Here is a 72,089-nt window from a genome sequence, read left to right as displayed (position 1 = left end):
CCCCTAATCCTAACCTGAATGCACGCAGTGCTTGGCTGAACTTGGTCATCACGATGCCGAGGAAGTGGTGGCACCTGGGCACGGGGGAAAAGGATGGGCCAAGTTCTCCCCTCTTGTCTGTAACCTCTGCCAAGGCTTTTCATCGCTAATCCTTCTGGACTGTTTTTTGAGAAAGCTTTGCCAGTTGCACAAAATTTCAGACAGCAAATGGGAGGCAGAGACCTGCAGAGCCACCCTGCTTGCGGTCAGCTTGGTGTGAACCCCCAGCCCTAGGAAGGTGGGTAGAGACCGAGGGAAGTGACCCATCCTCTACCTGACATCAGCAGGTATCTCTGCCCTTACAAAACAAATTACTTGGCTTTGGCTTTCTGAGGAGCAGAGGGTTATGGTTTCCAAACTTAAATCAAAACGGAGTCATGGTATGATAAAATCTGATTATTTAATTTTTTGTAAATAAGGTCCTTGTTCTCGATAGATGGCTTGATGCACTTTGCATATCTCTGAATTTAAGAAAGTAAAAGTAGATGAGGTGGCCTTGCTTAGGTGGAAACATTGAACAAGATCTTTCTCATGTGTAAATCCGACAGGCGCAGATGGACAAGCTCTCATCCCAGTTCTGATGTGAACTTTGCAGTCTTGAATGAGTTGCTCCTTTTTACTTGTCCCTTTTTCATTCACCTCTTAATATTTTTAAAGGCTCTGAAGACGTTTAGATTAAATATTTGTTTTGTGAATTGGATGAAACATTGTTTTCGACCAAATTGAATTGCTTTTGTTTCTACGAAATTATTTGAAAAGATAATGGAAATAAGAAATTTGAAAAATAATACAAAAATGGCTGCTCTGTCTCAGACCTGTGGTCCATTGTGGCCAGAAGCAGAACAATATAACTGTATATGCATTTAATATTTCTTTCAGTATATCCTTCCAGCAATCTATTATGTAGGAACTTATGAGCCAAAGGGAACACATTTGTTAATGGCCCTTGATGGATTTTTTTCCTCTGTGAATTTATTGAGTTGAACATATGTACGCTCATGACTTCCACAGTACAACATGGGAATGACTTCCACTCTGTAACATGTTGTGTGATGGGAAAAAAAAAAAACCCTCCATTTTTCTACTTTTAGACTCCCTGCTTGGCAATCTTTTCATCTGATGCCCTACTTTTTGCTTTGCAAGAAGCTGTGAACTATCACCTGCCCGGTGATGCCCATGAGCTTAAAGATTCCTACCCTCATCTTATCTGGCCAACAGCCTTCCTAGTCTCAGAAGCCCAGGTCGACTTTTAATTTTTGGACAAAAAAACCTTCCTGAGGGCATGTGGGTGCCGCTCCCAGAGCGGGGTTGGGTTTACACGCTGTGGATTCGGGAGGCTGTAACAGCAACCGTTGTGCGTTGGCTAAAAATCAAGAGTGTGTTGAGGCCTGCTTCAACCCTTTCCTCTTAAAAGTCCTAAAGAAATGAAAGTGGTAAAGAAACTTCTCTGAGTAAATGGTATTTTGGTTGCAAAATGAAACTTTCTGAAAAGAAAGTATGAGCTAAAAATCTCCGTTTGTTAAGTTAATGTTCCCAGACTATGACCTTCAGACTGTATATTCTGAATAAATCAGTAAAAAATAAACATGGGGCTAGTTTTCAAGCTCTATTTTTATATTACCTGAAAAAAAAGACCTATAGGTTTGGAAGCAAACTGACTTTGACTATTTGCAGTCCTGGTTTTAGGAGCTGACATGTATTTTGTCTGTTCGGAACAGGGCAGCGTTGCTTCGTGTCTCCGTCACGTTGCCGTTTGGGTGTTTCAGGGGAAGATAACTTGAACAGCCTGAGGATCACCCCCCGCCCACATGGATGGTGATTTTTCTCCTGACTCCAACATGAGAGCATCTTCCACCCTGAGGATTTATAACTGATTTCTATTCTAATAGCAGCCAAATGGGTGGCAGAGGTGGAGCACTTCTTAATTTGAATGGCTGTGAAGAAAAGCAAGGAGGAGAACAAGGTACAAACAAGTGAGGAGTGAGTGAGTAGATGTGCTCAGCACATCTTGATCCCTTCAGGAGTGTTTGTTTAAAAATAGGGCATGGCTGGACAATAGTCATGACATTTGGGATGTAGCTGTATTGGGCCAAAGATTTTACATCAGTATGACTTGTCCTCTGGCGGGAAGAAAGTTAACTCCAGCCATCTAAAGCAACTTCATGTCACTGGGGCTGTAGCCGTGCTAGCAGCATTGAATGCTTTGCTGAAAAAAATACTCCTTAGGGTTTGGTTCGCAGCCTTCCCGCTGTCTGGGTCAGACCTTGGGAGAAGGGGTGTGCACTGACGGACCAGCTGCAAGTGAATTGTGAGGAAGGATTTTGCAGGAAGAAAGTAGCCGTGAAAGAGGGGCTTGCAGCTCTGTTGACAGTGCTTGGGAAAGAAAAGGAAGGAACAGGAAAAAAGCCCAAACCCGTTGTGGTAGCTGGCGTAAGCGGCGGTGCCGTGACCCAGCCTGTGCTGTCTGATCGCTGCCAGGGATCCGGAGCTGCCCCCGCCGAGAGGTGCCACACTCCTTCAGGAGATCACTGGAGGTGTTCAAGGAACGCGTGGACGTGGCACTGCGGGACATGGTTTAGTGGGCATGGTAGTGTTGGGTTGATGGTCGGACTTGATGATCTTACAGGTCTTTTCCAACCTTAGTGATTCTGTGATTCTGAGATCTGCTGGCTTCTGGCAACACGGGGCCAAGCGCCATGCACCCCGTTTGCTTCAGGAACGTTCAGCTGAGCCAGGTAATAAACACACATGGCAGCCTCTCTCTGTTGTACCAGGTCTCCCACACCTCATCTTTGAAAACAAACCCTACGCCACTACCCCCTCACCTCACTCTTTGCTGCTTTCTGCTTTCTCCTCCCTCCCCTCTTCTCTTTCCGCAAAGTGCAGTTCTTAATTTTTTATTTTTACTCTCTGTAACTAAATCTACTTTTTTTTTTTCCTTTTATTTTTTTCTTCTGTGCTGTTTAATCTCAACTCGGAGCCCCCGAGCTGGTGCAGCGTTACAACAGTTTTGTCATGTTGGCTGTCACCGTGCTGACAGCCCCGTGGCAGCTGGCAGATGTACAGATGATGGATGTTTTCTCCCTTGTGCAAGGACGATGGGATAAAAGTGCAAACAAACCGGGTAATAGATGGGAAAAGCAGAGCAACGTTGATAAGGCCTGGTCCTCACTCTGTGATGTATGGGAAAGCAAGCTGTGGGCAATTTGTTTCAGAGAAATGAGGGACTCTTTGTAGAGAGGAACACAAGGAAAAGAAGAAAAAAAGGAGAGAAAATAAAGAAATAATAATAACAGGAGGGGGGAAATACCCAAAGCTTGTCTTTATTGTGGCAACCCTAGCCCGTTGTTATGGCAATAGGCAAATCTCGTTTCAAGGACAGGCTTTGGGGTCCTTGGCTCATGCCTGTGCCTGGCATGCAATGAGGGACCCCGGGAGGAGGGGTCTGGGCTGGGAACACTGGGTTTGTCTTTGCTGGTTTCTGCTGCTTTACTCATCTCTCCGCTGGCTTGCCAATAACACCTCCTGTTATTTATGGTATCTAGGCGTCTTCTGAAGGAGCTAACAAATGGCTAGGTTGAGTACAGGCAGGCAGGTAAACATTTCCAGCCACTCACTTGACCTGGATAGTTGAGAAGTTCATACACATGTCTGGATTCACGTGACGAGGGTGCTGATCTCTAAAAGCCTGCAGTGGCTGCGTGCCGGGCTCAGCGCTGGAGGCTGCAACTTCAAGGCAAGCCCTTCCCGTTGGCACTTTGCCCCCCGGCTCCTGCCTCCGCAGCTGCCTCCCCGGTTGGAAGGAGGAAGGTGCTGCGAACGGGGCACTGGTGCAGCTGGTCTTGCAGAGAGGGTGGTGTTCACCTTGTCCCTGAGAGCAGGGAGCTCTAGGCTGGGCCAAAGGGAATGCAGGTGATGGGAGGTGGCAAGACGCTGCCGCCGCAGCCGGGGCGTGGATCCAGCCGCTGGAGAAAGTCAGACATCCTCCAGCAAGTGTGCGAGGCAGGGAGGAGGACGCTCGTGTTACAGCTCGTGTCTCTCTCCAGAAGAGACTGAGCACCGAGAGGCCCTTTAAAGCGCAAGGAATGTCTTCCAAGGCTCCCATATGGATCCTGAATATTAATACCTCGGTGCTGTTATTGCTAACACGGATGTACGTGCCCTCACACACCCACTTACCAGCATGTACATTTTCAGGACACCCTCGTCTCCCCTCGCTTCCCTTCCACCTTTGGTTCTGTCACTGTCAGGGACTTATTTAGGCCCATAATAGTGATAATTTATTACAGCACACTTCCTACGGTGAGTAAATAAGTCTGTCTCCCTTAAATTCCCTGGGCAATTAGAAGAATGAAAGACTGTGCCACGTATTAGCATTTATTTTCTCCCAGCATTTATACAAGGCCATTTTCTTGCTGACAAATTGTGGGGCAAATTGTTCTCAAGAAAGTCTGTCAGATGAAAAGGCGTTATGATTAAACTGTTGGTGTAAATTTGCGTGACAATAAATCCTTTTATTGCATTAACTGGATTTATTTGCTTGCAACTACCATTAAGGATTCAAAGAAACAATAATAAACAGGTTGATTTTGCACCTGCTTAAGGGTAATTAATATGCACTCTAAAAATAGAGGGTCTGCTTTAAAAAAAATAAATCCATTTAGTGATCTAGAAGCTGCTGATCAGGAAATGGATGTAGAATTAACTGTATGTGTATGTTAGCATTGCATTGGCAAAAATCCTAAAATGTGATGATGATGCAGTGAATCTGGGAAGGGGTCTGTTCAAATCCAAGCGGGAAGGGCCTGATTCTGCAAACCCTTTCATGGGCAAAGACTACCTTGCAAGAGCAGCCCAGTCTTGTGCAAGAGGCCAGTGACCCACTGGGTTTTAGGTTGTATGAGTGTACACCAGTTATACATCCCTGGAGAGGATGTATAGAGGCAGTAGCATCAGGTCTGCTTCGTGGACGTGCTCTGCACCCGGCTGGGATGGGCGCGGGGGACCAGGCTCTGCCTTAGGGCTGCTTTGGAATGGCTGTGCTCAGCTGCCGTGAGCCCTCTTTGCTTGGAGGCGGCTGAGAGTAAATTTGGCCGGGCTCATGGGCACTTTATTGTTGACCTGTCTCTGCTTTTGCTCCAGCCCTGCAGCAATTCCAGCTTAGAGGGGATTTACAGGGAAGGTTTTGCTGCTAGTGGGCTGCTTGTGGAAAGGGTTTGTGTGCTCCAAGCAAAGAAAAGTAGCTTTTTGTTTCAGTAAGAGTCTAGCCCCTATTATCCTTATTGCCAGCTTGGATAAAAGGAAATGGTAATATTAGTTTACCCATGTTCAAAAAAAAAGACAGAAGTTGAATGGGAGCAAATACACTGGAAAATGTCTAGGAAGGTTACAAGAATGGAGAGTCGTGTATGTCAAAAAGATCAAAAAATTTTGTGTTGCTTTGGGAGAGGAAAAACAATGGGTGTTATGAACATATAAGGATACAATAAAGCTAAAATAGAACTATCAAGATCAAAAATGTGTAAGTTGGTCATATATTCAGGTGGGAAGTTAGATAAACATAAAACTTTGGGATGCCTTTTCCAGAAAAGGTTTTGGAGAAGAGACTGTATTAATTCACAGAAGGCCCTTGATAGCCTACGGAAGGGACTGTAGGACAGGATGAGTGATGTCAACTTCTGGATGTCCACCTTGGGGTATTTTTGCCTGTCAGAGTCCCTGCAATTTATGATGCCGCTGTTTTCTCCTTCTTCCCTTTGCAGCACCCAATAGTTTGTGGCTTTTTGGCTTTGTATGGGAATCCTTAAGCTTGTTAAGGGTGTGGGCGAGTGTTTTGTGGCCTGCGGAGTTGGGAACAGCTGCTCTGTGGACCCTTCTGGAGGGGGCTCAGACTGGGCAGTTGTGTGCCTTTGCAGTGTACCCAAATTAAATCACCACCACCACCCCCTTTTTTTTTTATTTACCTTTTTGTTTTCCAACTATTGCAGTTTTGAGGAAAATCTTTAGAATACGAACAGATTCCTTAGCTGAAGAAAAGAAAATTCAGCTTGTGCTTCTGCTATTGCATCTTGGGGTCTACGTGGAGTTGTTTCTTTCCAGGTAGGTCAACTTGAATGTGCAGATAGCGTACATTTTTGCCAGTGCTTTTACTACCCAAGTTCTTTCTGCTATTCCCTGTTTTGCTGCCTGTAAGCTGGTAAAACAACATAAATAATTTTGTGTGTATTAAACCAGCCATTTTGGAGGAGAATTGTGGGTGTTTTTTTTATTCTGCAATAGAAGTATTTCTAGCAGAGGGATGCGAGGGGTGTTACTGAGTCCCAGACACCGTGGCTTGCGAGTTTGTTGCTGTGCTACAACCAGTCCCATCTTATTACAGTGTTTTTCTGGGTCATAGGGCCATAGTGCGTTACAAGTGGAATTGGTTTTCTTTAATGTTTTTAATATTTTTCCACATCTTTAATATACCTCCACACTCGCTAAATAAGAGGGGCAGCATGTATGCTGCCACACTAATGACTTACGAACATGTGCCATTGATTTTAAGTTACGCATTTTGGGGAGTGATTCGCTGGAGCAGCTAGTATGCAGTGAAGAGTTGAGATGATTTCACAGCCACTTTCCAATGCAGAGAAGCTGCTTTTCATCTGCATTTGGCTTAGACATTGTGTTTGAGGTGCCCCCCTCTATAAAGAGCAGAGTAATGGGGTTTGCACTAGCATTAGTGTACCTCGGTCTCAGCCCTGCTGCTGTGACCTACGGGGGTGTCAGGGCGGGAGAAGGAGACGACCTTGGCCACTGATTTCCAGGTTGCCTACGGATCTCCCTGATTTATTCATCCCAACTGTTGGATCACCCACTGCCTCCTTTGAGAGCCCGTCAGCCTCCCTCATGCCCAGAGCTAGTCAGAAATACTTTAGTCAAAACTAGTTTGGGGAAAACGCTGATAATTTGTAATGGGGTTTTTTTCCAGGAATGTATCAATTTGAGTAATGCCTTCAATCAGAAGGTTTCTTAGATACAGGATTGCATTGAATTAAGTTTCTGCCTTAACCCGGAGAGGCACTTCACAACCCTCCTGGGGCAGGATGTTCGGCTATTTCGGATGCTCAGGTGGGATGAGGGCAGGCTGTGTTCAGAGTCCTGCTGTCAGAGGCTGCTGACCATTCTGGGGCAATGGCACCGGTTTCTACTTCTCTCTGAATTTTATGGTAAGTACTTCATGATTTAAAGCCCTGAGCTTATTTATTACAGCAGTGAGTAGAGCTGAGAGCCAGGGGAAGCCTCTCTGGGCTGTGCTCATAGAACAACAGCAGATCCTTCCCCCCTCGCGCTCTGCCATGCCTGCTGGGACTGGGAAGTTGCGACACGTTGCTTTTTTTTTCTTTTTAAAGATTTCTCACCCAGGTGCAGAGAAGACTTCTTTCTTTTAACCTTGAATGTTTTTACAGGGCAAGTGCACGCATTTCTACACTGTTCTACTCCTATCATTGACTTGTTGCATAAAATTGTTGCATGTTAATTAATTTGGCACAGAAGTTTTCAAACAGGGACGTGTGGAGCAAAGTGGCTCCTGTCACAGTTTGACAAGGTTATCTGAGGGTAATGTGGTAAATATTTTTCATCCATTAGCGGATTATAAAAGCAGTGCATCACGCTGCTGCTTGGCATCGAGGGGGGATGGAGAGCAGGAGCATGGTTGTTAACTTAAGAGGGTAAGGTACCATCACTCATCTGGCTGATCCGGGAGGCAGGCTCGCAGTAACATCTGACTCGTGCATAAATGTGTGTTTGTATTAAAACCAATTATTCCGATCAAAAAAACCAGCAGATCTCTTTGGTTTTTCCCCATGTGCCCTTTTCTTATTTTTTATTCTGTTTCTGATGCTCATTCTCTCTTCCTGAGGGTTTTCCTTAAATTTTTATTTATCCCAGCTCCATAAAAGCAGTACAAAATATTAGAAGCACCATGAACTGCATCAGTGCTTGGTCCGCGTGCTCCCTTCCCTCCTCTCATGCAGCCTGACCTGCCTGTTGAGACCAAAAAAGAATTTTTTGCTGTACAGGGCCTCATTCTGCATTGACCCCTCATCATTACTGTAATGAAAAAGATTAATAATATAAATCGTCAACTATTTACTATAGTGTTAAATATAGAGCGCTGTAATTCTGTGCAGTTATTCTGTGCTTTTCCTACGCAAAGCAGGATTCAACCTCTTTATGTGTAAAATGATACTGAACCGTAACTACCTTATACTATTGCTACATTATTCTATAGTTGTAGTCCTAAATACCACAGCTTTTGTCAATTTTACTGGGTAGGTTTCATTCTTACCATAAAAAAACCACAGTCATTTTTAATAGGGGTAGGTGGTGGCAGAAGAAAATGACTCATAAAACACTTCTGATGGACTTGGCTGTATAAGCCTGGGGCCCAAGTCTTCCCTGTCTGTCTTCTGAAGGACATTAAATTCTCCGTCTCTCCGTACTCTCAGTAATCTCTGCTTTGTGTTCAGTGGCTCAGAGACGTTGGCAGCCAGGGGCTTTCTGGGTGCACCTATAGTTGGGGTCTACTTTGGCTCAGGAAGGCACTTCTGAAGCACATCTCTTGGCTGTCTCCACTTACTGCATCTTGGTTCGCTTTCACGTCTTGGAGTGTCGGACCTAAATTCCTTTAAAACCAAGTGAAATGGAAAATGCTCTTCAAGCATGCGACTGCAGCCACTCAGGAGCATTTAGACCATGGGACCGGGCTGGGACTTATCTGGAGCAAAAAACCTCTGAGCTGTGGCTAGTGTGGATGTCAGGTCCTTGGGGGTCTGGCTATGCAGCTCCTCTTCTCTTGGTCTGCGTTCCCTGGCAATGCAGACGTGGCCCTTTGGGATGGGGGACGTCACCTGCTGAGTTTGCCCCCAGACAGGACCCTGCTGGGGCCATCCAGTTGAGTTTGGGAGTTGCTCATGCCCTGATTTGGTGCGTTTTGGGGTACACGCTTCCATTCCGAAAGGCATTTTTAAGCAGATGTTTATAGCTTTCTGCTGTGGGCTGGTTTGGAAAGCACAAGCAGTCGCTGGCAAGCAGCTTTCTCAGCAGACAGATGTGTGTGTGGCATTCTTGCAGACTAGAGCCATCGAACACGCAGGCACGTCCTTAGCCTTTGCCAGGCTTTTGCGAGTTTTTGAGAGGTTTGGCTTACCCGTTCATGGCACATGTAAAAGTTTTGAGATTGTTGTTTCTCTTCTGCTTCCATCCCCTTGCTCACCCACTGCCCAACGGACGGATGCGCTCCCTTTAATTCTCGCTTCCTCTTCCAACCGTTAGTGATCTATGGATGCTCAGAGCCGCAGCTACATTAATGGCGAAGACCCTGCAGCAATGAGGCTCGAGTTCGGTGGAACTTCTGTCCATTTAATTAAGAAATGCTACTCAAACAGAACTGAATGCACTAACCTAATTTACTGCCATGTCTGTCTGTCTCTCTGTCTAGCCTTTTGTCTCTCTCTGCATCCTATACAATGCCACTGTATCTTATTACTCGAGCTAGGTAGATTCTTGCTTGGCTGAGCCGAGATCAAAAAGTAATTTTTCTTTTTGCAACAGCCGATTAGAAATTCATTTATTTTCACATTAGACATTTGACCAATATCTCCCTCCTCCCAACGAACCGATACCCCCCAACTTCAGCAATTTAGCTCCATTTATATAGTCTGCATAATGGAAGACAGTGAGCCTGTTAGAAAAATGTGGCCCAGGGCAAAAATTAAATGCAGAATCATGTATCAGAAATGAGATGTATTTACTATTGTTTTTGAAAATTAATGGTGCATTTTTAGTTTTTATAATGTAATCTAATGATGCAATTCATCTAATAAAAAAACACATTTTAACTCAGTCATACAGACCTACTGGGGCAGGACAAAATGTACCTTTCAGATGTAAGATTTTTAAAAAACGCTTCGGGCTCTTTTTTTGAATGCAAAAAAGAGAAACTCTTTGCGTGCTTTGGCTAACAGCTGGGGTATCAGCAGGAGTCCAATAAAAAGGACATTTTTCTTTCTAAATATTGGTGTTTGTGCAGCATACAATAATATTATAAATGCAGCAGTGGGTTTGAAGTACAATGCTGCAGCTGATTATAGAATGCCATATGGTGCTGGCATGTTAAACTGATACAGATTGAACACGGACTGTAGCTTTAAATGCTGTAGACCAGCGATTGCACTAAACTAGAATAAATATACTATACAGTGTCAATATACGGAGCTGTCATCTTCGGCAGCAAAGAGCAAACTGTGTTGAAATAATATGAACTGATTGAAGAAAAACCCACAGAAGTCAGCACTGAGCACATGCTCCTTCCCAAGAGCGGCTCTTGGTGGGTCGTGGGTTGGGGTAAGTCCTCACCCACTTTCTCAGAGGGCTATTTGAAATCAGTAAGCCAGGAGGAAGGGCTGGGAGGAGCCCCGGCTGCCCCGGCAGTGTGTTTTACCGGGTGCTGACAGATTACAAAGCACAGGTTCTGCTCCGGCTCTGTCGTAGGGAAATGCCCGTGCCTCCGTTTCTTGTGTGGAGAACGCTAAAACCCTCTTTATCCATTTTGCATCATGATTTTCATCTGCTTTGCAAAGTTCTTGTATTACACGTGTTCTCGTAAAGTGAACACAGGCAGATTTGCCACAGATTTTGAAACCTCCTAAAATTGCAGTTCTGTAATAGGGACAAGACCAGCCAAAGGGGTCCTCCCTGCTCCCCTGCCGCTGGCCGCACGCTCCCGCTAGTGCTGCCAGCTCCGCTGGGATTTGGGTGATGCTGAAAGTAGACCTGACCGGGATGCAAAAAGGTGAGGCTTTGCCTTAAGCACTGAGTTGGAGGTGAGGGGAACGCAGAGGCGAGAGGATGGGGCTGCCTTTTTCAGTAGGAGCAGAGGCTTACGGTTGACTTCAGCTGATCGTGATAATTCCCACTTACTTTTTTTAAAGGTGCTCCTAGAAAATACATTCAGGTTTGATTTCCAGCTTTAAAATATGCACTTATCTGCTTTTGCAAAACCTTCTTTTACAGACAAAACTTGAAGTTGTAGCTAAACATATAGTATCTAATACTGTTTTAAGAGAACCTCCTTCCTATGGATATTAAAAATGTACATTTATCAGGAACAGTTGAACTTAACTACATCAAAACTACCAATTTGACACTGAAGTAGATTTTGCTACAAAGCTGGGAAGGAGGAGAAGTCTGTTCTTTTGTGGATGAATTAAACATCCGTTTTTCTTTGTTCCCTAAGTCTGGTGCATGATTTCCCAGGGGGCACAGGGAGATGGCTCCCGTGACAAGTAAAAAGGGAGCTCTCTCATGAACTCTGGCATGGTGCTCCTCGAGGGATGCCCTTTGCCGTTTACGTGAGGATTAGTGAAAGGAAATGTGAACCAGTTATAGCATCTAGCAAGGACCCCCTCTGTTCAAGTTCCTGGTCGTTTTGTAGGCACACAGATAAAATACTTAGGTTGGATCCTTGGGCAGGTTTCCCCGGATCCCAGGATTAGCCTTCTTTTCCCTTCCCCTTCTGATCCCCCTCTGTTCCCACACGTTATTCAGCCTGAGCTTTGGACCCAGTGGATGGATTTTGAACCATCCCAGCCAACAAACACATCCTCACTCCTGCTCTTCCCAACAGGCCTAGAGCAGATGTTCTGCATTGTTCTTATCCTTTCCAGTTTACAGACATAAGATACAGCCTTGGAGAGAGGAGCCCAGCAGGAACAAACCATCAAGCCAAGGATCAAAGCTTCCACAAGGTTTCTGGTGGCTTATTGCATGCTGAAACTCAACATACGGTCCAGGCAAGTGAGGAAAAATGAGGATTATGGTGCCTTTTCAATATTAAGGCTGTGTTTGAGCAGTGGCAGAGGCAAAAAGATTTTGTGCACTGTTTTCCTGTGTCCCGTAATCTAAACAGCATAGAGAAATGTGCCGGGGTTACAAAAGTAACAGACTGTTTTTAGTTTATTTTTTAAATGGATCTAGCTAGATAACTTTATGACCATCATCGTGTTTATAGCTTGATGCACCGGAACTGGGTTGATCCCAGCACTGGATTTACAGCTGGAGAAGGAGGTCCCTGGCTCCTGCAGCACCAGTGTCCTGTGCTGCCTTTATAGCACTTGGGCTTCACTCTGCCTCCTTGACGTAGGTACCAGATGCAACTGGGACTAATCCAGTCTCAGCTAGCTGGTAGCAGAGCATAGGCTTTGAAGGCCTTATGTGTATTGTGGATTTTTTTGGTCACCTGTATTGGATTTACAATCTAGTGAGATGAAAGTCTGATTTGATGTGGCAAATCCTATATAGGGCTTGGTATTGGGAAATCTGTGATGCTTATGAACATAAGCTGGGAATAACGCTTGTGTTTTACAACTGAATGGTCCCTGACTCAGAGAGGCTGCAGACTAGGTAAAGTAAAATATTTGATGCAAGGAATATCTTGGGTTGATCTATTCAGTAAAGAGGTAGATCGCTGCTAGGCTCTGACCTCTAGATGTATTTTATATTGTGAAAGAAACTAAAAAGAGTTTATTGAGTGTTAGAATTTTTCTTTGCCATGGCTTGTTGTAGGGCTTAGCAAATAAAACTGCTCAGGACAGAAATCTGAATGTGCAGGCTGGAGTCAGAGGAATGTTACACAGAGAGTGAGTGACTGACATGGGGAGGCAGAGGTAGATGATAATAGACATGCATTTCTTACAGCTGAAGAATTCATTCACTTTTAACACGGTGAGTAAAAGAGTTGAGACCATACATGATATAAAACAAATTTTAAAATCAAGTTAATTTGCTGGAGGCCTCATTACTTGGTGCAGGCTGTGTATCAATAAATTGGCACTGGATTTCCAAAAAAGCATCACGTAATTTTTCAATGAGAAATCCAAGTGCCTGGGAGATGATGTTATGGTGTGAATTACATTGCAGAGCGGTTGTCAGCTGTCCCTGTCAGCACTTTCACAGATGCCGTAATGCGCAGTAAATGCTGTGGCTGCAGCTATTTAGGATTACTGTGGTGGTGGTTTTAGGGGAAGCACCACAAATTAACAGTGAAAGAAACACGTCCCTTTATCTTGAGCTGCCCTGTCCCTAAACCGCACTTCATGTGCTGCAAGCTACCACTACTGTCCCTGTGGCTATTTCTTTTCACCTTTTAAAATGAAGCATGTGTGTCCTTTTCCACTTTTGCAGGCTTACCAGAAGAAGAGTACTGTTTGGGCTGACTCTCCCATTGGCGTGCCAATACTAGCACAAAGGATGGTAAAAATATAACCCTTCTTGAGGTTACGATTACAGGCTCTGATTGTCATCTAACTACAAGCAGCCTGCTCCACAGACCCCACCTGAGATCAGGACTCAGTGCTATCAAGAACTGCAAGTGATAGTGTCCCTGCTAGACAAACTGTATGGTTTAAATCAGCAGGGCAAAGAAAAGCAAGTGTTTATTTTGTTTTTTCAGATCAGGAACTGAGATGCAGGAAGACTGAAGGACTTGACATAGGGATTTCTTGCGGGGCTGTTTTCTAGTGACTTATAGAGATGTTTCTTGGTGTTCCAAATAGCACTAATAGCAAAAGTCCCAGGTGGGATCCAGCATAAATAACCTGGGCTCTCTGGACATCTGACAACCTTTAATTCAATAGATGACCCTGCTATTAAAATGTTAATTAGAGGTAGTCTGTTTTGCTAAAATACAGAAAAGCTGATAAAGCACAGCTTTCCTCCTCCCAGAATTAACCTTTCCAGATCCTTGTAGATGTTGTTACAGACCGGGCAGAGTGTCTGTGGCCTTAAAAAGGGGATTGCCCCCAAACCTGCCCATGACTATGTGTGCGCCATCAGTGCGATGTCAGTGCCGCGTGTGGTCTTCTGAGGTTATGGGCAACCACTGATGAGTCCCATCCTGCCCTGTCAGGACCCTTCATAGGTGGGTGAGCTGATCTCACTGCCGACAGCTTTGGCTGTGTTTACTTTCTGCTTCCTCTTATGTATTATTCCGTAAGAGAAATTAAACCAGATGAGCAACTGATTCATCTTCTGGGGGACCTGTAGTCCCCCAGAAGTGACAAGTGTGTGATGTCTTAAACTGTGCAGTTTACAAATGCCTTTTTCACAGTTCTGGAATGGTTTGTTAATGGAATAAATCTCATAGTTTGTGATGACTAGCTTGCTATGGCTGTTTCAATACTACAGAGAAATCTCTCTATTCAGGAGACATCTTTTACCTAGAATTATGTAAATGAGTAGCAAACAAATCTAGGAGTCCTTTGCTACCAGTTTGCAGCCCAGATGAGCTGCTCACAGTGGACATCTGAGTGTTACCCCTGCATTGATTTCTGAAAACTCTCCTTTCTAGCAGTCAGCTGGGGAGCTAGATTCTCGATCCCGTGCTCGTGCCCAGTTAGTCCTCCTGGCTCTGAGCTCCTTCCGCTGAATCCCTGCCCGGCTTTACTCTTCCCCGTGCCTCCCGAGAGCGCGCTGGGTGTCTGCATGACTCTGGGGTGAGGTTTGCAGTGCGAGCAATAACCTGGCAATAACCTGCTCGCTGCTCTGCTGTGCGCATCTGGGCTTCCTATCCTCAGGATGTTTTTGCAAGTTTTAAAGATTGCTTGTCTTGTATTCTAAAATAATAATAATAATGATAATAATGATGATAATAATAATAATAACAACAATAATAATAATAATGATGATGATGATGATGATGATGTTGATGATGTTCTTCTCATTAACCTGTTTTCAAGTGAGCAAAGGCAGCTGGTAACTCAGCTGTGTGAGCCGAAGCCCACCAGAGCCCACCCTGGCTGGAGCAACAGTGTTCCTGGCCCCCGGGCACCTATTGCAACTTCTCCTCTTCCCTGCAGATGGTACTGTTTGACCATTTTGCAGCCATCCACCTCCGGTACCGCGCAGGGAGTGGGGTGAGCGCTGCCCGCGGGTACGGGCCCGGGTGGAGGCCCCACGGCAGCCCCACGGCTGGGCAGCGCTCTGCCTTCTGCTCTAGGATGGGTGCAAGGGCAAAAGTCTTGCCTTACGCGAGGGATACCCAATTTCTGGGTGGGTTTGGGAAGGTCAGGCACATGCGTGAGGAGCAGGAGGCCAGCACCCTCCTGAGACAGTGCCGGCGTGCTGTGTGAGAGGGAGTTTGTAGGGACCCTGCCCGTGGTGAATGCCTAGTGTTCACGCAGGCAGCCTGGGGCGATGGGTAATAACTTTGTCCCGAGGGAGTTTAACAGCTTTATCTGGGTTTTTGTGTGATTTAATCAACGCCTCCTCGGCTGGAGCTGCATTGCTGCTGTGCTGGAGGAGAACAGCTCTGGGGACTTTGGGTGGTGATGCTGGTTTCTTCCGAGAAGTTGGTGCATGGAGCACGAGGCTGAGAAGGAGTAGTGGGCTTTTATATATATATAAATGTCATGCTTCTGGTTAGGTTTTTGTGATATGTAACTTGATGTTTTCCTTTTTCACAAGCCTGCATTAGAGGCACTGTACTAGCCCTGGAGTCACTCTTGCCTTACAAAGGTGTGGGAAGAACGTCTTGTCTTTCCCGGGCTTAAATACTTGTATATCCGTACCAGCGGTCTGCTGTGTCCTCTGCAGTTTTCCTCTACTTTGGGAATGTCGCTGTACAGAGCCAGCGGTGCTCAGCTCATTGCTGGGAGACACTCAGTTGTGTCTTTCCTTTTCTCTGCATATATCCGCATTTCAGTCCCGAAATCACAGTGCCTCTTTAAAGTCAATGACGTGGGAAATCACCTCTCCTTCACCTTTTCCCTTCGGACTTGGCCTGTGGTGTTATTTCAGCCCCAAGGAGAGGGCAGTTACTCAAGGCTGAATTCAGCTGTAACCCAGACAAGGGATTCATCTCATCTTTTCCTACCGTGCTGCAGATGCCCCCGGCAGCAATGAGCTGCCCTCTCAGCTGACACGGGCTCCTGCATCTCCCGGCTCACCAGGGAGCCCTACACCACCCTGTTGGCATTCACTGCTCAGGGTAAAACGAAACCAGCTGCAGACAGCAGCGCGGCATCAAGTACAGCCGTTTTGCCCTGTGTTTAAGCAATGCGGCAGCGAGCGTTGGCAGCACAATGTGTAGTACATGTGTACCGCATGTGCAGGTTCACACGAAGATGTCTTTGTAAAAAGCGCCGGAAATAGTCACCCCTGTATCTGACCGAAATTCATTCGGCTTTTGATTTCCTTGCAGGCTCGCCTTGTGGATGAGGTGTCAAGAGCTTTGAACTTCTCCAGGCCTGGAGGCTTTGGGTCTTCGTTTGTGGCTCGATTTGTTTGGTGCAGAGGCTGTGCCACGTGCCCTGGCTTGACTGCGCTGGTGTGAATAGCTCCCATATGGCTGCACAGAGCAAAGCGGCGACTTCTGGCTGGATTCAGCTATGCAAAGTCAAACTGATCTCCTGGTAGACCTATTGCTATTTCTGTCTTGTTGCCAGGCACTTCATGCTTAAGCTTTCATCAGATCAATTTTCTTCCTTTGAAAGAAAACTAGCAGGTTAACCTGTGTGCGAGGGAAATGGAAAACACTCCTTTGCCTCTCCCCAATGTGCTATGCAGGTGTAGAGGGGCTTAGAAAAAGTGATAAAAGCAATTAGTCATCTGTGGAATTGAAGGAGAAATAGCATCCAGCTCAGAGGTTTGTCTGGGTTCACTGTAAGCCTATTAAGATCGGCTCAGTCGTTGGAGGGAAGCTTGTAAAGGGTGGACGGGCAAGCGAACGTTTGTACTGGGGGGATTTTACAGGCTTCTGCTGTTTTCTAGAGCCTTGTGTCTCCTATATGGCCTTCTTATCCCCAGACTCCCTGCTTCAAGGAGATGAAGATAGGGAAGGAGGGGTAGAGAAATGAGGACTGACCTTTTTGCCTGTGCGAATTAGCTGGGTCTCTTGACTCTGGAGAGGGACGAAGTTTGGTGTGGGCTCTGGAAGCAGGACCAAACCCAGAGGTGGGTTCCCCCACCAGACGCGCTCCTGCAGGGCTTTGCCAGTTTGTGTCCATGACTCCAAAGCCCAAAGTCCTCCCTGCCTGCAGGTCTCAATTTCTCTCCACTGACCGCTCACTGGCCTGAAAATCTCCGTGGAATAGAGCAGCTCAAAGGCAACAGAGGCACCAGATAAATCATTCCTCCCCCGCTTCTCCCCCTTTACCCCCAACCCAAATGGTTAAAGTGTCTTTATTATTTAAAAAAAACAAACAAACAAACAAAAAAAAAGCCCTAGTGAGAGTGACAGACACAAAGCAAAGGAAAAGGAGAGGTTTAGGCAGCAAGCCACAAATAAGCACCATCAATCATAGTGCAGTCAAAAATATACATGTGTTGGTACCTGCTAGTTATTGGCAGTACTCAAGAAGTCTCCCGAGTACAATCTTCAGGGCTCCTTAGATAAATAAATAAATAAAAAAAATTCCATGTTCCTCTGAAAAACTGCTTGTCAGCACTGGAATGGCAGGTGCATTAACTCCCTAAGAACCAGATTATGCCCTGCATGGCAAAAAAATGCAAACACAGAGAAATAAGATGTCAGTCAACTCCTGTATCCTCTCAAGTTTTTTTTGACATGAAGTATTTTGAAATATAAATACAGCCCGTTGTATAAATGAGTCTAGGAAAAAAGAGAGCTATGACTATATACATGGTCTAGTTATCCTATTTGCATGTTTACCCCAGATTTACATCTGTCCAACATATGATTTTTTTTTTCCTTCTTTTCATACTCCAGAAAGTTAGCTGAAAAGTTCAGGTTTATTTAGTAACACACCCCTAGCTGCAGTCCTTCCCTAGCTGCAATCAGGGAGTTTGGCTTGAGCAGTCAGCCCAGCACTACCAAACCTCCCAGCAGCTGCCCGCTGTCGCGCTGGGGCACCCATGACACGTCTACCTGTAACGTCTGCTCCAACCTTGAGCCCCTCCATGGGCTGCCTCTCCCACCCGTGACCCTCCCAGGCCTTGGCAAATGCCATCCCGGTGCCACCGGGCTGCCTGCTCACCCCTCAGCTCCTCTGCCTTGTAGCTCTGAAATGTTTCCTTTAAAAAAAAAAATATAAAAAAACCCCCTCTCTGAGAGCTACTGTCTTTTTCCCTTAGATCTATGGTGCACTCTCTCTTCTCTTGGCTTTGCTTTTATTCTCCTTAATTGTGGACTTTGAATGCCTGGTGATGTGGCCTTGGCTATTCTGCAGAGGTCCTCTAACACCTCCGGAGCTGCACCTCATCCTTCTGCTCCTCCCTGCTCCTTTTCATACATTATTTTCTTTTCAATCCGGGAGAGTGACATTATTCCCAGTGGAAGTCCTAAAGGAGCAAAGTCCTGTCCCAGGATGAGTAAAGGTTGCATGACCTAGTGCCTGAAGACAAATGGATTTGGGGAAATGGCCATTAGCCGTTCCCTGAACTTGACAATGTGTTTCCTAAGATTCCTATCACATGTAGGAAGACGCTGATTATTTTTAGCTGTGGGTGAGCCAGCTGTTCCTAGGCCAACCTCCAGCCCTCCCAAGGACAGCGGAGACGTTCCCGCCTCTGCTCAGCGCTCCGCGGGACTGCAGCGGGCAGTGGCCGGGTTCTGCACGATGGAGGTGAGGAGGGAAAGAATTCCCACTCTACCTGCCAGCAGGGAAACGTCTTCTCGTCTACGTGTGCTGCTCAGCACCAGACCTTGCAGAAGGGCGTCTTTCTCTCCAGCACCTTGATCTTATTCCGTAGACCTGTATATAAGATCTGGCTAAATCTCAGGGTCTCCTTCTTGGTTTTGGTATAACCAGTGCAGGTAATAAAGTGTTGGGGAGAGGTTTCACTGCGGAGTGACTCCTTGGGGTTCATTACTACCTTTCCTTCCTTCTTTTAGCTGCAGTCAGGCCCCGGTTTACCTCGATTCAAATTTCCTGAGCTACATCCATGCCTGCCGCAGCCATGTCCCGGAGCATGACTCAGCCATGGCTGGAGCAGGGCTGGCTTTCCATGGCTTGCCCGATGACAGCGAGCCTGGGTGGCAACCAGGCCCGTTTCAAACAGGTCACCTGCAGGAAACAGCCACTGTGCTTCATTGCGAATTCATAGAGCCGTTTGCTTCTCCATGGGGGATATTTTGATAAGATGCAGAGTGCATTATAGGTCCGGTGCTGCCCATTTTGTCACGTAATGGAGATGTTTCTACAAGAACTCACTTTTTTTTTTTTCTCCTGGCTTGTTTTTAAATTAATGAGGCCTCCCAAAAATCCATCTTCAGGAATGCCCCTTGATTGGGCTGAACACAGAGTGGCGATCTGAATTTCTGAGCATGGTTTCCTGTGGGAAACAGATCAGCAGCCTCCTAAAGAGGATCCTGTTTCAGAGTGGGGAAACAACAGTTAAGTTGGGATTTATCGGTTACTGATTCAGGATTAAATAACCAAATAAATAAATAAAAATCACGTTACAAAAGTCTACGGGAGCAGACTTGTCTGCTCTATCTGTGTCTGAGCAAAGTCTAAGCAGAACCTTGCATCTCCAAATGCAGCAAAACTGCATGTCGCAATAGTGAAACAGCCCCACTTTACGACAGAGCTAGAAGCTTTTCTCTGTCTAGTGAGTTGTGCCTTTCTAATTTTTATGTATCTTTTATCACTTCTCTCTTTTCCCCATAGCACCTACAAACTCACCCTTGAGCTTCTCAGGGGCAGCAGAGCGTGACTGTCCGCGCAGCAGAAGTTGCAGCTGGAGGCAGGGGAGCGAGCGGAGCTGGGCTCAGCCCCGCAGCGGCGCAGCTCCCGTACAAGGGGAGAACATTCGGCTCAGAAACTCCCCGGCGTCCTGCTGCAGAGCTCGTAAAATGGTAAATAACAGAAGTAGCAATAACCGCAGGGCCCGGGATGCAGGCGGGCTGGCCCAAATATCCCTTTTCTTTCGGGATTGAGGAGGGCGCTTGTGGGGAGAGAGGTAATCACACCGAACAACTGCAAACTGGTTTTGACTGGGAGCTGCGTGGCCTCTCTGCTCTATGCTGTGCCCTTCTCCAGCCCAGCAACTTTCTCTTCCAGACCACAGATTTATTTAATGTAGGTCCTACTGTTGGCAATGGTTTTGCAATGGGCTGTGGGTTAGGAAAAAGCAGAGAATTTTTCCTTAAGCAAAAAAGGAGATGACATTGCACAGCAAAATAGAGCAAAAAACAGTTTGTTGGCTGTTTTTCTTCTTTGCCTTGCTTCTATGTGTGATGCCAGCAAAAGAAATTGCATTTTAGAGTGACTTAATAACAAAATTACTTTTATTTCTAATTCTTTTCCCTTCCTCGGAACAGAAAAGCCACAAGATGGAGCTCTGGGGCTTTCCACTGGGGCCGGGCTTGAGTCACGGGTAAAAAGCCGTTCCGAGACCCTGAAATTATGGTTTTTATTAATTTTTCACTCAGTTTAATTTTTACATTCGTTTTAAAACGGTAAGTGTTATAGTTGTTATAATTGTAAAATGTAATTTATCGTTGCTATTCGAAGGTATTTACTTTTCCTTTTCAAGCTCAGAACTTTTATTTTTATTTTTACGATTGTAACAGGGTAACGATTTTCAACCTTCCGGGAGGCTGGCATCCCAAAGACAGTGTTAGACCATGTCATTCTTCTAAATGGCCCCCTGACTGTGTTGAGGAAGCCCTCAAACCTACCCAGGTCTGTATGCAAATGTTAAGCACTGGCCTTCCTGCGTGTGTAAGGCAATAAAGGATGTTTCGATGTGCTTCTCTTTCCTTGTAATCAATGAACACTCAGCTGCTAAAATTTAAACCGGTGCAGTGAATTAGAAGAAGTGGATTCTTCAATTAAAATGAAAACATTTTAGATCCTAAATTATATAAAAATTATAAAGAAATGAAAGAATGCAATATTTTGCTGAGCAAATAGCTTTTCTTCCTTCTTTCATTTTCTCCTTCTTTTTCTCTCGGTCCTTCTTTTTCTTTTTCTCTTCAAAGGGGGTAAGCTCTCTTCTGCAACGTGCTTCTTTTCCAAGTGAACTGGTGCTAAGGATGTCAGATCTTTTCAGCTCTGACTGCTGTTATGACAGGGCTTGAGTGTTTAATTATGGTTGTATTGCATAGACGGGGTGATTCTTTTGACTCATTGGAATTTGGTTGTGGTAGCTGTGCACCCACACAGCTTCAAGTGACGAGAAATTTCTTTTTTTTATATGTTTATACACTCCAGCTCACATGCAGAGAGGACAATGAGATTCTGGTAGCTGATGGTCTCCCAGAATATTGTTAATTACTTAACTGACACAAGCAAACATTTTATAAAAGGTTTATGAAACACTTTTGAGCTGGAGCATGCAGTATCAGTTACCGAGAATGTACTTTCCTCCTCTATGGAAGTTAACATTTTTATTAGAAATTTGAACCACTTGACAGAGGCTTCCAGAGAAATTAGTCTCCAGTGTAACACTTTGAGAGCGTGCCGATGAGCACCGCAGTAAACCTCCTGTAAAAAAATGCCGTGAACTTTATGGGGAGTTGCATTTGCTCGCGTGGAAGATAGATTTGGCCCAAGGTAGAGCTGACCGTGTCCTGAACAATTCATTCAGAGAATTTATTCCCTTTCTATTTGCAAATTGTCCGAGCAGTCTGGTTTTTGTATGCGTTCCTCTATTCATTACGTGCTGGATACTTTGTGACGAATCCTTTTTCTGCGAGTTTTTGACCCGTTCCTCCAGCCCGACTGAGGGCTGGATCACCCCATGGTGCTTTTCCACCTTGACAAGACAGATGCAAAGTGGATTTTTGTGTTCTAAATCCAGATTCTCCAAACTAGTGATTCCTGTAAATATTTGTGCCAGGAGACTCCTGCGCTAAAAGTCGTCACAAATAGCAAAAAGAAAGAGCAAGAGCACTGCTGCTTCAGTTCGATTTGCTAACTCAAGGAAACAGTGGATTTATTTTTTTACTGGGCACTTAGTTGTGGGCGTTATTTCTTTTTATAACTCCAATAGCTGTCTGAGAGGACTTGGAAACACACCAAATTCCTTTTTTTTTTTTTTTCTTTTTTAAAATGTTAGGAAAAGAACAATTTGAAGGTCTGACTGTGCTTTGGAGAGTTAATAGAGATAATTGTCAGAAGGGACAAGGCTATAGCTTCCTGAGTGGTGACCAGAAGAAAAACGAGGTGTCACTTTGTTCAAACCTTTTCAGTTCCTTTGTAAAACCTCACTACTCCTTAAATAGAACTGAACTGCTCTTACACCCTCCTCGCTACAACCTGTTTATAAAAAACACTGCTGTGCTCAGATGCACCGAGTGAAGCAGGGGCAACTCCTGCATTGCCCAGAGCATCTTCAGTGGTACCCAGGTTCCTCTCTTAAACTATGTCAGTTTAAGACCATCAGTGTACTTCTCTCTCAGAAGCATCCATTATTTGACTGTTACCAGTGGATTAGAGCCTCTTTCTCTCTCTCCTTGATCCCTGTGGTGCCTCAGGAACCCGTTCCCCGGCGTGACGTTCCCCAGCTGCTGCTGCTGCTGGTCACCGGCAGCTGAAGCTGCGCAGTCCCGTGGTTCTCCTGCCTCTGCTGTTGGTGTTTCCCGGTGGGTGCAAGGCTGACACCACCGAAACAAATAATTCTTCAGTCCTTGAAAAGCAGCAGAAACCCCGGCGCGCCTCAGCCCAGCCCTTAGGATGGGAATAACAGACGCTTTGCAACTTCTTTAAAAAAATGACAGGGGGGACATGAAACTGATGGATGTCTTAAATATATTTATTTCTGGCATTTTGATCAAGTGCTGTGCTGATGGGAAGGGATATGTTTGCAATTAAAGCCAATGAGTGAACTGTAATCATTTTTTTTTTCCATCTTTTGAAAGAAAACATGCATTTAAAAGGAATCAAAGAGAAAAAGAACTTTGGAATTTTCAATAGTACAGAATTGCTTTTAGAAAGGAAAATCTGTCGAACCGAGAGCAGCTATTTTGCAAGTAGCTGTAAAGAAATAAGGAAAGGAAGATATCGCTCCTCTCTTTTTCTTCTCCCAGTCATCAAAGAATTTGATTTAAAAAAAAGACTTCAGAATTAGTAAAACCCAGTAAAAGAAATCCTACTAAATGTAATAATTATAATGTAGAATTTTTAATCTGCTCTTAGGAACAGTTATCTCTTCTTTGTACTTAACAATTCAAAGTTCTCATTATGGGGTTTCACAACATACATTACAATATTTTGACAATTAATTTGTTACTCCTTTTCAAGAAGTAAGAGAATTATTAATTATACCCTTATTCAGAAGTCTTAGTAAAGCTTTAAGTTAACATTTCCTAATAGGCATTTAATTCTGATTTAATAAGACAATTATTGCATTATAAACAAATATCAATTGATTATTAAACACATTTATTTTGGATTAACAGCAATTCCATAGATATGATAGCCATTAAATATCAATGAAAAGGCTTTCATTAATAAACTGATTTATTTACCATGGCGTAAGTGTCCTGTTCAATCTAAATTAAATATCTATTTGGGATCCTCAGCCTGTAGTGTTACCAAAGGCATCTTTGTGTTTGAACGCTGCACAAAAAGCATTTCTAGTTCAGATTTGCAAGATGCAATCTCAAAAATAATCAATCCGTATAAAAAAGACTTTGGTTACTGCTAGATAGCTAATTATACAGACACAGCCTTTGTGCATGTCTGTATGAGATATTCTTTGTTATTCTCTTTCTTCTGGACTTTGATGCTATTTAAAAATAAATTTAATTACCCAGTGGTTATTTACACTGCATTTATTTCTTCCATCTAGAATTCTTCTCAAATTTAAAACCTGAAGGTCACTATCATTATAAAGCAGTTTATTATTCATGTATATTGCAAAATTTCCAGGGAGAAAAATGGCTTTATTTTAAAACTGGAATGCAAGAAAAGAATTGTACAATTGACTGCACTGGGCCTGATCCTGTGGTACATTATAGTAGCTGTTTTGTTAAATAAAAACTGCAGGTTTAGGCCTAATATTTTTCTTCATTAATAACAGTAATTTAAAAACTACCATTTAAAAAAATGTGCACGCGTGTGTGTGACATACATATTTATGAAAAGATTACAAGATATTTATCTTTTTTCTAGGGTTTTCCACATGATTTTATGGGCCTTAGCTGGTAAATTTGCACGAGTAAAATTACTCACGTGTACAAGACTTAGCAAAGATGTGCTTTGTGCCCATTTTTCTTTGTTTCCTTTTTTAAAGGCCAGATGTTACACACAGCTGCAGACCTCCTTAACCTAATTAAACAATTTAAGAGTGGCTTATATTTGTTCCACTACTGTTTTTTGTTTTGGGTTTTTTTTTTTTGAGAAGGTATTTTTTAAAGAAGGTTTAAAAGGTCTTTTCCTATTGCAATAACCCAGTTAGATGCGTGGATGGATGACCTTAGAAAGAGCAACCAGGTTTTGCCACGCAGGCATCCCACGCCTTCCCAGACAAGGTTGTTGAGGCCAGGACCTTGCCGGCACGTTTAGTTTCAGGTGTTTCGAAGAACGATGGGAGAAACTGGGTATTTGCCTGCTGTAGGAGACACTTAATTTGGCTTCTGAACGTTAGACGTCTCCTCTGCACTCAACTGCAGCAGCGGAGGGACAGGGGCAATGTAAGGTTTTGCAGGGCAGCAGAGGACTGAGTTCATCCTGCTGCTTTCTTTTTTCCCTTGCTCAGGGCAGAGGATCAAGCAGCATCGCTGAAAGTTAAAAAGAGAGCAGTAGAAGGAAACGCTTCTGTGAACGAGTGCTGCTGCCTCGTAAAACCTGCTGCTGCTGCCTGGGGTTGGGAGAGGCTGCTGCCGAGGCTCAGCAAAGAGCAGGTAAGGTGATGGTGGTCAGCGATCCGGACTCAACTAAAGGGTAATCTTAGCCCTGGTTTGCAAGGGATGGATTTATCACTCTCTGGGTGAGGAAGAAATGCTGTGCGAATGCAGAATGCCTGGTTTGTGGTCCTGTCCTCGGACCCCAACAGAGCAAACGGGCATTTGGGGACAAGCGGACGTCAGAAATGGCGTGTTTCAGCTCTCCCTACTGTCACCTCGTCTTTGGGTCCACACAGGTCCATGTTCAGCTGCTGCCACTTCCAGGGATGTTAGCAGAGGGCAGCCTTAACCGGGTGATCTGGAGATCTCTGTCCCAGCTGGATGCAAACGTAGGAGATATTCTTCCTCTAAAGCAGTGAAGGTGGCCAGGACTTGAAAAGTAGCAGAGGTTAAATGAGCTGTGTTAGGCTTTTCACAGTAGGGCTTTATATTTCTTAAGGTCACATAGAAACGTGGTGATTCCTATCTCTGGTCTCCTTCCCCTACAGCTCTGAAAAAATTACTCTGGAAAAAACTATGGTCAAGAGATGCTCATTCCCCCGGCCTGCACAGGGGCTGGGGGGCAGCAGGCGATGAAAGATACGGGACGTTTTCCCTCAGACGGATTGTCTGACATTTAACAAAAACACAATAGAGCATATGAGTGAGTGAGTGAGTGGGGGATTACTCCTCTGTTTGTGCTTGTGCAAAGGACTCAGTGAAGCTGGTGACACCTTTGCCCAAGACCAGAAAGTGGAGCTGAGTTCCTGGTTTAATTATTTCTCCCCTCCTTTCCCCTGTTTTTGTGCATCAATTTTTGCTGGATGCCTTTGGATCAAACTGTAGTATTTGCAACAGTGTGATTTGTAACATGATTTCCTGGGGGTAATGACTTGAGAGCCCAAGACTTGTTGCCGTTATGACCTCCATCAGATCTGACCTACAGCCACAGGCTAGGCAGACTGCTGTTCGCTGGGTGAAATGTCGTCTTCTATAGCTGTCCACTGAGGGGTCTCCTCTGCCCTCAAAAAAAGATCTTGTGAAGATCTTTAGACTGAGAGAGGTGAGGGATTATATTGAGAATGAGTGAGGTGCAAAGCTCCCCTCCTGCAAAGCTGCTGAAGATGCATGGTACGTAGAGCTTGCTCTGTTTGTCTCTGCTTTCACTTTAGACTTAATCAAGTCAAATGATCAACTTACAAACGAGGAATTGGCCAAAAAGTAGTCGAACCCAAATCGTGATGGGAAACACCTATTTGGGTAAGTTGCTGTGGATGGTGTCATCAGGTCTGGAGCCAAAGGCAGAGATTTTCACTTGCATGGAAATGCTGGAATAAGCCAGAAATCCCTTCCTCGTTTTAGCGTTATGGCTCTGCAGTGTAATTTCTCCATGGCCGTGTGAGAGATGTTACTGCCAGGGGTCTCGTGCTGATACCACCATCTGACAGCTCTGCTTTTTGAGGGGCATCTAAATTTCTTTCCCACACGTTTCCTGGATCTCTGCATTATTGCTTTTAAATCACTCTTCCTTTAATTCGCTCAGGAGAAAGGGCTCATTCCTTTGCCTCTAACTTTTCTTTTTTCCCAGAAAGTATTTAGGAAAAAAATTGCCGAGTACGTAAATTAGAGATCATTAGAGGTTATGGGGTTTTTTTGTTGCTGGTTTTGGTTTTTTTTATATTAAAGACTAGATTCAGCAGAATATTGTTTTCTCCCAGGCTCTGGGTCCCTATTCAGGTGATTTTCAGCTCTGCTCTTTATTTATATATTTATTCATTAGCTCGGCCCACAGTCAAGGAGAAGGGGAACGCGGGGTTATTAATCTTTCCTGTCATCCATTCACAGATGTGAAGTTCACACCACAGCAAATGTGAAGTCAGCAGTACGCACCCACAAGGTGGAAACTTCAAGTAAAACGAGGAACAGGGCTGGGAGAAGGAGAACAGGAGGGAAGAGGGGGAAAAGAAAGGGGGAAGGGGGGAAAAAAGGACAAGGGAGTGATGAATGACGAAAGGCAGGGGAGAAAGATGGATGAACAAGGGAAATGGAAAGAGAAATGAGACGGATGGAAAAGGGTAAAGAGGAAAGGCAGATAAGAGAGAGGAAAGTCTGAAGAAAGAGTAGGAGAGAAATGAGAGATACCGAGACAGAATATTTCAGATAGGCTGTTAATGTAGCTGGGCCTGTCTGGGTGCTTGGATATCCTGAAGATGTAAAGGGTAATCACTCTCTCAGCATGTATATCCTATTGATATGTTAATATCATTCTCTTTTTCATCTGAAAGCAATGAAGTTTTCAAACTGGCTGATTAACTGGGTCTGCCTGGTCCTGTGTACGTACATGTATTCACAAACACACGTCATATATAAATATTTATACTCCATACACAACAGTGTCTGAAAATTCCCATAAAACAGCAGCCAGCATTAAAAGTCCTGTTAGTATTGATGTGACATTGGACAGACTTGTTTGTGCTGATATAACCTACCACAATATCAATCCTAATATAGATTTTTGGGAACACAAAATGTAAACAAGCAACGTTAGAAGAAACATTGAGTATGTTAGATTAAAAACAAACCCATGATAATGCAATACGAGGGGTCTTGGATCACATCTGGCTATAGGTCATGTAATATGGATGGGCTTCTTTACAATTATATAGTTTATCTTATAGGGTTTTTAAAAATGAATAATTTCTCTGTTGTGTTGTGAGACTTAGCTCCTAGTATATGCTTATATATTCACATATCCTGCAAATTACTTGCTAAATCATTGTTTTAGTTAATTTACAGAGACGGCCATATAGAGAAATAACTGATTAAATAAGTTAAATGATCACTTTGGTCAGCTCACAAGAGGGAGTGACATGATCACCCCAGCCGCGGTCCCACGTCACAAAGCCAGGCTGTTCATTCCTCCTCTGCTTGTTCCAGAAATTCTGCAAGTTCATCAGTAGTATCAAACTGCAAGTAGCACAATTTAGGGGGGGGGCTCCGGAGCCAACCGTGGAGTCAGGATCTCTGTGGGGCTGGGGAAAAGATGAAGAGGGGCAGGTTGAAAAGCCTCAGCTTCTCTATAAAGGTCAGCAAAAGTAGCCTGGCAGTTTCACCTTGTTTTTTTCCCTTTGAAAAGGTTTAACAACTCCTCTTGCTTATGCTGGCCAAAGAGCTTGAATCTGTCTGAGGTCTAAAGCTACAATCTAACACTAAAAGTCCTTTCAGAGTATTTACCCCTTGTTTGCAGGGTAGGGAAAAACATTTAGAATCGTTTACAGAAATCTTACTGTCTTCACCTGGAATACTTTTGTGAAACAGCTCTGAAAAGGTCATTTTTTTTTTTTCAGTTAAATGGGCCCCATCCTGCATTCAGATACTTACAGAATAACTTGTGTACAAGCCTTGCATTTTGGTTGGTTTACCTGATAACCTGCTAGATACACTTGTTTACTGGACTTTTGGTGTTCAGAAGATTTCTGCTGGCTCCTGTGAGTTACTGTTTACCTGTTAAAGCCTTTTTGTATAACGCATCTGGGATCAGTAGCATCAGGACTTAAATGCATCTGCTTTGTTCTTGTATCAGTTCATAATGTTAGCATGCTTGGGTAAATCAAGGAAACAGCTATGTAATTTATACCATATGTTAATATTTACTGTACTACTGGATCTGTGCTACAAGGTGACTGAGTCTTTCTGTTGCTGAGCTCACACTAAAAATCAGAGCCGTGCAATCGGACTTTTCCTTTGCTTTATGCACAATGAGCAAGTATGGAAGCTGTACCTGTGGGACTGTATAGGAGAGACCTTGTTTTAATGTCTAATAAAAATCTCCTACATAGTATTAACACTGCTCATTAGGAACTGAGGAATATCAGCTCTATGCTACCGGGATTCTTACAAAATGGGAATTTGTTATTCATACGTAAAGGTATGCGCTCAGAGTGGACGTACTCAGTAATGCTGGCTGTGAACGGGCCAGAAATAAACCAGGGGATTTTGGGGAATTAATTTGACTTCAGTTATTTTGGTTTCATTTACAGAAGCTGGGAAGTTGGCCCTTTTCGCTTGAATACTGAGTTTCAGCAAATTACTTCAGAAGCTTCCACAACCCAGAACACTTCATCTCCAACTCTTCCTAGCCTAATTCTCAAATTCCTGATTGAGTGCCACTTTCTTGTGAATTTCTGGCTTTGGTCTCTTGTATGTGTTTGCGATGAAATTGGTTTTCTGTTTTCTAAGCAGGGAAAAAGTAGAAACGAGACAAACTTCCCCTCCCTTCTGCAAAGGTTCGAGATAGAAAGGGATAAAAAAAAGAGAATAAAATAAAAATATAGCTGTATTTTTTCGCCCCTTTGGAAGGACCTCCCACTGACTATATCATTATCCGTCTCATGTAGGATATTGGATTCAGGATCTACAGCAGTGAGCTATGTTAGTATTGAATCTCATTTGATTTAATAAACCTCCCTTCTCCCTTGACTGCTCAGGCTTTCCAGTCTTTTTCAGACACTGGTAGCTCCTCCATACTTTTGGCCGTAGCGGGATATGTAATGCATTGCCCTCTTTATATGGCAATGTGGGGACCTTCATCCTCCACTGGAAATGCAGATTCTTGTTTTGCAAATATAGCCCCTTCCTCTTTCCCTCCCTTCATGGATATAGGGCATCTGGCCCACTCTATACGTATGCTGTTTGCTTGCTTTTATTCTGTATAGTTGGAACCATTTATAGTGAGCTTGGTCATAATGAAATATTTATATTGAGCAGACTGAAGATCTGGAATTATTTTATGTTTCTCCAGTGTATGAAGTATAGTTTTGGAGATAGTCTGAAGATTTTGGGGGAGGGAAGAGAACAGGGAATAAGATTCAATTTAAAGTGAAAAGGAGCATCAAAAATGTTGTCAATGGACATTTTCAACATATTAGAAAAAGGAGGATATATAGAGTAAAATTTCAAATCTTGAAAAATTAACTATGTAGCAAAATCTATGTTTCAGGAATCTATGCTTTTGGAACCTGTCTTTAATTTTCAAATGGGAGTTCTTTTGCTGGATGTGATGAGGCTTGGCATGTCTCTTGGCATGCATATGGATATGCAAGCTCTGTGTCTATGGGCTCTAATTTCCCTAGAAGAATTTAAGTAAACCTTTCTCAAGCCAATAGGGGTTAACTGTATAGTAAGAAACTGTGCTCTATGTCTATATTAAACTTGGAAAAAATGAAATGCTGTTCTCTGCTCTAATGTGTCAGGCAAAGCTGGCTTCAGAGAATGTGCAGAGGCAAGATTTCATTTTGAGAACTGGAAAAGGCTGGAGCTTGATTACAGGCAGGCAAACTGGCAGTCCTTTTTAGCTTGTTTTAAGCATATACTGTGTGTATGTCTGAAAGAGATTAAGTTTCTACAAGTTTCATTAAAATAAGGTGGCCAGTGTTAAAGGATTCTAGCTACAGAAAAAAACTGTGTTAATGAGTGCAATACCTTATTAGACTCCAGAGAATCCACAAGAGAAAGCCAATAGGAATAGTCTTACCAAAACCTAATTAGAGCCTGTTATAATGGGGGGAATCCAAAGACGTGATGTTAATCTGTAAGGTATAATAACTGCTGGAACAAGTTGCTTTGAAGATAGGATGCTGTGGCCTCGGAAGTCAAAGTCCTGTACATCCTCGCTGGATATTTGTACCAAGCGGATTTCTAAAATTTACCTGTTTTTCTTGTAGGTTACTCGCTTAGAATTAGCAGTGAAAACATGGATCCCGGTGATTTCCAACATACTTTTTTAGACCACTGTAATACTAGAAGTGACTCTTGGACAAAAGGGCCAAGCCCCTGCCCTAAATACAGCGACAGCACTTGGGGAGCCTCTACCAGACTCTCATCTGTCCTTTTGCCTTCATAAAGGGCATGTGTTTGTCAATCTCAAAAGCTGCTGCATCTCCTACAGCATCATTCAACGATGCCAGGCAATGGGAAAGGTGAGAACTGTTGCTTTGAATTGTAAAATCACCATATCCATAATGCATGAAAGGCCCTATGCCATAGCACAGGGTTTCAGTCCTCCTGCAGCTCTGGAAAATTGGACAACTTCATAGTCTTTTATGAAAATATAATGTATCTTTGCTGCCTTTTGAGTAGTAAATTATGAATTTGAAAGTGACAAATATTAGCAACCTGCCTTTATTGCTAACAAAACCGGGCAGGAGAAAAGGAGTCTGCAGAGCCTTTGACAGAATGTTTAATAACTTTTGTGATTACTGTTTCCCAGAGGTGATGTGTATAATATGTATTTTCCCTCTTTCATTTTATCATAACACTTATGCTGGGGACTGTTGTTGTGTCTCTGCTTTCTGAACTTCTTCCTTAGTCAAAGGTTAGAGTGATTTGAGCAGCCAGAGTCAAAGCAAAGTTGTGATGCCTTCTGCTTCCTTTAATGGCAAAATTGCACCACTGTAGCTTGGCCCAACGGTTCGAAAATGGGCCGTAGCCGTATAATAAACAAAGAGTGAGGTATTAAAAGTCTGCAGTACCAAGGCAGCTGAGACTGAAACTGTGGCAGTCGTTTTGCAGATGGATGGAGACTAATCACGGAAGGTGTCAAAATAGACGCCATCTCAGGTGTATTCTGCTAGAAGAAAATTCATTTTTATTTTGGGTCCTTTCCTGTTCAGGAAACTTAACATTTTGGATGGCTTTGATACCTTGGCATAGAAACGTTCACAAATTTGTATATAAAAATTGATCACTAGATAACATTTCAAGAGGTAACAATCTTAACTTCAATTAAAAATGAGTATTTTGGACTTGGCAGCTAGAGCACACTTTTTGTTCATGTGAAGGAAGAACTGAGGATGGGGAAGTTTTGGGCCCCTCACTACAAGAAGGACATAGAGGTGCTGGAGCGTGTCCAGAGAAGGGCGACGAAGCTGGTGAGGGGTCTGGAACACAAGTATTATGAGGAGCGGCTGAGGGAGCTGGGGTTGTTTAGCCTGGAGAAGAGGAGGCTGAGGGGAGACCTTATCGCTCTCTACAACTCCCTGAAAGGGGGTTGTGGTGAGGTGGGTGTTGGTCTCTTCTCCCAAGTGACAAGTGATAGGACAAGAGGAAATGGCCTGAAGTTGCGCCAGGGGAGGTTCAGGCTGGATATTAGGAAAAAGTTCTTTACTGAGAGAGTAGTGAAACATTGGAAGAGGCTGCCCAGGGAGGTGGTGGAGTCACCCTCCCTGGAGGTATTCAAGGAGCGTGTGGATGTGGCATTGTGGGATGTAGCTTGATGGACATGGTGCTGTGTGGTGTTGGGTGGGTTGTGGCTTGTTGTTGTTGTTGTGTGGCGTGGGTTTTGTGGTTTTTCTTTTTGTGGTTTTTTTTTTTTGGTGTTTTTTTTTTTTTTTTTTTTTTTTCAGGTTGGACTCGATGATCTTACAGGTCTTTTCCAACCGTACTGATTCTGTGATTCTGTGATTCTGTGGAAGGCATGTGTGTCCCTTGAGAGAGACACAGCCTGGGAGAGGCACAGTCAGGGAGCTTTTCAAGGATGCAGTTCAAGAATTAGGTGCTAACAGGCTGAGGTAGCAAGATAAGTTTAGAAAGATTTTATAAGTAATGAGGAGCACTTCTCCTTCTGAAGGAAAACAGTAGAGATGGGGTGAAGGCTGAGTTCCCACTGAACTATGAGAAACGGTCCCACAGCTTCTAAACTGGGCGGGAGGATCACATCTGTTCCTTTGCATCTTTTTTTGTAAGTGAGGAAAGGACTGCTCAGACTGATTTAATTTTAAGTGAGCAATGCTTGGATGAAAGCTGGGTACCAGCAACAGGGCAAGGATGTGGTTCAGGCCATCAGGAACCATCTCTTGTGTAAGGCCAAAGCATTGGCGAGCCAACCATAAAGGCTAGTCACATTATGGAGAAATGATGGAGAAAGTTTCATCCTTTCACCAATCTATCAGCTATAGAACACAAAGGCAATTTAATCAGGTATTAAAAGAGTGAGCCTAGCTCTGCATTGGTGAACACCTCGGTTAAAGTAGTGCACATGTGCTGCTGTTCCCTGGGTCTTTTTCCGGGTGGCTTTCAGGCAGAAGTTGGATCCAAAGCTGAACTCTCCCTCTGAAATCATGGTTGGTCTCCTGTAACATAGCTCAAGCTACAGCCAGATAAACACGCTGAAACTTAGTATGTGCTTTTGCTGCCTGGAGTTTAGGATGGGCTGTCTCTAGCTTTACTCCACTTCTCTTCAATACAGAAAACTATTCAAACCCTGACTGTTGCCTTGAGTGTAATCTTTAACATTTGTAAAGCCATCTCAAGCATGCTGATGTGTGCACTCTTCCCAGTTTTCAACTTGCTCTCTTTATGTCTCATCTTAGTTTCTTTCCAGGCATGGATTTGCAGTGCACTTCATGGCACCTTCAGGTGAGAAAACATATTCTAGTTTCCATCACTAAGTTTCTTTACTCTTCCTTCAAAGCAGACTTCAGCACCTCAAAAATGAGGACAGGTCACAGAAATGGTGATAGAAAGTAACTTGAACCGTATTTGTTGCTGGCTGTAGAAAGCCCAAGAAGTGTCCAAGTTTGGAGATGCCCTAAGTATGAGAAGTGAGACCACGTGTTGATATTTTTATTTGGCTGCTGTCCTGAGAAAGGAACAACTAATGGAATGATGCCCAAAAGCCTTTTTTTGTACAAATGCACTTACATCATTAGAAGTCACTGGAACCCAGGATACTCAGTTCTTAAATCAGCTTGAAAATAGGCTTAGGGACTCTTCTGAGAAGTTTACTTCAAGGGAACTTCTTCCTGGGATTTTCTCCCAGGGAGCACCCCCAAAAACTTCTCCTAAGTTAAGGGTGAGGAATCTCCAATCATCACAGAAGTTCATTGGCAGCACAGTTTGGAGCTAGTTATAAAATATAAATAGCTTTTTCACTGTGAAATATTTGATATTTTAAAAATTAAGACAGTGTTATTTACTTCCTTCCCCTGCCCACCCCACCATGGCTGGTGTTGCTTATGTGCTGTTGGCAGATGGGATGTGGATCATTTTAATTAGATTTTATTGGACTGTTATACAGCCCATAATTGTGATCATTACTCATTTTCACTGTGGTTCAGACAGATCCTCTATTTAGACATGATGATATTTTGATGAGACAAGTCCCATGTAACTTGTTATGTTAGGGGCCAGTAGCCAAAGCAGTGGAATTAGGTGTTCTCACGGCATAAAAATTGGAGTAGATTAATAAAGGACGTAATGGTCAATTTGTGTTCCTAATTGTGCCCAGATTGTGGATGCTATGAGCAGAATGTCTCTTTGGGCTGCTGGGTCCTGCTGAAAGCTGCAGGAAACAAAGAGCCGTTGCAGTTGAAGCCCAGGTAGCAAGACACAGCACGGAGAGGGAGCAATCCCCTGCTTCACCTATGGGGAGAAGGGCAAACCCGTTGTTGGTGTCAACAAGTGACCTTTGGCCGAATCAAAGCTGTTGTGCTTATATTCGCACGAGCTCTATGTTTAGTCCTGTATGCTGCTTCTCCTTTTCCGTTGTGGTTTTTTGAATGGTTATTCTTGTAAATCACTGCAAGGAGAGTAGGACTGGAGGCTAAGTCTGAACTGGGAATGGATCTGTTGTAACTTCTCTACAACTGGGGACATCTTCTGCTGATGGCCCTCGGCTGCTTTTTGGGCAGCTGTGCTCAGGCACTGAGATGTTCCCTTTACTTCTTACACAACGTCTCTTCGGGAGAGTGTGGGGTCCTGCCATGTAACAGTAACGACGGTGTTCTGGCAAAGCCTTTTGTAGGAGCTGTGTCCTATTGTCAGACAGAACCATCTTCTCACCTGTACCCCATGGTCTCCTTCTTGTTTAGTGATCAGTCTTGGCTTTTTCCTCTTGACTTTCCAGAACCACCACTGGTACTTGGACATAATACTTGCCGAGTACAGATCTAGCTCTCCCTTTGTGTCCTGAGGAACATCAGTCAGTAGGGAAGTCATGCGCTATTGCCAGGAGTCATGGTTCAAGGAAACTGTCAAAAATATTTGGAAGAAAGATTTAGACTTTGAGCTTTTCCCCTCTATTTGTGAATAATGTTGCCTTTGGCTAGCTCTTTAAAAAATATGTTTCTCTTTTAAAAAATAACTTCTGACCCCAACCACAATGCATTTGCAAATGCCAGGGTTGTTGGAGAATTGAAAATGTTGGGGCTCATGGACTTTGGGGTGCAAATACTAGCAGTCGCTTGTGCACAAACGTTATGTAAAATGCACCTGTCTCTATCCCAGTAACAAATCAGTAAATTTAGTTTAATATAAAAATCAACTACAGCTAAGGAGACGGAATGCTACAAATAGTTCCAGCTTCCTGTAACAGAGTGGGGGATGCTCCAGTGCCATCCCCACACCGGTGTGGGGGACACAGAATTTGACTCAGTCTGCTCATGTTCATCTGGACACACCCCTTTAAAAGGATTCTGTTAAGGTACTGCCTAAAATTATAATCAAATTTAATGTACATCTCAAGTCAGATTTTCATGGAAATCAACTCTGATTCCACTTTGCATATGCAAATGAAGTCAGTTATCCCTCCAGCTGCCCGGTTTCTGTGCATCAGCCGTCTTTGGGCCTGCCTACAAATCAGTTTGCTCTGTGCAAACTGGAAAGGAGCTGAGCTGCAAGGTAGAGGAGAATATCACCTAAATCTACCCCTCCGGTCCATGGGTTTTTTTGCCATCTTCATCCTTTATTTAAAACAAACAAACAAACAAAATCCAAATATTTTAGCATTTCTATGCAGAGACACAAGCTGTATTTCTCCTCTGCTCATCCAAAAGATCCATTGAGATCTAGATGCTACTCCTGTTAGGGCTGTTGTAGATTCCTCCCGTGTTACTGCTTTTGCAGTCTGTTAGAAACTAGGGCCTAATTTAGTGTGGGGTAACTAGCACTTCAGTCTTCAGTCTGGAGAACAGGAGGCTGAGGGGATCATTCTGGAGAAGAGGAGGCTGAGGGGAGACCTTATCCCTCTCTACAACTACCTGAAAGGGGGTTGCAGAGAGGTGGGTGTTGGTCTCTTCTCCCATGTAACTAGCAATAGAACGAGAGGAAATGACCTCAAGTTATGCCAGGGCGGGTTTAGGCTGGATATTAGGAAAAATTTCTTTCCTGAGAGAGTGGTGAAACACTGGAATAAGCTGCCCAGGGAGATGGTGGAGTCACCATCACTGGAGGTGTTCAAGGAACATGTGGATGTGGCACTTTGGGACATGGTTTAATGGGCATGGTGGGGTTGGGTTGATGGTGGGACTTGATGATCTTACAGGTCTTTTCCAACCTTAATGATTCTGTGATTCTGTAACCTACCTTAACTTCTTGCTTCATTATCTCCTTCCACTCCCTTATACCTGGAATTCTTGTCTAGATGCAATATACAATAAAGTCTCACTTCTCGCCTCTGAGGAAAAATAAATGTGATAATCTCAACAGATCCCTTCTCTACTTTTACCTTAACTGTCTTTTCCTTCTTTTAAATTATGGATGTAACACAGCAGGATATTATAACAAATGGACAGACAAAACTAACTCACTCACAGGTCACTTCATTGGCCATTATGCTCTTGCTTATGTTCAACGATACTCTCACAGCTGAAAAATATAAATTAGTCCAAGTCAAATGCTCCTTGTAAAGAATCAGTTACATACTCATCCTCATTTTTCTGTTTAGTAAAAAGCATTCTAATTTATTAAAATGCATTCATTTTTGGTAAGTGTTTTTTGTAAGTTGTTTTTTCTGGGATTTGGACCAGCTCACCTTAGAAAATTACTTTTCTCTTTTGGTTAGTGTTAATGGACTCCAAATCTGTGTTACTGCATGGGATGAGAGAACCTTTCTTAACAAGAGAATCACTAAATTCTGGTATGAATTTTCACACAAAGAATGTGTACTAAAATGGATGAAACCTCATGCTTCATTTTCTCATGCTGATTTTTCAAGTGAATAATTGCAAGCCATGATTAATGTCACCCCAGAAATCTGGCATGCTTTTTTGTGAACATATTAATGAGTCTAGTTTTATTATTATTCAACCAACTCTAATGCCTTAGCGTAAGACTTATCTTTCCCAGCTTCTCTATCCTATAGGATATGACTTTTTTTTTTTCCATTGGCTTTACAATCCAAATTTTCAGGACAGTAGGCTTTGACTTTTCAAGGTTTTAGGAGTCCCCTGTGTTCTGATGGCATTATAGAAATCATAGTTACTGCTTTCCTTGTGTCATTTAAACTTGTCGTCTTCTTGCTAAGCCCCACTGCAATGGATGCTGTGGACACAAAGGATAAGCAAGACTATTATACCATGAGTATTGGATGCATCTTTTTTATTTGGCTCCTGATTGTGTTCTTGACTAAATGGTTCAGATAAAGAACGTTACCTATCAAAACTGTAACCACCGGATGGATAATTCATGCAAATTTTCACTGCAAGTAAATTAGGAAGCCTTTCCAAGTTGTGTGTTTTAAGGGGAGAAAAGTGAATTGGTTTTACCTGGCTCAAGGTAAGCCGTGGCCTAGAATTCAAGTGATTTAAGGTTAAAATTCACACATTGCCCCTATTCAGTATGCTCTACAACACAACGAATGCAAGGCCAACACCTCTTAATTTAAGATCACTGAAGGAGGGTTTTAAGTTAAAATGTGACCTTCTGTTTCTGGCCAGGTGAGAGTTTTGTTTTGTGAAAGCGGTTTTGTCAGCGGTTAGTCCTGCCACCTCCCAGTGAAATGGTTAAGATGGAAAGAACTGAGATTAACTATTGCATTACATTGGACAAAGGTTTAGGAAATCTCTTGATAATGAGTGGGTGATGAAGTGGATAAAATTTCATGTTATTAAATGCAAAGGAAAGGAAACGGGGAAAATCAATCCTAACTTGGTATAGTCAGTAATGGGCTTTGAGCAAGATATTACTGCTTGGGAAAGAGATCTGGGAGTCATTTCCATAGAACTGTCTCACTTATCAACTCACTGTGGGTATCTTTGGTGTGCCCACAGTCTGAATAGTCTGTGAAGTGTTTGTCCTCCTATCTCAAGTGCATGTTTAGAGTAGCAAAGGTGCAACAAAGGGCAATAAAGGTGATTAAATACATGATACAATTAGTCACTCTGTATAGAGCTATTAACTTTGGAGTCTTCTGTTTGGAAAAGGAAACTGCTGTGTTAGAGGTGCATAAAAGCCTGAGCTGCAAGGAGAAAGTAAGCAGGGAACGGCTGATCCCTGTGTTTCTCACAAGATAAAATAAGGAACGTCAAAATAATTTATCAGGTTGCAGACTTAATATAAACAAAAGTAGTTACTTTTTCATATGATACATAGTTATACTATGGAGCTACTTGCTATGGGGTAACGGGATGTGTGAAGTTTACCTGGGTTCCAATAGCCTAATTCATGGGAAAAATATAATCACTAGATACTGAATATATTGTTATATTTTTTGCATTGCTAAGTCTACTTGTTGTAGAACTTGACTTGTTCCTACATTTTGTTTTTCCCAAGCAGGCTGCTGTTGGAGGAGGGTTACAGGAGCAGGTAGGCTTTTAACCTGTCCCTGTTCTGTCATTATGCTGTAATGATTTCAGGAGGGATGTGAAAAGGATCCCAAAGGCCTGACATCTAAATTAATTCCCCGTCAGGGCACCAAAAAGGGGTCAAAGAAGCAGTTAACTTGGAGGCTAACAATTCAGGCCTGTACTGGCTGTCACCTGGATGAATTTGTTTCAGCAAAGCCCCGCTGAAGTCCCTAAGAAATACTTGCATGCAAGTTGCTGCAAAATCTCAGTTTATTTCTGTGTTGCCCTGGCCAGGAATGAGAGGAGGAGTGTAACATTAGGATGGCAGAAAGGCGGGGAAGGACGAGGGGAAAATCAGCAAAAAGAAAAATCCAGCTTTACCTACTGAGGGCAAATCAGATAAGGAAATGTCTGGTGATGTTCACAATAATTCAGACATTGTCCCAGACCTTAATTACTGGCACAGGCAACTGTGGACCTGGTAGGAGGGAGGTGGATCGTGTCTGTGCACTCCATCTGCTGCCTGCAGAGACGGGAATGTCCCAGGCCAGGTGTTGCTGAGCATTGCTCTTGTCTAGCAGCAAGATAAGTTTAATTAAAGGGCTAATTATTCCCACTTTGGAAAGGACCTAGTGTTGTACTTGCAGTCGCATTCTAACTCTTTTCCTCTGGTGTTCATGCATTATACATTTATCTTCCATTGTCACGTTACTGAGTTGTTTTGCTTAAGCAAGGATAAGTCTTTGGTGTGCGTGAAAATTGGAAACAAAGGGAATTGGCTAGACTTGAGTCTAGGTGATACTTCATTGTAATGGCATTTGTCAGCACAAAAAGGCATTTCATGCTGGCTTTCTAACTTTCTTGTGAAATAGGTATTTTACAGTTGTGGTAACTAAGGGCTCAGATCAGTGGGGAATTGGACCCAGATGTTTGTGTTCTGCTGCAACTATTAAGAGCATCAGGCAAAACTTCTTTTTCAGTTAAACCAGGAGTTACCCACTCCTGATTTCCAAAGACTTGCTGGATTTCCTTCAGAATAACAGACCATGGGATTATGTGTATTGAAGTTTTAGTCTTTTTTACGTTCAGTTTGAAAGCTGTGATGTAACCCGTGCTTGCTTTCTCTGGCTTTGTGGACTATGTTGTTGTCTGAATGTTCTCACCACTAATGGCAGATAGATAGTCTTCTAGCTCTAAGTATTAGAAACTTGCTCTTCAAGATGTGACCTTACCTTTCTTTTGACACTTTTTGACCTTACTTAAAGACACCTTATTTAGGTAAAACCTTAGTTTCGAGCCAGGTCTTTTTAAATCAAGCTCCTGAAATTTACTGTCCTTTCATAGACCAAAGGCTGATGTCCTGTTTTTACAAGGTCCATAGAACAGAGGGATATGGATCACCCCGTTGTCAGGCAGTCGAGAGCTATTCGTTGGGAACAAGAGTACTTCAAAGAAAACCTATCTTTAAAAACAAGCTGCTTAATGGTATTTTCATTCTACTGTTTTCCAAAATACAGTGAGGACCTTGGGGTCTGCATATGTCCTGATAGACTGGGAAGGGAAAGGGAATGCTCCTCTGCCTAGTTTTGTGCCTATGAGATCTTAAACACAAGTGACCATTTCCTCCAGGTTAGGACCTTTATTTTACATCGTTTCGGACCTTTTGTTGGTTAAAGCTTTGAGTCAGGTCAAATTGATCTGTGAGATTTTCCCCCCCTCCTCTTGTGGCCAAACTTCAAAAGACATATTACTCATACTGCTTTAGCATTCAAGGCTTGCATTAATTACCCACTAATGGCTTCATTTTTTTGCAGGAAGCACTTTATATTTTACTGATGGAGCCAGGAGAACTATCACTAGGATGGATAAGGATATACACATAGTGTTTGTAACTTTAATATAATCTCTGAATCTTCCATGATTCTGTAATATCTGTCATGCTGGGCTTGAGCCCTGTTGCTGATGAACTGCCTGGGGCACTGTGTAGCAAATGCATTCTTTCACAGGCTAAAACAAAGCAGAGAAAACCATATAATGAATTCCAGTCGTGTAACATTATGGGCTAAGTAGAAGTGCCACTCCTTTACTAGGATAGTTGTAAGAAGACATTTTTGAAACCGCAGAGCTTAAGTGATAGCAGCCACCAGCCAAAACCCAAACATGTGTCTGCGTATGAAACAGGCACATGTGGAATATATGCTAAAGCTTTGGAGTGTTTTGTAAAACACATTTGTAGAAAGACCATGAAACCTGAGAGACAGCAGTGCAAAATGCATTGTGAAAATAATTTCAAGAAAACCTAGAGAGAGATTTTTGGGCTGAGTGCTGGTCAGAAAGGTGATGGTGTGAGCGGTTCTGTAGAACAATCCTTTCTCACAGTTTATGCCACGGAAGGAAGAATGGGACTTTTTATGCCCTTTGTAAACAAACAGGATCTGCTCATCGACTCCACCTTCAGTTATTTTCCCTTTACACTAGAAAAAACATGCAACTACCAAAAGTTTTTGCCTAACTGTTGAGGTCAAAAAGGGATAATAATAATCTACAATCTTCTCTTGAAGCCTGTGCAAGCTATATAGGATTTATTATACTTTGATAGGGAATAATTAGGCTCTCAGAACTCCTACCAAAGTTTTCAACATAAACATGTCTAACTTGCATCCCACAAGTATGATTGAAGGACAGGGAGGGAGAACCCCCCAAAACCACAATTAAAAATTTTCTTTCCACAGGGAGACCTGAAAATGTAAACCAGTGGCAGTGGGACTCAGGCTTGGCAATGTTTATCTAAGAGGATGTTCATTTGTTTTAACTTAAATTTTGAAAATACACTGTTTCAGCAGGAGTATGTATTACAGCAATGTTGTGAAACCAAAGAAAAGGTACAAGATGTTCTTGTCAAAATCAACAAGGGAAGGAAAGGGGCAGCCAGCAGTGGAGGAACAACTATTTAGGGACTTCTCTGAGAAGTTGAATGTATTTGAATTTATGGGGTCAGATGGAATTCACCCAAAGGTGATGAAAAAGTCAGCCAATGTGATTGTAAGGTTGTTGTCTATGAAACATCACGGTGATCTGGAGGAGGTCCCTGATGGCTGTAAAAAGGCTGATGTTACTCCAGTCTGCTAGAAAGGCCATGAGCAGGACCCAGGCAACAGTTCGCCCAGTCAGTCAGTCTACAGTTCGTGGAGCACGCCTTCTTGCAACCCATTTTCAAGCATGGGCTTGAAAGGACAAGCTGACAATCAGAAAAAATGGCATGAGTTTGTGAAGGGCAAATCATACTTGAGCAACATGATCACCTTTGATTAAGAAATAACTGCTTGTATGGGAATAGCACAGGACAAAGACTGTTTGTGGAACCACAGCCATGGCTGACCTGGCCCAGCGCTGGCAATAGTCCCTCTCCGAGCAGGAGGTGTAGGGTCTGAGAGCTCTAAAGGGGCCCTTCCACCCATTGTTTCTATGATTTTGTGGACTGCAGTAAATCAGATGCTGGACTGACGCAAATGAGGAGCTGTCAAAACACGTGTATATACATTTTGATAAGAAGAGAGGCTATCCCCTAACATTCAGAGCATAAATCAACCTTCGCTAACTGAGTGTGGTCAGAGAGTTTCTAATCAGGAAAGGTGCCTGGTCTGTAATTGGTCAGCAATGTCCAAATCTGGGGACCTGAGCAAAATATTTGTATTTCCAATGTCTTAAAAAAATTAAAACTTCAAACAGTTTTCACAACTTCAAACAGCATTCAGCCATGGTAGTGCAGGTCTCAAAAAAGATCCCACTGATTTTAATCTTACTAGCCTGTGTTGCTCTGTTCGGAGCCTGCCTTCCCTTATGCTGAGTGGCTGGGCCAGGTCTGAACGTGGCTGTGTGCTGCCCTGACGTGTTTTGCTCGCAGTGGATGGCAGAAGCCGTACCTTACTTTTCTGGCATTGTCTGATATGAGAGTTTGAAGCTGGGAGGTCCAGATCCTACACGGAAGCATTCAGACCGTAATTCAGGAAGGATTGATGCATCCAGCTGGCTACAGAATGGACCAATTCTGCAATACACCTAGACAGCCTTCGCTTTGATTTAGATTTTTTCAGGATAGCTAAGAAACTTGTAGAGTAGCATGAATTTCACAGCATTCAGGAAAGCCAAGCACCTTGCACCAGCTTCAGGGACTGAGGAGCTGCTTAAACCAGCCTTGTACTACCAAAGGGTCCTTCTGTGTTATTCTTAAAATGCTTCTGCAGGTGGGACAGCTTTTCTGAACTGGTAAGATATATACCTAAGTGTGTACTGCACAGCAAATGCAACTGGAAAGCCCTTTAAAAGCAGCCCCTGGCACTGAGTAAACACTGCCCTGATCAGATAGTCAGATCCTGCATGTGGCAGCCCTTTGTGTTCGTTATTTGTGAATGCAATATGGCCTGAGGATCCGTGAGCTTTATGGACAACGAATTCTGAACTCCCTCAAAGAGAGTCCGAGAGCTGAATGCACCCAGTTGGGGAAGGCACATACAGAAACAGTCTCTCATTTCTGGCTGTAGCTTATACAGGCAGAGAGCTTGTTTACCTAATCTGAATATTTGACCTTTATATTTTTTGGAAATAGTGTTTCTTTCCTCTTAATTATGTGGAAGGAGCACTTCCTTTCAGAGCTCTGATGGACTTCTCTATAAATAGCTACTCACGTCCCAGAACCTCTCACTGAAACCTTCAGCAAAGTCAGCATCCCCAGGACTTTTTAAGCCTGAGATAGGAACCACGTGGAGTTTAATCATTAATCACCAGTCTTTAATTAACAGCTCTGGGCTTTGAACAAAAGGCGCTTACTGCAAGGCTGCTGAGGGGCCCTGAACTCTTCAGTGCGCTTTCATTCGGGGAACCTGGTGGCCTTCCAAAGGGGGCTGGTGGAGCAGCTTTCTCCTCGTGGGAAGGGTCACGCTTCCCGGGAAGAGCAGATGTTTGTGGCCTGATCTCCATTTTCACAACTGTCCCGTTGGCTGGCTGCGGGCTTGAGCTGTCTCAACGCGGGGATGTTGCCAGCTCCCTGAGGTGGGCAAAGAAGTAGAGTGTCTCCAGAGCCCTGTTGCCTCCATCAGGTGAGGTGGGTTTTAACCGGAGGAAGGAGGAAAGTTGCTCCAGGCTTGGAAAATTTTTATAGGGGAGTGTTCAAAATTGAGCACTCAGGAGAGAAAGAAAACATTGCTATAAAAGTTGACTCAGCCAATATTTTTCTGCATTCCTGCTGCTGTGATTGAAGATATTTGTTTTTAATATAGGTTTCTCCCATTTGTAGTCTGGCTTTCCTGTAGTAAAAACTAAAGGGCAGATCCTCTGCTGATATAAATTGGCTCCGCTGAAGTTAATGGAGCCATGCTGGTTTGTACCAGCTGAGGGATCTGGCTCATGCTGCAGTGTTCGATACCCCCATTATACTGCCATGATTACGACACTAATTCAGTAAAATGGCTTCGCAGCGTAATAAAACCAACCCAGAGAATGGAAGATGAAAGGGCTTCCTCTCCAACCGACCTGGTATTTTTCAACAAAATGTTTTCCTTTATTTTCTCTTTTGTCAGAAAATGCTCTCAAACAAAAATTTTACAGCAAATGTACCCGCTCTGACAAAACTTTCCCTGAGAAAGGCGTTTTGGCTTCAGCGCCCTGCCTGCCTGTACGCGGAAAACACATACGGCAAACTCCGTGGCCATGGGTCAGGGCATGTCAAGGCTTGTGCAAGAAAATGAATTGGATCTTTAAAGGGCAGGGGTGAGACTGCAGAGCGGTTAAAGCCCTGAGGTAACCCTGACTTCTGAAAAATAGGAGTTATCATACTAGTGGGTAGAGCATTGATCATTTTACTCATGCTCTGCCCTGTCTAGTTTTTCTGGATCTGTCTGCACCGGGAGAAAGAGCCAGTGGAGTTGTATAAAGCTGTATCCTTCCCTGTCACAGGGGTCAATGAAGTGTTGGTGGCTTACCTCCTCGTGACCGGCTCTTCAGCAAGTAGCAGAAGATGCTGAGCTTGAGGAGCGGTGAGTGTGATAACCTGTGCTGCCTTATTGCTTGGAGCTGTTGAGCACCGAAGGGAATAAAAAACCACAAAGACCTAAATAAAGGCAGGTAGATGCATAGCGAGCTCCCTAGGATGGAATACTTTGCCATAGCACTGCTGAACTGCAGACAGGCTTCTGTGTGCCAGGAGGGATTTTTACAGGGACATTGCTAAATGGAGGCAGTAAATTTAACTTTAAAGGACCGTGAATTGAAGCTTTTGGCTAAAAGCTGAAATGCTGTTACTCTTTACTGGGCCCTTTTAACTTCGCTTGGAACAGGGTAGTATATTTTACTTTTAAGGCCCTTGGAAGTTGAAGGCCCTGCCTGTGGCAGGTCTCATTCAGCTCCTTGGGAGCTGGGGCCTTGTGGAGCAGCGGTCCAACGCTGTGGTGGCCCTTTCAAGGTGAACATGAACCAGCCCAGCTTTTCTGGGTAAAGGTGAAATACAGAAAGATCCCACCAGTGGGTTAAGGGGAGCTGTGGGTTACACTTCCACCAGCTGTGAGGAGCACTGTGCCATTGCAAAATTAAATATCAGTACAATTTAAAATTGCCAGAAAAGCTACCGGGACACACACGTGTTTCAAAGGCAGAAAAAACAATATCCCATGTCCTGAATTAGCAGGTTGGATTGAGTCTTGCTTCCAGACCTGAGCAGGTCCCCTGGCAGCAGTCATACGAATGCTGAGTCAAAGAAGTAGTTTTCCTACATACTCAACACTTTGAAACATCCTAAACTATTCCTGGTTTTGACCCTTCTGGTGACATGATCCAATTTTAATCTATTTATACCCTTTGCTTCTTTTTAAGGAAAAACATTGGGTTTGCACTAAACTCTCTTCAGAAGAAGCAAAACTTTTCTTGCTAATATCTAGTTGCAACTTACTGCAACCACTTCTAATACGTGTCCCCAGTGTTTGAATTATTCCTGAAACTGGGATATTCAGTGTATGGATGACAGACTGTAAGTCCCTGGTAAAGGCAGAATTTGGCCGCCTTTGGCATCCATGTTCTTCTCTTCCAGCTCTTAATGAAATATCAGAAATTCTTGCATTCGGCGCAGGCTGACAGTGGAAGCCGTCCTGGCTGTCTGCTCAAAGGCAAGGCTCTTGGACCAAACGGGGACCATCTCTATCATCATGAGCATTGTGTGGTTGGATTCTGAGTGCTTCGGCAGTGGGATGCTCTGGTTACCCAAAAGGACCAGGAATCTTGCACTAGCAACTGGTGTTTAAAAGAAGGCTTTTCAAGAAGGACCCAAGCTGCCAGGCTGAGGGGACAGGAGGATGCACATGGGTCTTACTTTTGGGATAGATGTGCCCATTTCTTACCTTAATTAGGGAAAAGGATGATTGATCTGGAAACCTTTGCAGAACCCAGGTGTCTCTGCTTCCTTAGCCAGACATCTGTGGCCAAGCATCTACCTGGAGCCCGAAGAGCCTCAGTGCTCCTGGGCGTTAGTGCCCCGTTCCTGAAAAGAGGAGGCAGAGCCTACCACCACAGCTGGAGCAGTGGGCGAAGAAAGTCATTGCTAGATCTAATCAGGCAAAGAAAAGCTTTGGAGCATATGGACCCCAATGTGTGGTCCAAGTACAACAGCTTGGTGAGTGTCCTGCAGGGAGACTTTTACTAGCGCTGCAACAACAATTCATCATTGCCTGAAGGTTTGATGGGTCTGGTACTCCTCGTCTTAATTGACCTCGGCTGGAGACCTGCGTTTCAGTCCAGCTTAGTCACAAAGGACTTGGTCTGTGCTTGGGTCTTAAAGAGGGTATTTATCAGAAAATCACATGATTAATGGAACTGAGTGATGTCGGTTCGAGAGTGGCCAGGAATTGAATTAACAGAACAGGGATTTTGGCAGGGGTGAAGCGTTGGCTGGCAAAGCCGAGACCCAAGTCTGGGCAGGCAGAGCACCCCGGGCCTCGGTGGGGTGCAGCCACTGGCGGGGTGGGGGCGGCTTTGGGGGGTCAGAGAGGAGGTGGTCAGCTGGTGGCAGAACTGGGGGCACAAAAGTCTGGGCTTATGTTTGGATAAAAACACTGTGTGGATTATGAACCCTTCACACAGCAGCAACAAAACTAGGATTGCACACAGTCCTCTGGCAGAAAGGGCAAAAGTAAATAGGAGCTTAACAGAAGGTGGTATCCCCAAGTAAATGGTGATGGAGGGTGAGGAATAAATGAACGAATAAACAGAAATCATCAAATAACTTACTTTCTTGCCTACTTTTTTCCCACTCTTATTTCTTTTTCCCTCCATGTCAACACCAAACAAGACAGGACTAAAATTAATGGGGAAAGCAGCAATTAGCAAATTAGGTTAGCGGCGTGTTGCAGTGTGCCATGGCTGCCAGGTGTGAGGGGCTCTGGCAGTATATTTATTAATGGCTGTCAGAAAAGTGACACTTTGATGAATGAAGCTGGGTAATCGGCACCCTCCGACAGTGAGCACTGAGAGGCCTCAACATGCTAAACTGCAAAATCAAACCTTTTTTAACCCCCATACAAAAATACAACAACAAAAATCGCTGCAAGAGGAGTGTGTTTTTCCATCAGGAACTGGTGCTCACATTCTCTTCTAAATACCTTTTTTCCTGTAACTTGCTGGGGAGGAGTTGTCAGGTTTAAAGGTTTTTTCCTTTCCTTGGAATATGGGACTCAAGAATTTATAAATGCACGCAGCTTAAAACTGTATCGCCTGCTCTGCTGTTTTGGGTATACCCCATTAGCGCTGTCAAAGCCAACGGTGCTACGCTCACACCTTTGGCGCTTTGTTCTTTAAACATAATGGCATTAATAATCCATAATCCGAGCTTGTGAACCAACTCCTGGGTAAGACATTTCTGTCTCTTGACTGGTGGTCAGCAATTGCTCTGCTCCTAATTAACGCCACCGAGACATGCTGTCCAGGAGCCCACGTTGCACATAGGAACAGGTAAAATATAAGAATCCATAAGGTAAACACCTCTGACGTAAAGTTTCACCAGTGGCGTTGTTGCATCCTGATGTTTTCACTCTTGATAATTTTAACTTTGAGTACCTTCTGATGAATATGTTGTTACTGTTGGAAATAATTAGGCCAGTGATCATTTAGGAGCATCGCTATACGATACGTGACAGGCGTTGGGCGCATGGCAGGGTGCAGAATCGCAGGACTCTGAACTCTTGGCCAAGAGTTATGGGGAAGTTTTCTTTTAAAATTTTTTTTTCATAAAAAAGTTCTTGAGGAGATTAATCTAGCTGCTGGGAGAGCATCTGGATAAAAGATTGCCCTGCAAAATGCTGGGGTACATGGAATTTTTTTCCCAGGTTTTTAGACTTTGTGTTGTGCACTGGAGGTAGGGTTGTGCAGCACTTCAATAGCTCAGCACGGAGCTGCTCAAATCCCCCAATTCCGTGGAGAAACTGAATACATTTTTATAAAATCCTAGTTCTGGTTTTGGCCAGCTAAAAGGACTGTGTAAGTTTTGATTAAAAACATGAGAATAAATGTAAATCATATCCCAGGCATTCATCTGTTCTTCTAGTTTGAAATGAAGCTGAAGGATCTTTCTGGAATTATTCATCAGGATCTGTGGGCTTGTTAAATTTGGATTGGCACTTGAAGCAAATCTGAAATTGTTCTCTTATGCTTTAATAATTGTATTTAGTTTCCTAATTTGGCTGGTAAGTTTATCAGAAGATAATTTAACTTTTAAAAGTATAATCTGACCAGATGGTAGGAAATACTTTAAAATAAACTTTCTTTCTGAAACCTTGCTTTGTTTTTGTTCGCTCTCTCTCAAAAACAGTCCATCTGCACAGCTCCGACCGGTGGAGGTGCACGTTCTTAAACCAAACAACCCCTGAATGAAACCAGGTTATTCCCTCTTATTCCAGAAGTCAACAGATCTCTGCCAAGAAAAACCAGCGGAGCCACCAAGTGCAGCCGGCTACTTTTGTCGGCTTCTGCACCAGCCTGCTGCACCCGTGCACGTCCCAGCTGGTGCGGATGCTGTGTCCGTGCGTTTTCATGGGTGCCTGTCTCCATCAGCACCCTTGCCTCTGCTCGTGGCCTCCCTGACACGCAGCAGCAGTGGCTCTGCCCTCCCTGCGAGGACGATGCTTTCAGGGCTCGGCAAGCCAAAGGCTGACGATGGGTCGTGCTTTCAGGTAAAGATGGATCTGATTTAAGTAAGATATTGCTCTGAGCTGTTCTAAAAGCAAAAAAAAAAAAAGAAGGAAAAAAAGAAATAGCTTATAAAATATTCCAGGGAACAGGAGAAATGGTTCTCAAGTCACTTTTGTTTCTTAATGCAACTTTTATTGTTGTTACTAAAGGACGCATGAGGGTCTTGTTTGCATGTACACAGGAGAACTGAACAACCAGAAACAGATTTGTTGCTTGTTTTTTACTGACTTTTCCTGACAGCATGAACTCCAGGCTCGGCAGCTGTGCAGCCGGCTTCATTAGCCGATTGCTGGCTATCTGCTCTTGTGCGCTCTTTCTCATTCCTCTCTACAGGCAGACGTGCAGACGTAGCCTGTGCTCGAGTAGCGCCTTGCCAACTCCATCCACTGGGTATCTCATATTCCAAGCTGGTTCATGAACACTGTTGTTTCAGGTGATAGTTTCAATGAAGTGAGCATGTTTTCCGATTTCAATGAGATTTAACCTGACTGCTAAAGTTCTTGTAAGTGGTTCCTGAGTTTTGGGTAAGTGCAGTTCTCCAGTTTCACCGGTGGTCTGTAGAAGTTTATGGGTTCATTGCAGACCAGTAAACCCAGGTTTTCCAAGTCCTACATTCGCATATAAACTACCAGGCTGTTCTTCCCACTCTGCCACTCACCCTAGCCAGTTTCTTTCCTTTTTAAAGAGGATTTGCTGCTCTTTGTGTTCTCCATTGTATAAATTTGCAAAGTCTTCTGTCACTGTGGAAGTATGCACCAAATGTTTTTCCCACTTATTTTGGTGCTTATGGTTTACATCTACTTACTATTGACTTGCACAGGAGTCAGCAAGGGGAAGACCTCTGACTTTGCTCTTAGTTGGGTCGTGATGGGGAAGCCTCCCAGCTCCAGTAATCAATCACGCTGCACTGTTAACAGCTCAAAGAGTAGGCAAAGATAAATGAGTTGTCCAGGCTGAGCTTGTCTTGGCTTTACAAGGGGAAATACTGCTAGAAGTTCCCTCCGTGTGTCAGCTAGGTGTGATGGGAGGGTGCCTTTACCCATTGCTCGCGGTGGCTCCAGTGCAGAAATGGTCTGTTTAGCATCAATGTTGCTCCTGCTCCTCGCTGGGCCCTGGCCATCCTCACCTGTATGAAGACGAGTATTTTGTCATGATAGTGTGCTTGGTATCCACCTGCCCATCCTCACCTGTATGAAGATGAATATTTTTTCATGACAGTGTGCTTGATATCCGCCTGCCCAAGCTGTTTCCTGTTTACTTGTTGCTGTCAGCTCAGCAATGCTGTCATTTTCCAGGTACATGGTGTGTAATTAATGAGAATGTCAATTCCAGGTTGTTTTCAAAGACTACATTGAGAGTCTGAGAAATTGTTTCTGTCAATGCCTTAGGATTTTTTTTTTTTTTTTAATTAAGAATACTATCATCATGCTTGGTTTGGGGACACATCTGGAGGGAAATCGCTGTGCTTATATTTTTAAGGACAGCCAGACTTGACCTCTTAATAAAGACACAGAGCTTGGGTTGACATGCCACCAACCAGGGCATTTGGGTGCACAGGGCAGGGCTGCCTGGCTCTTCCCCAAATTGTGGCAGCGCTGGCAGTGCCAGCCTCCTCCCTGCATGCCGTAAGGAGGACGGTCTCCTTGTGGTGGTCTCGAGAGGCGGCGATTGTTTGTGCGGCAGGTCAGACCCTGCCCTGAGGAGCTGGAGGCGTAGAAGGATGCGCTGTGACTTGGCCTGGGGTCCTCCCCAGTGCTCCTCATTGCCCCTCGGGGCTGGCTGGGCTGGGCAGAGGTGTTGGCTGGGGTATACGTATTTTATTATACCTGTTATTTCTTTCACAGGAGTAATAAGTCTGCTTTATTGGAGACCCCGAGTGACTCCATAAGGAGCACAGAGATTGGTTTTAGCCACCTTTGCTCCCCAGGACATTGCTATCCCAAATGCTGGATCAGAGTGCCCAGGCACAGGCTCCGATGATGCACGGCATGCATCCTAGGACTGGCCTTTGTGCTCATTTAGGGATATCCTCTGCCATTCTCCTCCAGCAAATATCCCCAAGTGCCTCTGCTGAGCCTTATATTGGTATATACTTAAATTTTACTTCATTATTTGCAAACAGGAGGGGTGAAGGGAAAGACTCTCAGGCAGCAAATAGTTCTCTTTGCCTCCTTTCTCCCTCAGTTGTCAAAAGCAGTATTAGCCTGTTTCTCCGCACTGATCATTCCCCCAAGTCCTACAGCTCCGCTGCTTTGCAGTAAGGCTCCCTACAGAGCTCCTGTCTTATGGGCTGGCAAAGGGGATGGGTGGCTTTTCTTCACTCGGTGTCATGATCCATGCTTCTAGGCTTCCATTTTCACCAGGGAACATGCCTCCACATACTGGACAGGTTTATGTTTTGATTTTTGGTTTGTGTTTTTTTTTGAGAGGGTGAATATTTGAAAACAATGAAGTTACTGTTTGCTTCAGTGGATTTTCCGAGCATTGGAAATGTTTTATTCCCAATAATCTGCAGGTGCCTCTTGGGCGGGTGAGATGCGTGCAAAGCTTAGTGTGTGCATGTGTACATGTCTCCTGTGATATACGGAGCTTCGGCGCTGCAGCTGCCATTAGTGTTAATGGGCTAAAACCCTTCACATCAAGCTGAGAATATACTCCCGTTAATTGTGTACCTGCGGTCCCCTGGGACCTTTGTGAGAATGATGCATCCGAGGAGAGGCGCTTTCAGTGATACGATGCCTTGGATAAATAAATAAGGGGCTAAAGTTAGACGCTGGTTCAGGAAGGCTGATTCAGTGCCAGCATTATAACACTGGGAAATCAGATAACAGCGATGCCAACCTTTATCCTCTTGGTCCTGGCCTAGTCCACTGCTGCACGGTACCATCTTCGGAGCCATACATCACCACTCAGCCTCACCTTGATGATGTATGATGCCCATAGATCCTTATAGCGGGAGTGCACTCTGATGTATTGCGCCAATACATCACGGACAGGGTTCGCCCGGGTGATGTATTAGTGCCCTGAGAATGTATTACTCAAACGCTGGTATTGTTCAGGGATAAAGCCAAGCCAAGGAGTGGATTCAATTTAATTACAGTGCAAATGATAGCCCAGCACCAGGAGCACTTTGGTGCTGAGATGCTGGCACCCTGTGGAAACATGAGTTGTGGCTCTGGTGCTGTTGAGTCACATTGCAGTGTACCACGAGAAGAGGCGCCATATTTTAAAGGAATGGTCATTTTTCAGAGAAGTATAGGAGGACAATTTTGAGAACTCTGTAGAGAGCAGTAGCGCAGTGTGCAGAAAGCTCCTGAGCAGGCAGTGCTGGCGGGCAGCGGTGCAAACAGGTCACTTCTGCCTGCCTGGGAGCTGTAACCTCTCAGGGTGTGAGATGGTGGCTCAGCTTTTTGAGAAGGGTCAGGCAAGGTGATTTTTTTTTTTTTTGGTCACCTGTGACAGTGAAAATTGCTGGACCCCTCTAAGCAGTACACACTGACAAAACACTGTCTTCCCCACCAAGGAGATGGGCTTTGAATCCAACCTCACATGCACATATTTTCTGTTGTTGGTGGTGGGATGTTTTGATAGCAGATTTGAAGAGATGATTCTGTAGTTTTCTTGGGCTTACTTACATAGGTGTCATCAAAAACCTGAGGAGAAAACACTTAGACTATTGGAAAGCACCCTTGACTATCTTCGGTGGGGAACTGCCAAGTGAGAGAGTCCACTAAAGAGCTGCTTTGTAAAGAATCCAGAAATGGGAAAGGAATTCCTGTGACAATCTATATTGGATGCCTGTCCCTGGTTAACTCTCCCTTCCTCTTTGCTTCTCTTTTTCATATCTCTTTCTATTGCACAGTATGGAAACAAAAACATAGATCAGCTTTACTTTAAAATCACAGAGTCACAGAATCACTAAGGCTGGAAAAGACCTGTAAGATCATCAAGTCCAACCACCAACTTTACTTCCAAATAACCCCCTGTAAACTTGTCTCATTGTCAGGGAATTTTTTTGATAAGGAAAAGACTTGTATGTATGTTATCTGATTGTCAAAGGATGGCATGCCTTAAACCATCGGCTTTTTGTAACATCCTTGTTTGTAACGGAAGGTCCTCTGGGAACACACAGACACTTGAGAATTAAGATGAAATTTCAGAAATGATCGGTTTAGTGCATCACCTCTATTATGTTCCTCTGAAAGCTTAAAATATGTTATTTTGACTGCAGCAAGACATGAAAATGCTTTCTTTTTGGATACAAAAGATAACAATCTTCCTTCCACTGAACTCAAGAGGATCTCTATGTAGTCAGGATTTGACCCAGTCTCTTCCAGGAGAGTTTCTGATCATTGAGCATCAGAGATATGTGATTATTCTTTTAGAAAACTTTTTACATTGAACCAGGGGTAGCAAGGTGGCAGCAATACTTGGCTCATGTTTAGTGTTTTATATCTATAAACCCAGGCATTTTCCAAGCAAGGTAAATACAGGTTTGCAGATGAGAAATTTGCAGCACAAACAGATAAAGTGACTTGTGCAAGGTCATGTAGCAAACTGGTGGCAGGGCTGGGAAGAGAAGACTGTTGGTCTGACTCACTCCTCCTCTGACATCCCTGTCATTATTTCACTTCTATTATTATCTTGACTTACTTGTTCCATTGTTTCAAATCAGATCTGCTCCTACCTTCCTATTATTCATGGCTCTGAGGCTGTAATTTTTGGCAGTCCTATAATGGAGAGGAAAATGTCTCTTTTTCCCCACTTTTTTTGCCATCAGTTTCACTGTCGATAGCTCAGAAATGCTGATTATTCTTTATTTTTGGGTGCAGAATGAGGAAGGCTCGGTCTGATACACAGGAACAGTGGGTGACTTCTTTGCACAGCACTACAAAGGTGCCTCTCCTGCTCCTTGATTATTCTACCCTGTCACAGCCATGGCAGCAAGCAAAACAACACCGATACTCTTCTGTTTCGTTGTTATTTAAAATGCAAAAGAGAGGCAGTGTGGCTCAGGACAGTGGGTTGCAACTGCCAGTTGCAGATCCTGGGCTTGCTGTCTTGGGCATGCAGTGCTCCTGAGAATGTTCCTTCAGGGTGTCCTCCTCCACATTACAGGAAACCCATGGGTGTCCCCATCCGTGCATGACCCTAGAAGCTGTTTGTCCCCTCCATGCTGCTGTGTTGCCTCCTTCTGTGACTGGTTCATCACCACGATACCCCTCAGTGGAGTCTGTGGCTCATAGTGATCCTTATCATCTTGTGATAACTGTTGTAAAAGTTTCTATAAATAGAATTTCCTCCTGCCCAAGTCTTCTTGCTAGCTCAGCTGTTTTATTTTTAACAGAAAGGCATGTTGATGCTAAGCAGAAATAATTTTTTTTTTTTAAATCTCTCTATTAAACATAAAAAGATGCTGTGTCTGAGTAAAAAGGAAAGGTGCCCCTTAGATATTTTTAAAGCTTCCAAAAATAGTCTCAAGTCTGTGACAGAGCTTATTGAGCAGGAATAGTTGTGGACAGCAATTCTACAATGGAAAGGATCATGCTTCTGCCTGGGATCTGTAAGAAGGGAGATGGGTCGAACAAAGGCCTCTAAAAGGAATTAACTGAGGGCTGCTCTTTAGAAGGCTTGATAGCAGCACTGCCCAAATAGTTTTGCTGGTGATCTCATATGTGTTTTCCCTTCTGGGCTTGCAGCTGCCCTTGAGGTTGGGAGCCCGTTTCTGCAATTGAGTCTTCGCTGGAGACCTGCAGCCCCACTGCGAGAGCCTCTGCTGTGCAGCGGCGGGGTAACGAGAAAAGGCGGTGAGTTCGCCGTCTGGTATTTTTCAGTATAAAGAGAGAAGGAGGATTTTTAATTTCGCCTTGTATGCACAACTGATATTGGACTTGAAAAAATGGAAAACTTGGTTATTGTTTCTGCTGCTACACCCCTGCACCCTCTGGCTCAGAGCACAACCATATATGCAGTTGATTCAGCCTCCAGCACAACTGAGGAGGCAGAAAATCGGGGAGGGAGAGAAGCAGATGGGGGTGGGGCTCTCCAAGGAGATATGTTTTACAAGGTTCCCAACACTTTTTCTCCCCCCTCACAGTGGGGGCTTTTGTCTCCTTACTCATGGCAAATGCCAAATCAAGCATTTGTGTGTTCACGCCTAGTGAGAGGGGAAAAGTCTCTAGAGAACTTCTGAAAATTATAAAAGATAAACTGATTATTATTAAAATTGCAAAGTAGTCAATTGGTGACTGCTGAACAGCTTATATGGAGAAGAAAAGACAGCGTTATAAAACAGAGGGAGATTTTCTATTGTTTGCAGTTAGAAAAAAATACTAGCTTGTTTCAATCCCAAAGTGACTGACTAGCTATGCTAATCCAGCCTGCATTTGTGTTCAAGTTCAGTGCTTATCGCAGGTGAATTTCTGCCCAGGTGAATGTAGGGTTTTTCAAGGGATGTAGCCAGTTTTGCTCTCCCATATAGCAGGGTAGAGACGTTGGTTTCTCTTGGACTTCATTGGCTTTCCAGGCAGAAAAGGGATTGGGCAGTAGATCAAGATTTGAGGCTCAGTTCTTCTTTCGCCTGTAAATATCCTGCATGCCCTCAAGAAAATTGATTTATTGCTTTCAGCCTTGATTCCTCACCTGTAAAATTGGGAAAAATACTTCCTTTGTGCCCCACTTATCTGTATGGGCACCTCTTTCACGATGGATGCTCTTCCTATCTGTTTGGTACTGTGCTTGGTGCAGTGAGGTCTCATTCCTTCCTCAGCGCTCTGGAGAGCAGTTTATATTGCAGCAATCCTTATAACTATCAGTAAAATAAAATTACTGGAGACAGACCTAACCTGCCTGAAATGCTGGTGCTTTAGATGATAGAATTTGAATGTAAAGCTGGCCTGGGTTTGGTGGCTGTCCTCTGCCCATAGCTGTCAACATGCACCAGTGACTGTCAGGATGAATGATGGATTAACAAATGTGTAATGATTTAGTCCCTCTCCAGGAACAAGCAATACTGCCTTAGTGACATGCATTCCAGAAATGCAGAGGAGAGGGATGTGTGGCATTGTCTCACTCAATAACATAGGATCTGGCAACTGGAGAAAACAATGTTTTTCACCCATTATAATGTGCACATATATGTGGACCCTAGAAAATGCAGACTGGAGACATGCGGTTCTGGTTTAATTAATTCCAAGGGTATGATTTGGCAGCAGAATGTGAAACTTTCAAGCTGAAAGACTTCGTGCTGTGGTTTTTTTTCCAGACGATGTTAGTGAGAGACCGGCTGGGTTCACCGGACTCCACAAGGTACTTTTGTTTATGGATGAAGCCATGCAGATGGGGATCAAAGGTTGTGTACAGCTGCTGTAGAGCACACTGGGGCTGAGAGAGGTCGGGCACCAGAGATTAATTTCTTGGCTGGTTAGAGCCAAGGTTTAATAGCAGACTTGGAAAGGACAGTGATTGAGTTTACTGCTAGCAGAACCTATAGTTCAGGTCAAGTAAAAGGAAGGAGCTAAGGGGCTCTGTGTGTTGGTTGCAGGAGAAAGTCTAATGGCTTAACAATATGTGGCCTCAACAAGACGTATGATAGCTGCTGCCACTAGCGAGCTCCGCGCCGCTGTGCTGGGGCAGGGGGGAGCGAGGGGAGACGCACCCCTCGCGCCTGGTACATCACCTTTAACAAAGCACGCGTTTCTGGGGCTAGGCTAATGCTCACAGCGAGGCAAAGAGAACACACAAAGGAAGCCTTGTTAATTCTGAAAGTGAAGAAGAAAAAAAGGGAAACATCAGTGTTTTCTACATAGGGAAAACGGTGTATTTGAGGTGCGAAGGGGGGATGTATTTTCATCTTAGTTTTCTGAATTGCATACTTCAACAAACCCATGTAGATATCAAATTTCCCAGGATCAGGGCTAGGTGACCTACTTTGGCTAAATTAAGAACTGATTTTGAAGCTGAGCTTAAACTGTGCTCTGACTTTAACTGTACTCTGACTTTAACTGTACTCTGACTTTAACTGTACTCCGACTTTAACTGTACTCCATCTTTTCATGCTATTATTCCATTACACTTCAGTTTCTAAGTGTCCGGTTCTTTTTTTTTTTTTCACAATTGTGTCCTTTATTTTTGTAACTTATTTAATTGTATCTAACTACATTGTGATTTTCCTCTCTCTGCTTTTGAAAATGCTTTTGGATTTTTTTTTATTTATTTTACAGCATGTATAACAAAAATCTGGCTAGGAAAATGCGCTTTGAGCTTTCATATTTTATTTTGAATGAGGTTCTATGTTGTCATAAATAAGCAATGTCATAAGGTAAAGAATTTTGCAAATAATTTCAGACTGTTATCTTTTTGGTGGAGGGAGCCTAGCTGTGTGCAGGAGAGACTTAGTGCAGGTGGTAGCCTGCCACCTTGGTGCTGTGGCCCTCAGACTAAAATCTGCAGGAAAAAAATTTGTTTTTCATTGGTGATTTGTCCTGGAGTTCCCAGGGAATAGGTAAATTGGGATAATATCACAGGCAGGACATGACCATGATACATATAGTGCTATCAGGATATATCTCAGCTATACAGAAAGCATCAGTTTTAGCCCATGTTAGAAATTCCTCATTCTGTGGCTCTGAGTCAAGTGTTCATTGGATTTCCTACTAAAACACTTTCCTAACTAGTCCTGCCTTAAATTCTCTCTCTTAAAGTCTCCTGTATCATGTGCAGTTTTGCTTTTTTTCACTTCAGTGTGCTTTTTTCTCAGGAAGGTAACAGAAGCTGCACCAAATGTGAACTGAGTGACATGGGTTTGCTGATTAGGCACAGATGGGATTCCTCTCCCAAAGTGCTCTTATGTTGTCTCCATCCATTAAACTTGCTACAAAAGCTATTGACACTACTCCGCAGTCTCTCCTCTTAGAGTTATTCTACTCTTTTTAGAAGCAAATGCTTGCTGGGTTGCAAAGAATGACCTGATCATGTAGTGATTAGGATTCTCACCAGAGATTTGGACCTCAGCTTCAAATCAATTGCAGAGAGGTCTTTCTTGTCTCAGGTGGTTGCTGTGCTGAATTCATGGTGACTTGCAGATCTCTTAAGACATTCTTCTGAAAAGTTTCTGGTTTTGCCATCATGTAAAGTGAGAAAAAAAAAAAACAGGTTTGGGTTTTTTTTATTTGTTTGAAGGTTGTTTTCTTGTCCAGTTCAAATTAGCAACACACAAGAAGGAGTTGGATGCTTCTTTGGAAGCCACTAATATAATATTAAGTTTTGCCTTTCATGGAAAGAGATTTTGGAGAGGACTTGTGAATCAAAGCTTGAATCAGTCTCTAGACCTGAGCCTGATCTGTAGCAGTGGAAGGGGCAGATTATCCCAGGTTTGCCCACCACAGGTCTTGTTCCCCCTCCTCCAGAGCACCCTGCAGTAGCTGCTGTCAAAGGCAGGACAGCAAAGTTGATGGAGTTGGGTTTGCTCTGTGCAAGCTCTGATTTTGGTGGGTTTCAATACGACATGTCATCTTTAATTTTTTTTTTTTTCCTTCCTATTTCTCTAGAACTTGTGTGTTCCAGCTGGGTTTCTCTAACAGAGATGCCAATGCACTTTTTCACCAGAACACCCGAGTTCATCAGGACTGAAAGAAAACTGTCACGGAGACAAACAGGTATGCAACTTCTCTGGCTTTGCTGACTGTATGGCAGATTTGAAATCTGTGGTAAGTTACTCTTCCTTGGATTTTTCACTTTTTATTCACCTTGTTTAGGCATTACCAAGTCATTTATGCTTTCTCCTTTGTATTTTCTTTTGTAGGTTTTTTTTTTCCTATGGGGGAAAAAATACACAATGTAGATGAAAGCATCTCCACTCCAGATGCTGAAAGTCCCTGACCTGACCCCTCCAAAACCAACCCAAAGCCTATGCCCCTTAACTGCTGTTTAAACACTCCATCCCTCTGGAGGATAATGCAGTGATGATGGTATTTAAGAAAGTCATATCGTATTAGAAAGGGAATTCAGTATATCCATAATTTTACCAATACGAATGCAGAGAACGGCACTGCTGTGGAAAGTCAGAGCCCTGCCTGTGAGCAGACCTGAATTTACTGGAAGATGGAGATAAGCAACTTTCTGATTTTGCTGTTATACTGCTCCTTCTCAAACCCAAATCAGCCCAGTTTTATCAGCCTTTTAGTCCCATCTCAGTTAGGCTTCTATTTAATCTGAAACTTGTAGTACAGGATAACCAAAGCAGGATAGCATACTACGTGGTAGAAATGATGCTTTTAAAAAGACATAGCTTGCTCTCATGGCCTTGCAGATTGCCCTGCACATTGTCCCTCTGCTTGTATCACCCTGTTTCACGACTCAAAGTTTGGGATTTAACCCCTCTGTCAAAGTTTTTGGCTACATGAGCAGATGTATTAAGGTGCTTTCCTGCAAATTCTCCTCTAATTGCTGCAAGTGCTGTGGCCATCAAGCAGAAATCCAGTTGGTAAACTCTGCAGCTCGTGGGCAACTTTTCTTGCCAACAATGCATTACGAAGGGCTAATTGTAAAAGCGGTGCACCTGCTGGCTCCCTTGGTGGCTGGAGCCAACAGGAAAAAATATAGTAATTTATTAATGATCGAGTCACAAATAGTAATGAAAACAATAGGAGCATCTGAAGGAAGCGCTGCCGGGGGCAGAGGTGCAGGTGCTCTGTGCCCCAAACAGGCTTGTCGGCATTTTTATAAAGCTACTTTACAGCCCTTATCAATTTCCTACTGCTTTCTGTGTACCCCCTGCCCCTTTGCAAATGTTTTGCCTGCACAACAGGCTCAGCATTTCTTGTTGTAGGTGATAAAATAGCTGTCACCCTGTGGAGGGAGAAAAGAGGCAAAAAAATAAAAATGTTAGGTCCACAGAAACAAAGCACAGGAACGCATTTCAGAGCAAACAAACGAGGACTAATGGAGCCGCTGAGTCGGCACAGGGAGAGCGATGATGTGATCTTAGCTGAGGAATGCTAAAAGATTTGGGGTAACAAATGCTGGAGGGCAGGAGAGACTCATTCCTTAGACTGAGACAGTACTTTGTGTGTAGCCTTGGATTTCAAAGGTGACTCGCACACGTACACACCTCAGCCAACACCAGCCACAAGGAGTTTTGGATCTAGTGCATCTCTCTGAAAATCTCAGCCATAATTTGGCTAACTACATTACATTGGCAAGCCTAAGACTTTTTTTTTTTTCCCTTAAGTAGGCAGTGCAGAAAGCATTGCCGATTTTTGCAACCTCCTTGTACCATTTGAGTGCTTAAGTAGTCATAAGACATGGTCATGCTGTCTCTCAAACTATGGTGCCTCTTGGAATACTGAAAATCTTTGAGAAAAGAGTATGATGAGCTGCGGAACTGAATTGTTTTTTGAGCTGAATTTTCTTGTAGCCGGCTTTCACCACTGGCACACAGCAGTACAGTGCCTGTGAAACACAGCAGCTGATCGCAAGTTGCAGAAGGACCAAAAACGTCCTCACGTCACGGTAGGCTCACGTCACGCCCAGGAACAAGGTCAGGGATAACATGATGTGTGTAATCTTAATGTTTGCCTTTCCTCTGTTTTGACTGTCATACATGGCTTTAAACCTGATAGAAAGCATTAACACAGACATCAGCTCAACGTGCTTCGTTCTGTGAGCGGTGGGTTGTGTCTGCAGCACTCTTTGGAGCTACATCTGTTAATATTACAACTTAATTCAGCTTGCAATGAAGGAAAGCTGCACTAAGTGGAAAAATCTTGCACTGTCATGGTTTAGGTGCTCATACATGGACATTTACCATGGCTTAGGTGGGATTTGGAAACTTTTTAGAGTGTGGAAACTAGCTTGTATGTCTGTGCCCACAAACTGTTAACTGTAGTCTGTGGGTCTAAAAATTATCAGTTCTCAAAACATTGCAGGTGTAGATGTCTCAGCAGAAAGGAGTCAAACTGAGAAGTCAGTCTGGGTCTGTACCAGATATGTAAGGGTCCCATGTCCTGCATTTACTTACAAGGTTTAGTAAGGTAGTGAGCACACCACAGTCATTTTGGAGTAGCTGCAACTGCCTAACCCGTAAGCATGATGTGCCAGCACTAACATCTCACTGCCTATTCTACATTCAAGGGAGCAAAAGAGATTCTCTGCTTTTAACTTGGTTTTAGTGGAGAGAAGAAAAAAGTCCCAAATATCTATAAAAGAGAAAACAATGCGTCTCCCCCTCAATGGGCCAGATGCAACTCTTCCTACAGCTGAGTCGTTCTGCCTCAGGGGTGCTAAGTCAAAGAACCAAAAGCACCACGGTGCTCTGCATCAAATGGGGAGTTGCTTTGCCTCCTTTTTTGTTATTATTGTTGCTGTTCCTTTGTTCAGAAGCTATTACTTTTTTCAAGTATGACAGGAAAATACTCCTTTTTTTTCTTTTTTCTTCTCTCATTCCCTCCTTCCCCTCTCGCCCCCAAAGTCCCAAACCCTCAGACAAACACCAGCAATTTATAAGACTGACTTAAAGCACATAGTTATTTGCCTTAGGGACAGACCTTCACCTTTTAAAGGTTTAAGTTTCCTTAGGAACTAGGAATCTTTTCCTGTAAAGATAGCTGAAATTCTTGTGAATTGGCACGACTTTAGGAGGTGTGTATTTTAAGAACCGTGCCTAATCCTGTGAAAGCAGTGCTAAGAATGAAGAGGTGGCAATGCTAATTACTGCCCAGTGATTTGAGGGGGTCCTGCGTGAATTGTGGCAGTGTTAACACGACTATCATGACATGCACCATGATACATGAGGAAAGGTGAAGGCAAGGCTCATATATCCCCGTAACGTTGACTCTCTAATAACTTACAAACAGTCACCATTTGCTGTCTGCAAAATTAACCTCTCGTCTCCTCCAGCCTGTGGATCAGGTGCATAGATATAGGATTTTAAGCTTCTCTATTGAAGAATGTCACTGCAAAGCTGTCCATCAGAACTTCTGCTGCTTTCTGGAGAGCATTAATAATAAAGTTCTCCATAGCAGAAATGGGACTCTTTTAGAGCTCAGATAAGGTATTTTTCCTGTTAACCAGCTGGGCTGTGTGGCTGTGGACAAATGCAGTGATGAATGATGGGTCAAGGATGGAGCAGGCTGATTTCTCTCCAAGCTTGACCTTGTCTCTGGTCTGACATCTGAAATGACAGATGCATTAAAAAGTTATTTATTTAGGGGAGCTGCAGTGCATCGTGCCCTTTGCAAGGTAGCACCTAGTTTTGCAGGAGTGTTAGAATAAAGGCTTCCTGAGCCATCCCCTCTGTGTCTGCTGCTTCACGTACTGCTCGCTTTCTCCAAAGCGCTGCTGTGAAAGCAAGCAGACAATCCTGCGCATTTGTCAGTGACGCTCTCTGAACTGAAAGGCAAAAAAAGGAGCAGGGTCCACACACAATGGCAGGCTGCTCCCAAGCAAATAACCTGCATGTCTGCAAATCACTCGCCCGTGGAACAGCATTAACCAACTATGAAAATGCACCTGAAGGTTTCTGGGCTGTTAAAGGCCCAATGTTCTGGATAAAATGCAGCACTGAGGATTAAAGGACTTCTGCTGTTCAGCTTCTTATGGCACCAGTGCACTTGGGAGACTTTCTTTTTTGTGACTTTGGGATTCTTTGTAACTTGTTGCGCTGTGGCCCACTTCAGTCTTCACTGTAGCTGAAACTGAAGGAACAGTTTTGCTTTTTACCTTCATATTGTGGGACAAATAGGTGGAGGGGTAGCCAAGCTGCATCCCATGAGCAGTCACAGTTCGCTTTTGGGAAATCAATTATTGCTGAATGGCGAGACACGTCAGCCTAAATCTATAGAAAAATGCATGCATAACCCCTTGTGCTTCTATGTTTGTTTGCTTAAACTTTTGCTGCAAGTATGAAATCTGTTTGTATTTTTTAAAGGAGATCTTTATTTAGAAAAATAACCTTGCCTATATACACAACTGCTGGTGTGTGGCCAAGTGGCGATGTTCCGTCCTCCTGAGAAGAGCTATGGTACGGATTCATTTGTAGAGCAAGGTTCATGGAAGAGGCCATGTGCCATGATTCTGCATCCTGTGGGAGTAGTGGTAGAGTTTAGATTAGGAAGCACCTCAGGAAAACCAAAGAGATGTCACTGAGAAATGACGTCTGTTGACCTCAACAGAATTACAGTATTGATAGCAGCTCTGAATATACCCCTTCTTTCTTTGCCATGCGCCCCCCGCCCCAAATAAAACCCCTTTGAAACAACTGCAGGAGAAATTGTAAAATATATGCAAAAGCCCATTTTGCATGATGGGACTGTTGGAAGAGCTGGATGTTGGTGTGCATCCAGCTCACATGAACTTCAGTGTCGGACTGCAGTCATATTCCAGTGACTTTGGAAGTCCTTTCTATGACTGTCCAATTCAAAATGATGTGTGCAGTAAATCTGCAGTATCTTTACAGTATTTCATATGTCTGTTACTTTCAGGATTCTAGGCGTTGGGTCTAGTATGTGGATGAAGCTTGCCTGAAGGCAGCATCTGCAAGTTTTTTCTCAGCAGAAAAATGAATGATCTCGTATAATGAATGATTTTGTGTACTACCAAAGAAAAAGAGTATCAGCTGTGCACTTCATATACAGTATTGATTGCAAGTATGCTTGTTAATTTGCGAGATACAGGAATTTCCAGCCAAGGTTAGGAGGGCTGACTACAATGCTCCCTAATGTAGCTGTGACTCCTACTGCCTTCAAAGAGGTTTGGATCAGGTTGTTAATAGACAAAATTCAAACCTGAATTACCTAGCTATGGAAGAGTGTTGTCCCAGCCTCTCCTTCTCCTGGTGTAACGAGAGTGTGCTGAACAACAGGAAAGCTGCTCAGAACAAACCCCACCAGTGTTTCTTTACTTAACACGAGTGGTCTCAGGTGGTGAGGGCTCACTTGCAGCTCAGTGAGGAAAAGTGGAGCTGTCCTGTTCCTGTGTTGCTTCTGTTTAAAGGTTTAATCTTTAGTTTTGGGTGTTTTGAGGGAATGTAGGGTGCACAATAGACCTGGGCTAGGCTCTCAACGTAGCATAGCACAGCACAGGATGGAGTTGGGGCAGGGGGAGGGGAGGGAGAAGGTATGTTTTCCACAATGGCCTGTTTAAAACATTACAAGCAACCTCTCTTCCATCATGAGTCCTGGTTTAAAACTACTGCCCTGGGGCATAAAAATCAACTCCTAACAACTTCCAGTGGGACTACTATTCCATCAATGTTCCCATCAAATGTTGACTCCATGATTAATATTCACCCTCTTTCTTCGTTAATCATCAGTCTTCATTCATTTTTTTGTAACTTCCCGCTGACAGGGGTAGCGTTCGTAGAGCAGCTGGTAGGGAAAACAGAAAGAGCTGAACTGCTGTACACAAGCTGCGAAGGGAAAAAGCCACCTCAGTGCACTGTGTCAGCTCAAAATGATTCCTAAAGATGCAATTTTCTTCCTAGTCCTAGAAGCAGTGGGGCTGAATTTTCAATAGTCTTTGTGAGATGGGACCTTACAACGACCCATGATTGCTATTGTACTGTTTTACCTTGAGTGTCATAGCACCCAGTAATTTAGAGCAGGAGCTACAGTAATGAAGAACAAACTGTCAGAATTTGGCTCATCGAATTAAATCTGCACATCATCCTAAAAGAGAGATTTACAATTAACACTTGCCCTGTAACCTGTGAATTGGAAGTCCGCTCCCAGCTTTACCACTGACTTCCTGAATGACCTTGCATGAGACTGAATCTCTTCTGCACTGACCAACCTATAAATTGAGAATAGTTATTGCTTTTTCCCTTGTTCTGCCTCTCTGAACAGTTGAAATTGTCCATCCTGCAGAGAAGGGACTCCCTGACTCTTGTCCAAGACACTGTATGAACATGAGTTCAGTAAGCACTGGGGTATATATGCACTCCTAAAATAGATGTTGCATGTTAATCTACTTTCTAGAAAACATTACGGCAATTTCTGTCATTGCTCTTAACTCTGGTAACTTCATACAGAGATCTGGAGGCCGCATTCCCCAGCCTTAGACTTCATCCCTGGAGATGTTTTGTAATGTGCTTTGATTTGTTTGATAGAAATGCTGAATATGCTACCTTACCATTGTGACCATGGTAATATAAGCAATAAAGAAGCATCAAAAAGAGAAATATTTTAGTTATAAAATCAAGAGCTTGGTTTGGTCTTCTCAGACACATCAGAAATTCTGTATGAATCAACATTTAGGACAATGAATTGGACATTAATTCAACAAAGTCAAAATCCACAGGACGATCTTGCCGGTAAGAGGAAGATTTGTGTGCTATGCCTTTTTTTCCTAGTGAGTTGATGGGACGTGTGTAAACAGCTCCCTCAGCGTAGGTTTGCAGGATGCACAACTAATGGCCATTGCACATCAGCGGGATGGTGGTGGCTGACAGGACTTTGCTGGGAGTCTGTCCTCCGCTTCTCCAGGGGAGAAGGACCACCTTCAGTCTCAGCTTTTCTTCATCATTTCCTTTCAGGGATGCCTTTATTGCACTGTTTTTTTCTGCCTCTTTCCTGTATGCAGCACACTTTTCACAAGGGTATCATGCACAGGCTCAGGACCCTGCCTTCTTAGAGCATGTTTCCCTTCTACTTCAGGCAAGCATGGATAGTGCTTGGTTCAAATAATTCATTTACTCAACATCCACACTAAAAAATATCTTGCCCTGTGTAGCTGTAGCATTCATCGACTGGCAGTAATAGCAAATATTTGTGTACTTCCGAATATAGCAGCATCTAATGCAACTTTTCTGGAGAAAAAAGAAAAAAACCCATGAGTGCTACCGTTTCCTTGCAGAGAACAATATTGCCTTGAGTGCAGAGTTTGTACGTGTTTGCTTGCTTTCTGCTAACTTTTTTAGGATAAATCTTTGTCATTAAAGATAAAGTTTATGAGAAATAAAAACTTGCTCAGTGTAAATTGCATCTTTTGCAACATAGATAAAGAAACAATCTGGTGTCATTTGAGAGAGCATGATAGATTCAAGGGTCAATAAATAGCTAGCAAAATGACAGATTGTTGCAGTGCAGGGCTGAGTAAGCGCCCAATGTAACTTTTGCTCCTTCAGCCAAACTGAAACAAACTTTGCTGCAGAAATAATTTAAAAATGCAGATCCTAACACATTTTGCATTTAAAAGATTTTAAATTAGATTTCCTTTTAAGTTGCAATAAAAATGTTTGCATTTCTATAAGCCAAAATTATGCTAAATCTCCATTAATATTTTTCCCCCTGCTCTTCTAGGGAGAATTCTGCCAAACAGCAGAAGTCACTACTGTAAGTGTTTAAAAGCTCTCTCTCTTCATGTTCCCAGTATTTTCCCTTACAACGTAAATAATGTTGTGCAGGTAGTACTTCATTTCTCTCCCCCTTTATTTCCAATTTGTTGTTTCACCAGTGTCTTTTCAAAACTTCCTCTATATTTTGAAACCTCATTTGCCATTAAGAGAAACGGAACATTAAAAAAGAGGGAAATATTTGGATATCATTCTGCATGGGGAAAAAAAAAAGCCAATAGCCAGGGTGGTTTTACAGTATTTACTTCATTGCATTTGATGAAGTGAAATAAAAAATGTGAACAACATTCGGCATTCACAAAAAAGATTTACGATTGGTGGCAGAAACTTTACATTATTAATTGAAAGCGTTGCATGGGAAGTATTTTGGGTTTGGATTTTTTTGTTTATGAAAATAGGGGGTTTGTATCTTGTATAGTTGTTATTCCTCCCTCTTAACCAATTCCAGCTTAAATGTCAGTGTCAGAAGATCTTTTTCTCTGACAGCCTTTGTTTTTCTGTCAGTTTTGTGTCCTGGTAGTTCCTGTTTTCAAGTCTAAGACAATTTATCTGATATCAGAGGGAGACTACTCTTTTGCTATTTTTTATTTACTAATTCAGGAGATGAAGTAAAAGGATACACTCTTGCTGTAATCGCATGCACAGACTGATTACACACCAGCTTGGTATCTAATTTATATACTCCTTTCTTAATAAATTAGTGTGAACAACTGCAGAAGCCTGCTAGGAATGTGCAAGTGGCTACATGTAAGTATTCTCTTTTTTTACACAAACTTGGACCCATATTTTGAAAGTGTTTTCCAAAATGTAGATTGCTAAGGGGGTGGAGGTTGAATAGCTCCAATGCTGATCAGCATGCCTCTAACATTTATGTAAGAGATAAGCAAGGTTTGTCCCATTGTTTTAGAAGAAGAAAAAAAAGCATCAGGAAATTTGGACAATCCAGCATCAGTGCCCTCAGTGCCAACTGAGTGTTGCTTTTGATTCTTTAAGCGATGTTTGGGGTTAGAACTATTTTTTCTCTTCTTTGCATCCCGACAGCTGGGCATCCCTATGATCCTGATGAAGCCCTTTTGCTTCTCCTCATCTTTGCCTCAGTTTCCCCACACAGAAAACCATTAGGGCTCCATCTCTTCTATGCAAAGTAATTAAGGCTTAAATGAGGAAAGATTTGAAGGTGTTGATGCACTGTCATTTGAGGAATAATACACCTTTTGTCCTATAGGAATAGTGCACTGTCATTTTAAATGACTTAAGCTCTTTCGTCTTTCAGAGGTATTTATCACGTTTTTTGCATTCAGAAAGTGGTTGGAAAAGCAGTAGGTAGATAACTCCAATTACTTGTGTGAGGGGTCCAATAAAATATATAAAATAGCACATTACCCCTTTAATTACTACAATTGTAGATCGCATTTAATATTATTTTTTGGACAGGAAATAATAGTGGGAGCCTAGAGGGAAATTTTCTTTGATTGCCCTCCTCCGTTACCCCAAAGATTGCTTGCTGTAGCATTAATAGCATAAGTAGGAAAGGTCTCCAAAGCGCAGTTTACCAGCTCGCTCAATACAAGACTGCAGCAGCCACTGCTAAAATAAAACAAACATCAGCTATTATCAGCCATGCAATGGGAAGATAGGACAAGAGGAAATGGCCCCAAGTTGCACCAGGGGAGGTTTAGGCTGGATATTAGGAAAAATTTCTTTCCTGAGAGAGTGGTGAAGCATTGGCACAGGCTGCCCAGGGAGGTGGTGGAGTCACCATCACTGGAGGTGTTCAAAAAACGTGTGGACATGGCACTGGGGGACGTGGTTTAGTGGGCATGGTGGGGTTGGGTTGATGGTTGGACTTGATGATCTTACAGGTCTTTTCCAATCTTAATGATTAATGATTCTGTGAAAAGCTGCCATTAGCTGAAGAGGACAGTTCAGCTCTGTTACATACAAGTGTCTGGACCTTGGAGACTACCCTTGGCTGGGCCTAGTCACTGATCCTTGCTTGGAAAAGAAGAACTGAAGTGGAGCACTGGAATACAGCTGGTGCCGTGCATGGTGGTACAGCGGTGGCATGGCTGCTTGGCTCGCAGGGGCCTGGGATCCCCAGCACCCTGGGTGTTCCCGAGACGGTAAGGCACCAGCTGCAAGGTTACCAGGGAGGAAACGTGTTCCAAGTGAATAAAGGTGATAAAAGAATTAGTAATGGTTTTTGTTGGGTGTTTATTTTTTAAGCACTGGGCTGTTCCTCACTAGACTTCTTAAGAAGGAAAACAAAATTACCCTGTAAATACTTCCCTATCATCAAGAACTGTGAATACAGAAAACAACACATCAATGCTCATCAGCAAGGGCAAGACCTTTATGTCAATGTTCATTTGCAGAACAAATGTGCTGTGGTATCCTCCCTGGGCTTGTAAATATCCCCATTGTGCTCATGCAGGAAGGGCCGTTGCCCGCGGTGGCTGGGCAGCCTTAATGGGAAACCCGGAGTAGTGTAAATAGAGCCAACCCGTTCCTTCCTCCTCGCCAACCGCATTTGTTCAGAAAACCCAAATACTGTCTAAGGATCATCACGGTAGAGGCGGTAAGGCTGATCACCTGGCTCTTTTCATGGTGCTCCTTTTCTCCATGTGAGGCAGCAGGAAGAGAGGTCTTATCACCGCCGCAGATGTGCATCGCAGATGTGCATCACAGCTGTGCTTTCTGTGGAAGAACCGGGGATGCATGGAAGCCATAGGGCAGCGATCCCACCCAAGCTCACCTCTGCAACTGCAGGGCCTGAGCACACCAGCAGTTACTGTGCAGCAAGCTGGGCTATGAGCCCGCAGCGTATCAGCGACGTGTGTGCTGCTGCTCAGTGGAGCTGGCTTACCAAAGGAGGGACGTACCCCTTACTAAATGCCACACAGTTTGGAGCAAGCACATGCGACTTGCAGTCACTGAGGCAAATTTGTGGTTCTCCACCGTCTCTGTGGGCAGATCATAAGGTACCTATTTTATTTTCCTGCTAAGCTGCTTTAACCCAGGTTGCTGTGGGACTGAGAAGCTCTTGCATTTATCAGCATTAAATAAGAAGCAATAAGCTCTTGGCTGCGCCGTGAAGAGCTTTCCTTTCCTGGGTAGTAAATCTGCAGTAACTCTCTCTTACAGTTTTATTGAGGGTTATCAAGTGTTTATTCAAAAGGCATTTCCGTGCATTCAACGTTCTTCTAATTGGGCAGTGAGTGGTAATGTTTTCTCCGGACAGACTATTATTGCTGTGGTAAAATTTGCTGTTTAGTCAATAGACTCTCCACGTTGCTATTTTGCTGGGTGGAGAGAGGAAGTAGGGACCGTATTGGCATATGGTTTCTACTAAATGGAGTTTGAACTATGTCACTTACAGAATCACCTTCCCCAGAACGCCTGGAATGTGTCCTGTGCTGTCTCAAAAAGCACTGTAAGATGAGAAAACCTGTATAGAGACAAATCTTCTCCTTTGAAGAACTCTTAGGTTGCATCTGCACAACGCGCAAGGAGCCACGCTGGTGCCCTTCTTGCGTGGCATGGCTGAATTTCAGCCCAGACCTCCAGTCTTCAACTAACAAGCCCTACAGAGGAGTCCGTTGCTGAAGCTGGCCCCATGCAGTGTGAGTGTGCTCCACTGCTGTGGTGCAAGGAGTGTTTAAAGATGGTCTTTATTGTCTGGACTCAAAAGAGAAACTGTTAATTGAACAGGGCGGTTTAGAATGAAATCCCTTTCTAGTGGCATCTGGAAACCTGGAATGGGCACTGGGATGAAGTGTGTGTAGGGGGGGTGAGGTTGGAGGTTGGCTTGGTTTATTCCAAGAAAATAAGTTCATTTTGCATTTGGTCTACCTCTTCTTTTAGCTACTGGTTGTTGGGATGAAGAAGTCAGAAATGAGGTGGTCAAAAAAAGAGGAGGGAAAGGAGTCACCCATGGAGTTTGCCATGTAACAGCATATCATTTTGGATATAGTAAAAGCAGGCTCACATTTGGGTGAGGTGTGACCTTCGTGTGGCTGTGCCCCTGCTCACGTCTGCTGGGCTCATGCATCTCCCCTGCCGTCAGAGCCTTCCCCTGGCACAGGATGAGCTCCTGCTCCTTCCTCAGGGGGAGGAGGAGGGGTGGTTCAGCCATGCTGATCCAATGTGCACCTGGACAGCTGGTACTTCTCGCAGTGCCTTCATTTTAAAGCTATCCATCATGCTCGGGGGATCACATCCAGGCCCTGAATTGCAGAACTGGCACCTTGGGAAGTGTTCAGCTGTGAAAACTGACTTGGCAGGACAGCTTTGCCGTGTGAAAAAAAATGCTTTGACTTTCTTATTTTTAAAAGGCAAGGTAAATGGAAGAGGGGGAATCGACTCGCAGGCTTTTTCAGTGGATATATGACTCTCCTATACCCTGCTGTTGGATGGATATGGGCAAGTCTGACCCAGGTGAAGAGATGTGGTACAGATGTGAACGGGCAGACTGTTACACCTGCAAACTGCCTTGTCTGTAGAGTTGGCCTCCAGTGTCATGTTGAACTTCAGCCTCTCAGTGATGTGTGTGTGTGTCTCTGTGGCAGAATGGATCAGTGAAAAGAAATGCAGGCTTTGAGGCCAGAGCTGCAAATTTTGGGGCTGAGGTTTTGATTATGATGGGATTCTACAGTGCTTTTAGATGAGAAGTTTGGGCTGGTGTGATATTGGACACAATGGGTCTAACTTCTAAGTTGTCTGAACGTAGTTATTTGGGATCTGTACCGCCATTCGGGTAAGGATGTCTTTTTGAGGTACCAGCTGACCTCAACCTGACAATCTGGAAGTGAAATGAAGTTATACCAAGGAACAGTTGTTGAATTTTCCTTGGTTTTATTCCTGGTACTTTAGGTTGCATTGGTTTAGCAATCTGCAAGAAGAATGGATTGTATGGATACAATAGGAGGCTTAATTAGCGTGCAAAGTGATTTGAGATCTTCAATGAAAGGTGAAATAGATGCAGAAAGTTATCTTTCATCCTCCACAGAGGCTGTATTTCAGTAATGGATGAAGTGACCCCTAAAATATAATATTAATTCTGCAAAGCCCTTGGGAGTTCTTCTGAATCAAAGGTGCTATGCAAATACATTCTCGCTTTCCTTTACCAGTCCCTTTGAGCCAGCCAGTCGACCATTAGTGGTGATTCTCATTTAATCAGAATTCAGCCTTCAAATTTTCTGCAAGTCCATAGATAAATAAAGCAGCAGCCGTAGTTGATCATTTATTTATAAATCTATTTATAATCTATGTTTTGCATATTAATCAAAACCACTCCATGTGGCAATTCCTGATTAAGAACCATTTTTTTGTCTTGTCTCTCTTGCCCCTAGATAATATGCAAAGAATTAGATTAGAAATAGTTTTTATAAATAAATTATGATAAACTCCTGCTTTATTTATATACTCGGACAAAGGTGCCACTCTTCCAAACACTGCATTTCTCTCTCCTTCTCCTCATACTTCCATCTCCCTGCCATGTGGTAAGCTACATCAATTGTGGCACTCCGAATGGTCCTTTAAATGGGAAATCCTTGATTTTTACGTGGAAAAACGCCACTTCCCACCTCAGGTGAGACAGTCTGAGGCCTGACCCAAGGCAGCATTGTCAGAAGGAATCGAGGATTTCAAGGTACTTCTTGTGTACACAAAAAGTGAAGGGTAAAAATAATATAAATTCAGGAAACATTTTGCAAATTTGGGGCTGCAAAGTGTGATGGGCAGTCAGGAGACAGGAGGAGAAGCGTTAGAAACAAGGGAAGAGGGAAAAGCAGTTCTGAAAAAGCAGGAGCTCTCTGAACCTCCACCTGTAGGAAAGGACGAAATACAAATTCTTTTCCTAAGGGTGGTTGGATGAAGAGGATAGCTGCAGCAAGCAGGTAGCTAAGGTCTTGACGACGGGAAGCCCTGCAACTGGACAGTGGCTCCCATGTCACACGACTGAGATTTTGGGCCATACTGAGAAATGCTAATGGCATGCACTCCCTCTAGCTTCAGCGGTAAAAGCGCTCTGAGCCAGACAGTGAGGACCTACGCATTTGTGAGTTGCCGT

Source organism: Gavia stellata, chromosome 20 (assembly GCF_030936135.1).
Source record: "Gavia stellata isolate bGavSte3 chromosome 20, bGavSte3.hap2, whole genome shotgun sequence".
In the NCBI taxonomy this organism is placed as follows: domain Eukaryota; kingdom Metazoa; phylum Chordata; class Aves; order Gaviiformes; family Gaviidae; genus Gavia; species Gavia stellata.
Note: the sequence above shows the minus strand (reverse complement) of the source record.